This window comes from Zootoca vivipara, chromosome 5 (assembly GCF_965207765.1).
Source record: "Zootoca vivipara chromosome 5, rZooViv2.hap1.1, whole genome shotgun sequence".
NCBI classification, from domain to species: Eukaryota; Metazoa; Chordata; class Lepidosauria; order Squamata; family Lacertidae; genus Zootoca; species Zootoca vivipara.
This window is the reverse complement of record NC_142588.1, coordinates 32,650,698-32,722,786: the sequence shown is the minus strand read 5'-3', so window position 1 is coordinate 32,722,786 and position 72,089 is coordinate 32,650,698. Positions and strand designations below refer to the sequence as shown.

At 44.4% G+C, this 72,089-nt stretch overlaps 1 protein-coding gene and 1 non-coding gene across 7 annotated transcripts; both read right to left on the bottom strand.

Moving 5' to 3' along the window:
• Positions 1–42,695: 42,695 nt before the first annotated feature.
• TRNAT-UGU (transfer RNA threonine (anticodon UGU)) lies at positions 42,696–42,768 on the bottom strand. Its single transcript has one exon. It is a non-coding gene; the product is annotated as a tRNA-Thr (tRNA).
• A 4,675-nt stretch (positions 42,769–47,443) lies between these two features.
• Positions 47,444–70,350, bottom strand: FAS (Fas cell surface death receptor). Of its 6 annotated transcripts, none has more exons than XM_088670308.1 (10): positions 69,823–70,214; positions 69,367–69,565; positions 67,262–67,436; positions 66,742–66,882; positions 65,603–65,714; positions 60,877–60,941; positions 60,229–60,318; positions 58,833–58,909; positions 51,792–51,816; positions 47,444–49,016 (listed from the first exon to the last, which is right to left on the bottom strand). In XM_088670308.1, the coding sequence occupies exons 3-10, from the start codon at positions 67,389–67,391 to the stop codon at positions 48,733–48,735; spliced, it is 924 nt and encodes a 307-aa protein (XP_088526434.1). In that variant the 5' UTR covers positions 67,392–67,436; positions 69,367–69,565; positions 69,823–70,214; the 3' UTR covers positions 47,444–48,732. The 6 variants fall into 6 exon arrangements, with proteins under 6 accessions (XP_088526434.1, XP_034994349.2, XP_088526432.1 ...); XM_035138458.3 differs by having other exon boundaries at positions 58,833–58,888; positions 69,823–70,204; XM_088670306.1 differs by lacking the exon at positions 69,367–69,565 and having other exon boundaries at positions 69,823–70,350.
• Between the last annotated feature and the right edge of the window lie 1,739 nt (positions 70,351–72,089).

Below are 72,089 nucleotides of genomic sequence, written 5' to 3'. Positions count from 1 at the left end.
AATCTTTGCATAATATTTGTGTTACAAATCAGGATGAATGCTCAATAAACAGGATGTTGAGAGGAGTGTACCTTCTGAGATCAGAGTGTAAGATTTGGCTTGAAAATCTTATTTTTAGCCTTCTAGACTAGAGAAGGCAATATCCTAAAGTGGTATAACTGATTGCAAAGATATTAACTACCAAGTTGTCATATAGAAGTCTCCCAAAAACCTATTTTGAGCCAAAGCTCTTCGTCAGGGACAATGTAGTGATAAAAAGAACATTCTTCTTATTATTTTTATTGAAAAATATTTAAATTTGGAAGTAAGAAAAATTACCTGTTTGTTTATTTAGTTATTAAGAAGCAGTAAAATGCCGGCATCATTAGTATATCTCAGTGGGAATGATCCAGCCCAGTCTGAGCACTTTTGTTTTCATGGATCTGAATGTCAGTTACACGTGTGAGTTATGTAAGTGACCTCCTGAAATCACCTCTATGTGTGTAGCATGACTGCAGTGCTGAGAGAGAACATGGAGAGAACACTGACCATTTGTGCAAATAAGTTTCACTTGTATAACTATATCTCTGCAACCAAGAAATGGATGCATCTAACAGCTCTCTTCCTGATGGTGCAGGCAAAAACTGCATGCATAAACTAGTCCAAAGTTATGATTTAAAGGCGGCCCACGGTAGAGTAGAATGAACTAGATCAGGCACCCCCAAACTTCAGCCCTCCAGATGTTTTGGACTACAATTCCCATCATCCCTGACCACTAGTCCTGTTAGCTAGGGATCATGGGAGTTGTAGGCCAAAACATCTGGAGGGCCGCAGTTTGGGGATGCCTGAACTAGATGCAGAGCACCTCCTCCTCATTCATAAAAGGGGATCATTGGAACCTCTTCCCCACAAGCCCTTGGCCAGCAAATGTGCACTCTGTCAGCCAGCCAGGCATTAGTGGCTGTGAAGGAACCTTATGGGCTTTCCAACGGCCATCCAAACAGCATTAGGGCCACTTCTGCTGGTCACTTCTGCTTGGAATAGGACAACCACTTCTGCATTAGGTAGAAAGAGGAAATGTATCACACACCGGGGGGGGGGGGAGGCACTGGTTTGCATTACATTTCCACATACTAATTTATTTGTAAGGTTGCAAATTTAGAAATGATTACTATAATTTCACTGCTGAGACAGCCCTCTCTAAAGAAGGACACACGACCCAACTGCATGCACAGAAGGGGCGATCAGGTTCATATATTCAGTCCTCTTGGATGAACAGCTGCATCCCAGTGCCTTTCAGTTCATATAAACAGAATGTCCTGGATAAAAAAACAAACAGGAAATTACTTGTGCATGTTATAACACACATGACATTGGATTGTTCCTCTTCTCCAGCCCATCTGCCTCATGTTGTTAGAAGCAAATCATGTAGCCCACTTCCATTTCCTTTTAAAATAGGAAAGAACATCGAGGGTTTTTCATAAAGCCAAGGCTAAATGGTGCTATTTAGTCGATGCCTGTTTTTATTCAGGCAGCCCGTCTCTTTTATTCTGGATTCTCGTGGTTGCTGCTTTTGTTACTCTTGAATGGAGCTAGAGACAGCCACTGACGTACTGTAGCTCTAAATCGTCAGTCCAGTTCACTGGGCACAACAACCCAGGATTTCCACCCACTCACCACCTTCAAACCACAGTGTAATGTTCATGGATTGTTGTGGGTTCTTATTGCTTGAAGATGTCTTTGTTTACTACGCATTCACATCAGGAGAGAGATTCACTCAGTGAACTTTGAGAAAGGTAGAATTAGGCTGTGTCCATGCTAGGGCATTCATTCATATATGGGTCATTGTCAGGGCCACCAGAAGACATGTTGGCACCCATAAGTGAACCACAAAATGGCACCCTCCTCCCCACCAGGGAAGAAGGGGTGAGTGAAGAAGTACGTCAGGAACAAGGGTGGGATCTGCTTCCTTTGTGGATCCTGTTGCCTGAGGCAATCTCACTTTACCTCATGGGCAGACCAGCCCTGGTCACTGTTTCCATATGTGTCTTTGTGCTTCTTCAACCATAAGAACATAAAAAGAGCCTGTTATTCCTTGTAAGAGAACTACTTGAAGATGATTCACAGATGGCATTTAACTCCAAGTAGGCTTGCTAAGATGTATTAAACTGAATCAGATAAGTGCTGGAGATGCAAAGAGCTGAGGGAACATTTTTTCATATGTGGTGGACTTACCGGTATAAAAGGGTAAAAGAGTATTGGGAAATGATCCATAATGAATGGAAAAAATGCTTTAAAGTACTCCCCCCCCCCCAAAAAAAAACACCACCCAGAGTCCTTTCTGTTGGGGAGAATTAAGACTGAAATTTCCAGGTGTCAAAAAATTTCCAGGTGTTATTTATGTATGCTACTACTGTGGCCTGTGTTTTGTTAGCCCCAAGATGGAAAATGAGCGAGGTCCCAACCGAAGAAGAATGGCAACTGAAGTTGACAGAATATGTGCAGCTTGCAGATTAAACAGATAGAATAAGAGAAGAAGAAGAACATACGTTAAGAGAAGATTGGAAAACGTTTATTGAATGTATGGGAAACAACTGTGTACAGCTGAAAATGCTGGCAGCATTAAGGTAAATTCAACAGTGTAAATAAGTTTTGGTGGATGTAATAATGGAATACTGAATGGTATTGTTTTTATAAAATATGCAGGAATTTATGATATGTAAAATGAACCATGGAAAGAGAAGGGGGGAAGTCATTGATATTTCAAGGATGTAAAAATGAGTACTTTAAATTGTAAAACAGAAAACTTAATATGAGAGAGAGAGAGAGAGAGAGAGAGAGAGAGAGAGAGAGAGAGAGAGAGAGAGAAGAGCCTACTGGATCAGGCCAATGGCCCATCTAGTCCAGCATCCTGCTCTCATAGTAACCAATTAGATTCCTGTGAGAAACTTGCAAGAAGGACCTGGGCACAAGAAGACTGTCCTCTTCTGTGGCTTCCAGCAACTGGTATTCAGAAGCTTTGCTGCCTCCAGCTACTCATGCAATTTCAATTTTTTGTCTCTGAAATCTACAATCTACACGAGTGGGTGGTGCTTGATGGAATTTAATTGTGCTAGATGGTGTTGTCCTGTTCCTTTGAGTTAACAACTACCCACCCACTGTAAGTTCCAGGAACCTAAGTGCCATTGTGTACTTTCATATTTATTTGTGTGCAAGTATCTTTAAATTTGGGGCGCGGGTGGCTCATGGGATGCGGGTGGTGCTGTGGGTTAAACCACAGAGTCTAGGGCTTGCCGATCAGAAGGTCGGCGGTTTGAATCCCCGTGACAGGGTGAGCTCCCATTGCTCGGTCCCTGCTCCTGCCAACCTAGCAGTTCAAAAGCATGTCAAAGTGCAAGTAGATAAATAGGTACCACTGTGGTAGGAAGGTAAACGGCATTTCCGTGCACTGCTCTGGTTCACCAGAAGCGGCTTAGTCATGCTGGCCACATGACCCGGAAGCTGAACGCCGGCTCCCTCGGCCAGTAAAGCGAGATGAGTGCCACAACCCCAGAGTCGTCCACAACTGGACCTAATGGTCAGGGGTCCCTTTACCTATCTTTAAATTTGCTCATACCTCCCCCCCTTCAAATACATTACAGGTGGGTTTAGTTTATCAGACCCAAATTAGCCACATTCATTTTTATCCTGTAAGGTAAAAAAATGCATTTTGAAAGAAAACAGACATGTATTTAGCTGAGCTGAAATATCGCCCAGTTCCTTAGGGTACTGTCAGAGGGTCATCGTGGCTACTCTAGAATAACTCCGCCTGAGTCCAGTTTGTCTTCAAAGACATTTATTGTGTTATTTATTTACAGTGTAGAGACAGCTTAAAACATCACCTCTCATCCTGAATCAGAATCCGGCAATGGCGTACGTCTGTTCCTACGCCAGCAAAGTAGTCTGGGCACCCCAAAACGCCGCCCCCTTGAGCTACATTGCGGCGCTCTCCTTAATTCTGGCGCCAGAAGGAGTGATGCCCTTTCAGCTTCCTCCCTCAGCAGTCGGTGCCCTCGCTCTGCAGTATCCCCAAGTGTCTGCCTGCATCCCTCCGCCTCCGAGCTTTCCCATTGTTCCTCCCTCTGATTTCTCTCCTCCTCCGAGTCTCTCCCTCCTCCTCTGGCTGCTTCAGAACCACTGGTGCTCTCTGTACTTGACAAGGTGGACGTCAGGATGATGGGGGCTGGCTCCCTGTAGGGAGTCACCCTTACAGGTACAATAAACAATATCTGGTTATACTGTCAAATATGACTGCCTGTTCTTGAAAGACTATATACATTTAGTACTCCATCAGACAGCCAACTTAAAACAATGAGCTTCTTTTTAAAGCATTTTAGTTTCAGTGAATACATTAATATTTCCCAAAGAGCCCTGCAAGTCCTATTTTAAAAGCCAATTCATTTTTTATATGTGTCATGTGCACGTGTGAGGGAATTTAGAATACTATTATGTTTATAAATGCGGTGGAGTCAGACCCTGTACGAAACCTTTTGCCCCTTCAACCAAAACTAAATATGTACCGTGCCTATAGCAAGTTCCACTCCTTGTATAAAACCACAAACTTGCAGTACTGCTGCAGTGGCTGGGCTATTATAGTTGAAAATGAGGCGGTTTGCTCAGAAATAACTTTTTCGGCTGCTGAGGTTTTAATATCTCAAAATAGGCACTGCAACAACGACTTAAGATGTAATGGTTTAAACTACGTGCGAAGAAAAACCCAGGGTTTGTTGTGAGACTCACTCTTTCCTCTGGTTAAACGAAGCTGATTTAATCTGTGCCCCATTTTACAGTATTTGTTATGCAGACAGCCTCTCTGCTAAAAACCTGGACTCAGGAATCCTGTTTACAAAAATGTGATAACTAGAGGGACTAGCAGCTCTTCCGGAGAGAGGGGTGAATTTTGCTCTATTCCCTCCTGACAACTGCTTCTGTTCATGTATATTGTTATGAGTTTGGGGAGTGGGGTGGGCTATATGCTGTTGTTGTTGTTGTTGTTTAGTCGTGTCCGACTCTTCGTGACCCCATGGACCAGAGCACGCGAGGCACTCCTGTCTTCCACTGCCTCCCGCAGTTTGGTCAGACTCATGTTGGTGGCTTCGAGAACACTGTCCAACCATCTCGTCCTCTGTCGTCCCCTTCTCCTAGTGCCCTCAATCTTTCCCGACATCAGGGTCTTTTCCAGGGAGTCTTCTCTTCTCATGAGGTGGCCAAAGTATTGGGGCCTCAGCTTCACGATCTGTCCTTCCAGTGAGCACTCAGGGCTATATGCTGAGACCCTTCTAATTCCTGGATAGACCAAGTGTCAAAATCTAATTAAGGATTCAAATTGTTGAAATAGCCAGAGAAGTTTCTTGGTGATGCCCCTCAAAATATAGGCCATTAAGGAAGTGTCTTTGTGCCAGACTCCAAATGCGTGGGCCACCCTCCCTCAACTCGCTGGTAGTTAGAAAGATGAAGGCCAAAGCTGAGAGTGGAGTTACGTATGCGAGCCAGAAGCTGGAAGCAGCAGGCTGGGAAGTGAGAGTGATAACCCAAGGCTGTGGCTATGGGAGAAGCAAGACCCTCTTGTGGTGTTGATGAGGTCAACCCCTCCATTATAGACTCAAGTTGTATAGATGTGTAAATAAACCATATACCCTAAAGACACTGCAGTCTCCGCTATTCCTCATTCAGAAGGGAACCTGAATCCTGGGCAAGCGCCTTGCACCCCTGCAATCTTGCACCGCTTGGAGATTGGGGTGGCATGCAACAAAATTAGCATATGTTGGTTGCTTTTCTCTATTTACACACTCTGGACAACAACATGGTGCCCACTTGTCCACAAGGAGATCCTTTTCCATGGGTTATAGGCTGGAACTCCCCTACCCCCACAAGGACTTACTAATTTCCCAAACTTCCCCTTCTATAAAACCCTGTGCTAAGTGCACAATATAACAATTTCCTGGGAATGTTGCCTGCAGTTTTTGAATTTAGGGCTGCTCTTCTTCACATAGATTCTGGGAGTATAAAATCCCACTAGTGTGATTATCAAGTATATGGAAAGGTTAGAGAAACCATTTTATTTTTATGTTATTCTTATTACGTCTGTCTTGAATGCCTCTCCCTTCAGCTGCACAGAACATCCCAATAGATTTAATTTAATGCATGCAAATCAATGTGATTTATTTGGGCTAAATCTAGATTTTGGAATCCTTTCTGATGACTGTAAAACATTATTTGGGCTTTCGTCTTCTTAGCAAATTATTTTTCATGATTTACTGTATGATTCCATCTCCCATATATAGATGTTTTTCTAGATGTATTTTAATATATATCACACACACACACACACACACACACACACACACACACACACATTCATATGTGTGTGTGCATGTCTGAGTGCAATTTTTTTTTTGGTGAATTTGGATTTATGTTGTAACTGGTCAAGTAGCTGTGTAGAAAGACCCCCTTTCTCACTTAGCTTCTGACCTTGACTATAGGAATGAGCATTAAAGAGAAACGTAAACTCAAGCTGAAGACTCCGAGGGAACTGAAAAAATGGGGCTGTCTTGCCCCCAAAGACGCCTCTTCTAATCTAAGCTAGCTCCATTCTTCACACTGAACAGGAAAATATAGGGCTGGTTATAGCCTGTGCAAAAAGTAATACCTGCAAAAATTATCAAATAAAGGTCATTCTGTTTAGATACTTGAGGTTCAAATGGATATTAAGGACTTGCATGCAGTCCGTCAATATTGTCATGAATTCAAACTTCATCATTATTTATAACCCACCCTTTCTCTGGGGAGCTGAAGACAACGTATGTGATTATACCCTCACAATAGCCCTGAGAGGTAGATTAAGCTGAGATTGGTCCAAGGTCAGCCAGTGAGCTCTATAGCCAAGTGGTATTTGGTATTTGGATATCGCTAGTTCTAGCCCAGGGGTCGGCAATGTGCGGCCCATGGGCCGGATGCGGCCACGAATACCGTTTTACTGGCCCACAAGCTGCCCCCAAACCGAGCCACCAGCTCAGCAAGTCCCCCATGCGCTGCGCTAAACCAGCGCAACGCGGCACAGGGACTCGCCGAGTGGTGCCAGAAATGGCGTCTGTGCATGTCCAGACACTGTAAATCACTTCTGCACAGGCGCTATTTCTGGTGTCTGGGCAAGTGCAGAAGTGATTTCCGGTGCTGTGGACATGCACAGACGCGTTTTTGGCATTGCGCTGCACCAGTCCGGCCCACAGATGATCTCCATGGGAGTGATCCGGCCCATGGCCAGTAAACCTTGCCAACCCCTGTTCTAGCCCAATATTCAAACCACTTCACCAAACTCCATAAGTAGAACATGCAGCAGCAGGAGCAGGGGTGGAAACAACACTGAAAGTCAAGTGATGTGTTCCACTGAAGTGCCGTTGCATAGAAACATGGCTCTGCATTTTTTGCGCCTGTTTCATCATCCCAAATTGGCACCTTTTTATAGTGAGAAAGTGAATGGCTAGGCATTGGTTACAGTTCTATTGTATACACAGTCTTTCAGCTTTTTGTTGTTGTTGTTAAGGGAACTCAGTTACAAAGTCACTGCAATCTATTGGAACAGAAATAAAACAAATGTAAGGATGGGCAGTGAGGGCCAGGTTAGGGACAATAGCAGGCTGAAAGCAAAGAATAAGGTTACTGTAACTTCCGTCATAGAGCTTTCAGTATGCTGATGACAACGTATTGTGTGCACGCTCAGAGGATGACCTCCAAACCACCCTAAATATCTTTGCAGAAGCTTATGAAAAGCTTGGCCTATCACTCAACATCCAAAAAACCAAAATGCTGCACCAACAAGTACAAAATAACCCCTCTGCAGTGCCACAAATCCAACTCAACGGTGTAACATTGGAAAAAATTGATCAATTCTCCTACCTAGGCAGTTATCTTTCCCAAGGGCCAACATTGATGCTGAAATCCAGCATCGTGTGAGCTCTACGAGTGCGGCTTTCTCCCGATTGAAGTGCAGAGTGTTTGAGGACCGGGACATTCACAGGGAAACAAAAATGCTTGTTTACAAAGCTACTGTACTACCAACCTTACTATATGCTTGTGAAACATGGACTACTTATAAACTGTACTTAAAAATGGAAAGCATAATGCTGGTGGCCAACAAAAGAGGTTTAAAGACTGTCTCAAGGCAAATCTTAAAAAAAATAATGTAGTATAAACACTGACAACTGGGAAACACTGGCCTGCAAGCGCTCCAGTTGGAGAACAGCCTTTACCAAAGGTGTCATGGGCTTTGAAGACACTCGAACTCAGGACACAAGGGAGAAACATTCTAGGAGGAAGGCAAGCTTGGCAAATCCACACTGAACAACTCCCGCCTGGAAACCAATGTCCCCACTGTGGAAGGACATGTAGATCCAGAATTGGCCTCCACAGACTCATTTTTAAAACTGTGTTTATGGAAGACAATCTTACTCGGCTACGAGTAATCGCAAAAGAAGAAGAAGAAGAAGACTTGCTTGAATTAACAAATAAGAAAGTTTTGAGAATTAAATTCTAGATTAAAATTGGTTACTTAATTGAGAAGGGGATTGTAACAAAAACACTGGGGCCTAATTTGAATAGTAGAGTGCCTGGTATCTGGTGGGCAATCTCATCCTTTATTTCCACACTGCAGATGCAGACCAAAGCACTCGTCAGGAGAGCTATGAGCTTCAGGTGTGGGTCAGATGCATTGTCAATCCCAGCAGGTATATAACAGGAAGACCCGGCCTGCCCAGGCCTGCGGCTTGCCCAAAGGGTCTAATAAGATTCTGCAATCTGGTGTGTTCTACTCTGCAGTGACTTATAAATGCTAGAAATCTTTTGAAGATGCTATTAGTCATAGCCACCTCTGTAGCTATGAATCTCCATAACCATGAAGCAAAGGATCACATGACTCAATTCCCTGACATTTCATGCATTAGAAACAATGCTGCTTGATTGTGCACTTTTATTGCTTAATCATAAACTCTTCACAAGTCTGTGCTAAGTACACTTGATGCAATTTCTTGGAAATACCCTGAATGTTTCTGTGAAATCTAAAGTAGGTGTTTGTAAAAATGAATCTCAGACAATTAGACTAACGAAATCAATTCCCTAGAAAAGCAGTTTTTTAAATCATCCAAGGCAAACAAGGAAATAGTAAACCAGTAAATCATGAAATGGTTGGTGGAACTGGTGGTGACAAAGTACAATTTGTCAAGAAGCATATGAAACAGAGAGGACATTATGTGCTCCCCCTACCATCATCTTCTCTCCCAGAGTTTGTAGGATGAACTTTCAGCTGATAAATCAGCAGTCATTTAGCTCAGTGCTTTGTCAAGCCAGCCTTGGTGGATTACCAACATAAGTCTGAAAATCTGATTGACAATACTAGCCATTTCCCCCCCCCCCAACTTGCTGTTCCACAGAAGCTGTGACGGATGTAGCCCTAAGTGCAAGAGAGCTGTAGATAAATAGCCAGGCATTGGTCATAGCCAACACTACAGCTGTTGCAACCCTGCTAGGGAGCCGTGTGTGAAACAACACACAGAACTGCTTTGCCTGGGGGAGCTGTTCTTGGTGAGACTCCAAAGAAAGCCTCTTGTGATATGCTCCCCACTTCCCTAAGCAATGAGACGTCCCAAGGGCAGGGTTTTGAAGGATAGATTGCTGGAGAAACTACTGGTGTTTTTGAAAGATTTGCTTTAGTTACAATATGCAAGCAGAGCAAGAGGCAGGCAGGGAGCCTGTGCTTCAAGCTCTTTGTTGATATATATGTGCATGCCACTATTTATTCACACAAAGGACAGACAAATCTGTCGTTTTCACAGGTCCTGCAATTTCTCATTTTCTCAATCTTGAATTCAATTATCCACATCTCGTGGCAATTTGTGATTTATTTATTTATTTAGAAGAATCCTCATGAAAATTCACCATCATTTTAGTGCGAATCTCTCACAATATACATTTTTTTCTATGCAGTTTTGACAAATATGCATACTTTCCCCCAAGCTATTATCCCTTATAGAATGCTTTTAGTGTGTTATACTATGCATTCTTCATGGCAATATATGCATTGCTTGGCTGGAGAACTGCGCTGCAAAATTCAGTGAAATGTGAATTTCAAAGAACGGTTGTGTTTCAGTTTGTGGATTCAGCCACATTATTAAAAATGAGATGTTATAATTGCGTTGTAACACTGTGACATCAGATGGCACTATAGAGCTGAAATCGGAACTCTATGAAATTTTCCATTGTGAGCTTTAAAAAGTCCGCCCCTCCCCAAGTATTTCCAGAGCATTTTTAATAGCTCTGTAGATGCAGCCTGTCTATTGTTTTGGAGGGTGCAAATTAGGCAAGTTCTTTAAAAGTGAGCTGAATCAAATTTCTTCTCCATCCCTCCATGCCTTCATCAGTGGAAGGAAGGAGATCAAATTTTCAAAGTTCTGATGGCTGACACTCAGGAGATATTAGCTCCCATCCTCCAACCATTCTGAGCGAGTAACATGCAGTCTGCCTGACAAAAGGAACAGCTGGTCAGAGGCCATAACATTACAGTGGTACCTCGGTTTACAGACACAATTGGTTCTGGAAGTCTGTACTTAACCTGAAGCGAACTTTCCCATTGAAAGTAATGGAAAGTGGATGAATCCGTTCCAGACGGTCCGTGGAGTACTTAAACTGAAGTGTACTTAACCTGAAGCGAACTTTCCCATTGAAAGTAATGGAAAGTGGATTAATCTGTTCCAGACAGGTCTGCAGAGTACTTAAACTGAAAATACTCAAACGGAGGCATACTCAAACCGAGGTATGACTGTATTCCTAAAGGCCCTTTAGTATCTTTTCAGAAGGTGGGTGGGGGTTTCTCTCACTCTCCCACATTTCAGACCACACAGCTATATCTTCAAGCCAACTCTGTGGTTCTCATGCTGAGTAACTGAATAGTATAAGCTATTAAATAGGTTTATGTCCTTGGTGTGCATGCCAAGGACCACACATGGTGACTGTTTGACCTGTGTTACTGAGATCATTGATGCATTTAGTGGAAGTGCAACCATACATTTGAGTTTAATCTTGTATATATCCAATCTTGTAATCTTGTATATATAGCCCCTTCATGGATCAATGCCTTGTTGTGGCGAAGAGGCTTGAATAACTCAGAGAAGCTATGAGCTATGCCATGCAGGGCCACCTAAGATGGACACGTCATAGTGGAGAGTGAATTGTACCTTCAGACAGGAGGGAATGACTAAAGTGGAATCAACGGTCTTCAACTTTTTCAGGCCTGAGGGCCATGTATGTAGCTGAGTGGGAGACCAAGTGCCTTGCATGCAGAAGATCCCAGAATGAATCTCCAGCCTCCCCAGGTGGGCCAAGGAGAGACCTGCTGTCTGATACCCTGGAGAGCCACTGCTCATTGGTGTAGAACATGGACTCTGTATAAAGCAGATTCACATGTTCCTAAGTGGGAATAGTTGTGTGGACCACCTGGATCATCTCTGAATTTCATGGCACAAGTAAAACTTCAACATCAACCATACCAGCTGTAACATTTTCATAGCCCCCATGAAACCCTCAGAGATCCCATTAGTCCCCAAGAGTGGATCACTCTAATACAGCAGATGGTTAACCACTGATCCTGGACCTGATCTGGCATCTCAAGAAAATCTTCCAGACCCCTCCAAGACTCCACCAATTTTGGTGTCAGCAGCAATAATCAACGACAACAACAAAACCCCACAACACAAAAAGACACACAGCACTGTGGTGGGTGATCTCTACCTAATGAAGCCAAATATAATGAAACCCCCCCCCACTTCAGATCACAATCCTCTTGCCTGGTTTAGGAAACAAAGTCCAGAAAGTCTTTTGTCACATGTTTTGGGATGGTTACAAGCCCCAAGGGTTATGATGGTGATCATGAAGCCCTGAGCAGCAGCTCTAGCAAGAATGTCAATGCCTTATGGTTGGGGATTCGCAGATTTGTCCATTTTGGTTTCCCAACCTTTAGTTCAGTTCTCCACATCAGTTTCATGTTTGTGTATATATATTTAAAAACTAATGAAGATTCATCAGTATTTTAGCACACATTTCTTCCAATATATACTTTTCTGTGTGCAGTTTTGCATCAGTTGGTTTTTGACACTAGAAATAAACTCAAAAGCATTTCCTCACTGACCTTAGAGAAATAGAAACCACAAATAACCAACTTCTTCATTTGGTTCTTGTATAGACATGCTGAAGACATACACTTTAGTTCCCAAGTTTTGAGAATCTGTCTCTAACCCAATTTCACATCCAGTATTAGTCATACTCTTTTGATCTGCCTTGCTGGAAATTTCATTTTGCTTTCATGGGACAGAGCACAGTGCACCTAAGAGGATTATGTCGTATTGCAGCTAGAGAGCATATGAAGGTATTAGGTGAAATCCCTGATCTTCAATATGAGCTGGGTAGGGATGCCTGAGTCACTTGTTCCTGGAAAATTCTGAAGTGAACTCACATAATGCACATGTCTCACACTCTTCTGAAGATGGGGAAGTCATTGTATGTCCTGCACAAGGTGACTAACTCCCAGGAGCAGAACTAAGGTAGAATGAGAACCAAAGATGCATTAAAATAGGCCACAGTGTTAGTGATTAGGTTACCTAGGCATAAGACATTTGACTGTGTTGACCACAGCAAACTATGGCAAGCTCTTAAAGAAATGGGAGTGCCTGATCACCTCATCTGTCTCCTGAGAAATCGTGGGACAAGAAGCTACAGTTAGAACTAGATACGGAATAACTGATTGGTTCAAAATTGGTAAAGGAGTACGACAAGGCTGTATATTGTCTCCCTGCTTATTTAACTTATATGCAGAATTCATCATGCGAAAGGCTGGACTAGATGACGCAATGACAAACCTTGACAGCATCTTAAAAAGCAGAGACATCACCTTGCCGACAAAGGTCCGTATAGTTAAAGCTATAGTTTTCCTAGTAGTGATGTATGGAAGTGAGAGCTGGACCATAAAGAAGGCTGATCGCCGAAGAATTGATGCTTTTGAATTATGGTGCTGGAGGAGACTCTTGAGAGTCCCATGGACTGCAAGAAGATCAAACCTATCCATTCTTAAAGAAATCAGCCCTGAGTGCTCACTGGAAGGACAGATTGTGAAGCTGAGGCTCCAATACTATGGCCACCTCTTGAGAAGAGAAGACTCCCTGGAAAAGACCCTGATGTTGGGAAAGATGGAGGGCACAAGGAGAAGGGGATGAGAGAGGACAAGATGGTTGGACAGTGTTCTTGAAGCTACTAACATGCGTCTGACCAAACTGCAGGAGGCAGTGCAAGACAGGAGTGCCTGGCGTGCTCTGGTCCAGGGGATTACGAAGAGTCGGAAACGACTAGACAACAACAACAGGCATAAGACATAGACTACATGGGCTGTTTGCATGTACGGAAAGGGCACTTTCATTAATTATTGTCCCCAGGTTGCTGGTGGTGGTCCAGGAGGGAGAGCAGCTGCTTCCTGGCTGCATCCCATCCTCGAGGTGGCAGGTAGGGAGAGAAGGATGAATGGAGGAGCAGCAAGAGAGTGACCAGGAACTCCTCTAAACACACAGAGAGGGCAGCAAAGAAGCAGGAGAAGGTAGTGTTGCTATAGTGGAGAGCTCAGAATGAGCAGTTGCTACAGCCAGGTCTAGCCTTTCTTGTATCTTGCATGTACAGGCCAGTTAGGAGCATCTTACATGTGTTGAAAAACAAACTAAACCAAATTATATTGGCAATGCAAGTGAGGCAAAGAAGTCATGTTCTTTACTCCATGACGAGGGAGGAGTCTGGAAGAGAAGGCTAGGAAGCCTAAAAATGGGTACTTGATTTAATTAATGGTACAGGTTTTGGCTGCTTCTTTTGTGCTTTCTCTCCAGGCAGGGCTTAGAGAGCCACCACAAAGCCTGGTCCCTCCAAAGGATCATCCCCAAGCTTCTGAGTACCATGCCAATCCCATCTAATATTGCATTGCACTGAGATTAGAATGGAATTTGTGTTTCTCTCTGTGTGCACATTGTATGAGGCAGAGAGAGAGAGAGTTGAAGAAACTGCTTAGTCCTCACATTGCCACACACAACCAAAGTGATGGACTAGCCTAGAAAATGGACAGCAGCCCAAGTTCAGGGCAGAGATACTGGCAGACCATACCCTTAGTTAGCCCACAACAACAAAAACCATTGAGAGAGAGAACATTTGTGGTGGAATGTATCTCATCCATAATGCCATCCTCAAAAAAATGTTATGTTTGCAAAATGCAGGAGATCACATCTGCAAGGCTTGGAGCAGCATGACTTCAGAGTCACGAAGTCCAATACTGTCACATCCTTCAAGGAAATGTCGAAACAAAATGAAATCCAGCTTCTTAGATGGCAGGGCATTGGACATGGGAATGGAATTAAAAAGGTGCCCTGCACTTCTCGGAAACTAAAGGGCACACACATACAACTAAGAATGGATGCCTGCTGCAGCATCAGCAAAGAATAACTTTCAAAACAAAAAAATGGCACACTGGTGTGGCCACAGAGGTAGATAATAGTGAATAAGCATTCATGACCAAAGCCACAATGAGATCAGGGGTAGGAAACCTTTTCACCCTGAGGGTCATATTTCATCACGGGGAGCATCTGGGGAGATACATGATACCTTATTTTCCAAATATATATATGTCAGTTTTCAGAGCAAAACTCTCCCAAGGCAGCTTTTCACTTTTCAAATGTAGATTCACAGGACTAAGGTTTTTCCTGAAATTAGTCCACACACTTTGGGAGCTCGAAAAACAAGATTTAACCCCACTGGCAGCAAGTCGACAGCTTATTCCACAATCTGCATTTTGAGTAAACATGGATTTAACTACAAAAAAAAAAACTCCATGCAAACACTCAGGTTGCTTCCAGACTGTTAGCATTTTGCAGGAAGCATTCAAGAGCATGCCAGAAATTTAGGTTCGCGTAATCATAGTGGAGTACAGCAAGCTTTTGCTCTGGCACAAGAAATTTGCAAGCACTTCTCTCCTCCCTCCCAACACACAAAAGAGAAAAGAAAAGCAAGGAGGGGGGAAAAGAGAGAATTTACAAGATTTGGGAGTAGGTTCTCCTTAGCTTTGGCCAAATGCAGCAGATTCTTCATTCTGGGAGAGGCAGGGAGAGAGTTATGCTGAAGCTGGCATGAACTGTTTTATCTTTTTTTAAAGAAAAAAAATGTGGATGTGGATGAAGCATGTGATGCTTTGTTTTTAAAGAAAAGGCTTGTGGCTATGATCCAATGAGCTTCAGAGCAGTTTCCAGAACTCTGGGCCTAAGGGGCTGTACTTCAATTATAAACTCTGTTTCTTTTGGAAAGGGCAGAGCACAGTAGGGTTATGTTACTTTTGTCTAAATCCCTTCATTAACAATGTATCTGCGTTTCAGGTTTTATAAGGGTGCTGTAGCAAGCACAAATTCAGTGCCATTTCTGAAACAGCTGTGTTTGGGGCAGTTGTGTCATCTGGGTAGGAAGCTGGGAGAGAAGTCAGGGCGCCCCTCAGCAGAAAGAAAAGGAGGACTCTCCTTGTCTCTCTTTGGTCCACCCCCTTCATTTCTCTGTTCTGGGAAACATGGGAGCTGGTTGCAGCAGGAGAGGGAGACTCTCTGGATTCTTCAGCAGCTGCCCTCCGCTCTGCCTCTTGACCCCACTCTGCTTCTGCCTCTGATTCTGAACTGCTCTCTGCCACAGCCTCTTCCTGCTCACTAAACCTTGTTGCCTCCTCTGTTTCCAGGAAACCCCACCCCCCCCGGTATTTCCCCTCTGACCACTCATGCCAGAGTGGTGCATGCTCTAGTTATCTCTCGCTTGGACTACTGCAATGCGCTCTATGTGGGGCTACCTTTGAAGGTGACCCAAAAACTACAACTAATCCAGAATGTGGCAGCTAGACTGGTGACTGGGAGCGGCCGCTGATACCACATAACACCAGTCTTGAAAGATCTCCATTGGCTCCCAGTTCGTTTCAGAGCACAATTCAAAGTGTTGGTGCGGACCTTTAAAGCCCTAAAGGTCCAGTATACCTGAAGGAGCATCTCCACTCCCATCATTCTGCCCGGACACTGAGGTCCAGTGCCGAGGGCCTTCTGGAGGTTCCCTCGTTGCAAGAAACCAAGTTGCAGGGAACCAAGTTGCAGGGAACCTGCCCCGTGGAACGCCCTCCCATCTGATGTCAAAGAGAACAACAACTACCAGACTTTTAGAAGACATCTGAAGGCAGCCCTGTTTAGGGAGGCTTTTAATGTTTAATAGATTACTGTATTTTATTTTTCTGTTGGAAGCCACCCAGAGTGGCTGGGGAAACCCAGCCAGATGGGCGGGGTATAAATAAGTTGTTGTTGTTGTTGTCATCCCACCACCAGTCTCCGGACTATGAGCCGAAGGGAATGAGCCGAAGATTCCCCAGATAGTGTCTCCCACCACTCATCTGTACCCAGCCAATCCATGACAATTTTCAGGTACCAAGAGGGAGAAGGGCAAGGCAGCGGGGAGCTCTATGCAGTGCGGGTGCAGCAGTAGTGTTCCTCCTGCTGCCGCACCTACACTGTGCCAAAATCGCTTGTAGCTTTGCCCCTCTCCTTAGTTAATGGCAGTGATGCTCAACATTGGGAAGCTACATGAGCACACCAGCCGCACTGCTGTGTCGACTGCTACTGCTTTGATAGTTCTGATGATCTGCCGCACTCTGCTGTTCCCAAGAGCAATTTTCCACATCTTGTACAAAAAGGAAATCATGCCATGTCTATTGGAATATTGTACAGTCTTGCTTGAAATGTCCTATTCAAGGGATAGCCAAGGTAGAGCCCTCCAGATATTGTTGACTACAACTCCCATCATTGCCAGGCACCCAAACACCTGGAGGGTCTCGTAGCCCAACCATGTTGTCTACCCCTACTTTATTTGGATAGAGCTATAAATGATAGGCTAGTTTGATTCATGAAAGCCCATCACGACCACAGCATGCAGAAGTAAGCAAGGAAATGACTTGGTGTCTGTTTCAGTTCCTTTCCCTCATCAGATATACCCAGGCATTCTTTAGAAAGGTGATCAGATGACTAAAAACAATAAAAAGCAGAAACTAAATGAAGGTTCTGCTTCAGTCAGTAATTTTGGCTGCCGTTGAAGAAGTTGGCAATTTTCAATGGCATTACTGTCATTGCAAAGGGAACAGAAATGTGCTGCCCTTGTATTTTAATTTTTTAATTTTCTCATTTTAAAATAGCTTTTTGCTCAGGATTCTGGGCAGGATTCATTTTTACTGAGGAAAAAGATCCATTTAATGGCCACCTGGTGTGAACATCTGATGCAAGATTGTGTCAAGGTCACTCTGTGCAGAAATATGTTTGTGTGTTTTGTTTATTGTTATGTACTTGATATGTCTTTGTTTTTGATGTCTTTTGTTTTATTATAAAATGAATTAAAAAATTGGAAGAAGAAAAAAGAAATTTGCTGAGTAGCGGCAAGGTTTTCCAACATGTACACCCTCTAGTGCTAGGGAAACATGCATCTAGGCCCTCTCTGAAGGAAAATCTACCCTTTTTTTAATCCAGGCCCTTTTGTATCAAAACTGGTCTCTGATCTGGGTATAATGGAAGCCAGTGTGGCACAATGGTTAGAGAGCAGAGTCTGAATCCCCACTCAGCCATTAAGCTCACTGAGTGACCTTGGACCAGTCACCATCTCTTAGCCCAACCTAGCTCATGTTGTGAGGTTGAAATGGGGAGGAGGAGAACCATATACACCATTTTGAGAGCCTTGGCAGATACAGATGGTATTATTATTATTATTATTATTATTATTATTATTATTATTATTAAGAATTGCAACCTGGTGGGGGGCCTGTGACTCTAATGGGTTAATATTGGGGTGAGGCAAATTAGCTTTGTTTTGTTCTATACTGAAATGCTTGAAGGTGTCTTTACACTGATAGCCTTTCTTAACTGTCTTTTCCTGGGTTTCTGTGCTTGCAATAGAACCTCCTTAATAAAGTGCTCAATTGTTTTCACCCAAGCTCTGGTGAGTAGGTAAGTGCCCCTTCTTTCTGCTGTTTTAACCTTTATTAGTTGTTGAAGTTGTTTGTGATATTGCATTGATTTTTCAAACTGTGTCATAATGTCACTTCTGAGCACCTTGAAGTATGATTCAGATATTGCATATAAATAGACACATCAATCTGGTAGGGTTTGTACAGGTGGATTGCAAAACAAAATAACACGAATGACCAAGCAGAACATAGCCAGCACTCAGGATGGGGAAATCCCCAGCTGAATTCACAGGGACAGAAAGCACTCTGTGTCTCTGTGGTGCCATGGGAAATTCCAGCAGTGTGAAAATTCCCTTCCTCTGATTGTTATGCAGAGTCAAAAGCCATGTCTAAAAAGGTGGATTATGAAATGAAACTGTACAAACAGCTTTGAGTGGCAGGTTTTGGGGTTTGTTTTTAGCCCATTGGAAATCAAGAGTGCTTAATAATAACACTGAGAGAAGCCAGATGCAAAAAAGTACCCTGCACCTTTGCCAAGCTATACTGAAATCCTTTCTTTTACACAACTATTAAAGATGCAGAAGCCCCACCCTTTTTTTCACCTGACCGCTCCATATGTATTGCAACATTAATATGCCCATCAACTGTCCCAGAAAAAAAAGAACATACCATTTTTTTCTTGTGGCAGGAGGCAGCCAAAATGGCCACTGCAATCTTGCACAATTTTGGGCTACACTCCTGCCCTGAAAAAAGCCCTATCTTGCACAGCACCCCTAATCATACATTTTTTGGGGGCACCATGCTGGAAAAAGTGGTGGGTTTTTTTGGGGGGCATGCTCTTGTGTGGGTTATGTGACTCACACTGGAGTGCAGCCCTGGAAATTGGTGTCCCAGTTTGGGGTCACTTTGTATTGGAGGATATGCATTAAGGTTATAATCACAAGACTGCAAAATTATTGTAAAGGTGAAAAGAGAGAGAGAGAGAGAGAGAGTACAGAAATGAGAAAAGAAAAGCTAGTGCTGTGTCAAAATCTATCCTCCATTTTCTAGAATCCACATCTCCACCTTTCTCTACCAAAAAAAAATAAATCCATTTTTTTCTGCCTCATTCTTAGGCGCTTTAGAAATTGGTGCAGCCAAGACATTTTGGTCTATAATTTTCCTGCTGGATAGGGCTGATATAAGTTATAGTCCAAAACATCTGGTGGGCCTTATGTAGGTGAGGGCTGAGTTAGAGCAAGGAGGGGAAATGTTATTTTGGTTTGCAGAACAACTTGTCCCAGCATGAGTGTAAGAAAGCCTTAAAAACATACAACCAAGCAGCTAAACTTGAGTCAAAAGTTGAAAAGCATCAATCCCCATAGATTTCCCTGGGCAGGTCTGTGATGCTTTTAAGAGCTGTGCGTGAAACATCAAAACAGCATATGAAACGCCTGCTCCCACCACTGCATCTCCATGCTGGAAAGACTCTTGCCTTGCATGCCAGCACAGCAGTTAAAAGTCTGCAAAGAAAGTCTATTCAAAAGACTTGGCAAATTAACCTTCATGGTATACTCTCCCTGGTTAGCCCAAATCCAGGAATGATGTAAAAATCATATCCTGTTTCTGCAAGATACTTTAGAATTCTCCCTCCACCCAGCAGTACACACACAGGTTCACTGAATGTGTGAAAAGGGAAGGGGGAATGTAGTCACTGGAGTCTGTGCAATTCACAAAGGAGCCTCTGCATCCTTACAGCAGAACACATTTAGGCTTCCCACCAGCTCAAGAACACTGACATGAGTCTTTTGGAAAGCCACTGATGGATCGCTGGCTATTTTCCACCCAGGGCAAAAAAGCAATGAGGGGATCCAGGGGGGGGGGAGTCAAGGCACTCTGCCCCATCTCAATAAGACAATGTGGTTGTTGGCCTACAGTTTCCATTCTTCCCAGACTGCTAGGCACACTTGCAGGAGCTTGTGGAAGCTGGAGTCCAATAACAGGAATGACTTATCAGAGGACAGAGCACATGATCTGCATGTAGAAATCCCCACTTCAGTCCCTGGCATCAGCCAGATCCCTGCTTCATGTCTGTGGGGAAAAACCCTGGAGAGCTGCCACTAGCCACAGTAGAACAGGCTGTCTTGGATAAGGCGACCTCATACTTAGAAGTCCCACTTCTACTGAAAGCGTTGAAAGAAAGCACATAATGATAGATGCACCCTCCACTTCCCATTTTGTACTTTTCAGTGCAACATTTTTACAAATGAGCAGAATAGTTAGTTCACCCTCAGATTGCCCTCAGTTTGTTCTGCCATTTATGTTCTGAAAAGCTTGCTTCAGTCACTTAACAACTCTAGTGTTTGTGGTTCTTTCCCCCCTTCCTTGCAATAATGGGTTACTAATCTTTGTTATCGGGCTAAAATTGGTCTGTATGGTAGGGGTGGGGACCTGTGGCTTGCAGATGGTGGACTCCCACAAGCCCCTGTTAGCATGGCCAGAAGTGAGGGAGGATGGGAACTGCAGTCCAACAGCATCTGGAAGACTGCAGTTTTCCCATCCATGCTTTAGATCAGGCATCCCCAATCTGCGGCCCTCCAGATGTGTTGGCCTACAACTCCCATGATCCCTAGCTAACAGGACCAGTGTTTGTGGAAGATGGGAATTGTAGTCCAAAACATCTAGAGGGCCGAAGTTTGGGGATGCCTGCTCTAGATGATATGGCATATGATTAAGCATTAAGTCATAATACTTATGTGATAAGCAGGGCTGGCCCTATATTTAAAACAATATAACCACACAATATACAATAGCAATATACATATCACACAGTAGTGTGATAATAAGTGAGGTGATGATCAAGGGCCTGCAAGAATGATTTTAATCGTTGGCGGAGATACATCACTATTGAATGTTCTACAGCAGGGGTGGCCAACTTCCAAGAGACTGTGATCTACTCACACAATTAAAAACTGGCAGTGAGCTTTTTTAGGGAGGGAAATCCTGTTGGGGGGATCAGGGTGAAGGAATAAATAAAAAAAGTTGCTCACCAAGAGATCGCTAATGAAGCAGTCAGCCTTGCAGCGAGAGCTCCGTCTTCCGATAAAGCGATCTAGAGGCTGGGGTGAGGGGCCGGGGCCAGAGGGAGGAGCCAGCAATCAACCTCAATCTACCAAAACCTCTCAGGGATCGACCAGTAGATCACTATCAACCTGTTGGACATCCCTGTTCTACAGTGACTAATAGGATCAGCTGGAAAGTCTCTTCCAAGCAACGGGCTCACTTAAGGCTTAAGGCATGAAGTTACTAGATAGTCTTAGGCAAGACACTGCCCTCAGGTGTTACTTTTCTTCTACCACCATGTGCAAGTTCTCCTCACTCACTCAGCTGACGTAGGTAATAGCTCAGTAGTGGGGAAAGAGGGGTGTGTGGTTCAGTCCTGCTACAGCAGCAGTGGCCCATGGAAATAGCCAAGGACTGACTACATCCATGGAAAGCTCTTTGCATTTCCATTATGTGTGCTGACAAAGAGAGTACCATTCTGACAGCACAGTATGTAAATCAAGCCATTTGCTAATCCGCTGCTATATCATTCCTGATAGGCAGCCACTCAGTCTTGGTCCTGAAACCTCTACAAAAAAGAGTCTGTCTTCTACTGTTCAGTTTAGCAAGTGTTGCTTTATGGTCATATAACCATGTAAGGCATGAGCATCCTGTCCTCTATGTAATGAGAAGAACACTAGGACACATCTGGCACCCAATAAGAAATTCAAGCAAGACTAAGATTGGTAGAATTGGTAGAATACTCCCCATCAGTTTGTCTAACCCTCTTTTAAAGCCATCCAAGTTGGTGGCTGTCACTACATCAAGTGGGAGTGAATTCTATGGCTTAACTGTGTGCTGTGTAAATAAGTACTTTTTTTTCTTGGTCTGTCCTGAATCTTCTAACGTGTGTGAGTGATCGTCTATATTATATTTATTTGCCAGACCTGAACATCCTCCAGACAGCTTACTGTTATAATGAAATAATGCAATGATTAATCAGTAGATTGAAAGCATTTTTTTAAAAAATAGATATATGAGATCTTTGGAAGTCTTAAAAGGCCTGGGAAAATAAGACAGGTCTGTTCCTGGCATTGATATTACCCCAGAGAAAGAGCCAGGATATAACTCGATCCATGTGCTGCTGAAGGAATGCATTTCTTGGTCATTCTTACTCTACAAATCAACATTGATTTAACAATCCATCTCCTGCCACCCAGCCTCCTCAATGACCCTGGGAACTATAGTTCCAAATTATGGTTCCTAGGATTATTGGTGGGGCCAGAGAGTCATGATGGTGAAAAACAACATATGTTCGTGGTGTAGATAAACACTGTGGGTTGCATTCCACGGTTAATTCTGCTCAGATTAGAAAATAATGGTTGTGGATAATTTACCTCCCCTCTTAATTTAGTTGGATGCAAACCCATCAAGTCAGGATGCTGAGTATCTTTAAAGCTGTGTTTATGGAAGACAATCTTACTCAGCTACGAGTGATTACCAGGGAGAAGAGAGAGACCCTGAACATACACGGGTGCATTGGAAAGCACTTCACATGGCACATAAACGATGGAATTTGCTACCACAAAAGGTAATGTTGTCCACCAGCTTGGAAAGGATTAAAAGAGGATTTGACAAATTCATGGGGAATAAGGCTATCAGTGGCTACCGTCCAGAAGGGCTATTTTCCACCTCCGAGATCAGAGACAGGGTTCTTCTCGGACTGTCGCTGTTCTGTGGGAGGCCAATTAAGCTCTGTGTGATTGAAGTGGATTAAAGTGCTCTGCTGGCCAAGGAGCAACTAATTCACTTCAAAAGAAGAGATGGACTTTTTGCTGTTAGGGAAGTGCCAGGAAAATGCATCAAAGAGTGTGGGATGAACAAACTACTAATGGGAAGACGTATGAGCACAAATAAACAGAGGAGGATGAATGTGGGATGAAAACCTGCAAACAACTTAAGAAAATTGCCAAAAGAAATGCAAAATATAACATCTGTGTAGGCTTTGAACAAGCAACTCAGGATGACTGCTCAACAAGTAGGCCATCTCAAGGAGCTCCCAGTAGCCCATGGAATACCAGTTGTTGGGGAACATGAACAGGAGATAATGCTGTTGAACTCACGTCCTGCATGGGGGCTTCTTGTAAGCATCTGGTAGGGCTCTCTTATGTTCTTATGGAAAAGAAACACAGAGAGACACAGAGTCCAAAGCAGAAGGAAGATGGGGTTCCTGTACCTTTAATGGTTGTAGCAGAAAAAAGAATTTCATTGATGGTGGATTTTCTCAGCCATGCATAGCTAGCTACATCTACTAAAAGTGTATGTGTTTTTAAGGTATTTTGTAGGTATGCAGCAACTCTCTCTTCCCTTCATAGCTGCCAAGTTTTCCCTTTTCTCGTGAGGAAGCCTATTCAGCATAAGGGGAAATCCCTTTAAAAAAGGGATAACTTGGCTATGCTTCCCTTCTATCTGGGTAGGGCACTCTAGAGAAAAACGGAGATAGATGTACATGTCTTCAAAAAAAAATAAGTGAAGTTGTAGTTAATCTTGGATCCTCAGTAGGAAAAGGTTAACATCTACTGCATTAGAACTTGGCATTTAACAACAGTCTCCTCCTCTCTTTCTCCTGCCGGGAAAGCAGAATTCCCTGCTTCCTATTTCCTGATTTGAATTCCAGCAGACAGGACTCTTTTGAGTGGGTGGTTTAAACATGATTGCTCACGTGCCAATTCCTGTTCTTGTGCCGCAATCCGAGGGGAAGTTGTCCACTGACATTGTGTCTTGGTGGTGAATGGAAGCTAGAACAGGGTGCGGTATGGAAGCCCAAAGTGGGTGGGAACAGAACAAAGTAGAAAAGCATTAATCTGACCTGAAACTTGTGGCATGCTTGATCATGAAATAGAAAGCAAACTGTTTAACAGGAAAGTGTGTGCATAAGTGCGTGTGATGCGCCCCTTCTCTCTAATACCCGAGGACAAAAGAAAATCACTAGGCCTTTCACAGGTAGTGAAGAAAGAAGGCATGTGAGAATTTTTGCACCCGTACAAGAATCATACCAGTCTGCCCTTTGCAAGTTCTTGTGCACAAATATGCTGGAATCTAAGAGTGGAACAAACACGGACACCCTCTCTGTAATTCCTACTGTGGCCAGCATATTTTATGGGACAATGTGTTGGATGGTTATCAATCAATCAATCAATCAATCAATCAATCAATCAATCAATCAATCAATAACAGCCCTTGTACTGTGTACAGTTTGTAGCTCTTTTACTCTGTACCAGGGTTTCCCAAACTTGGGTCTCCAGCTGCTGTTGGACCACAGCTTCCATCATCCCTAGCTAGCAGGACCAGTGGTGAGGGATGATGGGAATTGTAGTCCCATCATTTGTAGGGATTTGTAGGAAACTACAACTAATCTGGAATGCAGCAGCTAGACTGGTGACTGGGAGCAGCCGCCGAGACCACATAACACCGGTCTTGAAAGATCTACATTGGCTCCCAGTTCGTTTCAGAGCACAATTCAAAGTGTTGGTGCTGACCTTTAAAGCCCTAAACGGCCTCGTTCCAGTATACCTGAAGGAGCGTCTTCACCCCCATCGTCCAGCCCCGACACTGAGGTCCAGCGCCGAGGGCCTTCTGGCAGTTCCCTCATTGCGAGAAGCAAAGCTACAGGGAACCAGGCAGAGGGCCTTCTTGGTAGTGGCGCCCGCCCTGTGGAACCCCCTCTCACCAGATGTCAAAGAGAAAAACAACTACCAGACTTTTAGAAGACATCTGAAGGCAGCCCTGTCTAGGGAAGCTTTTAATGTTTAATTATTGTATTTTAATATTCTGTTGGAAGCTGCACAGAGTGGCTGGGGAAACCAGCCAGATGGGCGGGGTATAAATAATAAATTATTATTATTATTATTATTATTATTATTATTATTATTATTATTATTATTTTCCAAAAACAACTGGTGGCCCAAGTTTGGGAAATGCTGCTCTATATTGTTTCTTGTTTTAGAATTGGTACCCCAACCAAGTGCCATTTACCATACGGCCCTTTCCTCTGTAGGAGTAGCATGGATAGGAGCAGAATTTGACCCTTTCCTTACTCTTCTTTCTCCTTTTGTCTAAGACAGGGGTTGCTAACATTGTGCTTTCGGGCAAAATGGTGCCCATGAGGTCTTCCCCTGGCACAAATAGAGCTTCTGAGCCCCTCATTTAGTTATGAAGTAGTGAGGGTGGTTATCGATTTTCTTCCTTGAAGAATACAAGAGAGTTGAAGGAGGAAGTTGGAAGAGTGATACTCTTTTCCACTTGCTCTTTCTTCTTTGATGTGTTTTTCAAGACTCGGATCAATTCTATTGGATCCAATTTTTACCCAGATCTCTTGGAAAAGTGAGTTGACTGTACTTTGGCTAGCATAGATCAGAAACTCTGTTCCAATGAAAGAATTAAGCTTTGCTCTTCACTGCCATTTAACCATCAAGTACTAAGGGCAAAATCTGCACAAAGCAGTTCTTGCTTTTTCGAAAGCATGGTTAAACAGGGCACTTTGAAGACCAAGAAGCCATGGGGCAATGATTTGGAATGTTCAACCTATTGATATGGATCAGGGCCACATATGAGCTTTCTGCTAGCGCTCTCTCTCTCTCTCTCTCTCTCTCTCTCTCTCTCTCTCTCTCGTGTTGCTCTTTGGACAACAAGGTGCTGTTTGTGCTAATCAGCAGCTTTGGGGATAAATAAGAGTGGGGGGTGTTAGCTGGAAGCTGGTGGGGTGCCTTCAGCCATATCAATAACACATTCTGTATTGGTAGCTGCTTTCAAAATAAAGGTGGCCCATTTAAGAATTTTTTTTAAATGTGCAACTTGTATAGTGTGCATTTGATAGTAAATGGAAGAAAAGAGCAGAGCTTAATCTTTACATAAAAGGAACAGGGTCTAATCTTTGGGAAGTGAGCTGAAAATACATGCTCAGTCATTTTGGAAAATGATTTCCAGGGCATTCTGTCAGGCTACACAGATGTTTATTTTTTTTAAAAAAACAAATTTTATTAAAGACATGAACCCACAAAAGAACATGCAATCTCTTTCGCTCTCTATTTTTGTTCAGATTATAAAGTCTTTTGTTTGTGTTTATGAGTAAAAAAAATCACTCTAAACTATTATTTAGAGAGGATCTGCAGGATCACATTGTCAGTTCTACCATAGCTGTCAAATTTTCCCTTTTCTCATGAGGAAGCCTATTCAACATAAGGGAATTTCCCTTTAAAAAGGGAGAACTTGACAGCTATGGTATCTACTGGCAAATGCATTTAGGTTGCAACCTCACACACGCTTAGCTGGTAGAAAGTCTCACTAAACTCAGTAAGATTAATCATGAGAAGACATGTGTCAAATGCTGTTGCTTCAGATACTATTGGGGGTGTTCTTTTTAAACTAACAACTTGCACATGTCATTCTTTCACCTTCTGTCCTTTTTTAAGCCTAAATATGTGGTTGGGCAAGATGAGAACAGTGTCAAAGGGGTTAGTTGGCTCCTTCATCCTTCCAGTAACTATTTTAAATACATGGGCATGCTCCAGATTTTCTGTTAAAATAAAAGGGACTCAAATCAAGCAGGCAACTGGGTGCTTAAATCCTATCTATTACAATGTGATTTAAACATGCCTCCTTGAGAAGACAGAGTGTTCAGCAAAATGCTAAAATCTACCACAGGGACTTATAAGCAAAGAACTTTATTTTTTATGGAGTGGCATGCGTAGTAGGTCTTATGAGCATTTAAAAAAAAAAGTCCATCTCATGTTACTTTTGCTTTGTGGTTGGTTTCCATTTTCCGTTTGCCTCTCCTTGTTGTTGCTCTGTTCAGATGTTTTTTATTATTTCACTCTCTACTCAGCCTAATCTCTAGATTGTATGGGGGTGGGGAAGGAAACATTTTAAAAGCACAAGAGAATACATGCAGAATGGAACACAACGTGATTAAACATGGCAAACATACAAACAGCATTACAGTTACTTCACACCATCCCAGTTAACAGCCATCGCCAAACGGCAGCCCAAATAATGCTGTTTTGCTGAGCTTTCTGGAAGTTCTGCATCTCAGGTTTGGAATCTGGAAAATCTCAAGTGGACGAGTGTTTCAAAGCTGGGAGGATAACACTCCAATTGTTTGAAACGATGGGCATTGCAGCCAAGATGATTAACTTGGTTCAGCTTAAATGTAATGATGGAATATAGGGGAGAAGGTGGTCTCCAAGCCAGGTGGGGAACATGTGGCCCTCCAGATGTTGTTGAACTGCAACTCCCATCAGCCTTAGCCAGTCTGGCCAGTGGTCAAGGATAGTTACAGCTGTAGTACAACAACATCTGGATGGCCATGTGTCAGTATTGGATATAGGAGCCAGCTGTATGTCATCTAGCCTGGATGCCAGCGGTCTGTCATCTATCCCTCCCTTCTGAACTGTATTTAAGCCAGGCTCCATGGAGTGCAGCCAGAGCAGCATCAGAAACCTTATTAGCAGTTAACTCTTATTTTGCTATGGAGTTAAAGACTAGCTTGCTTTGTAATATTGAATTTATTCGATGTTTGCCAAATTATTTTTGTCACGTAACATGTCCTCTGCTTTGGTATATTTTAGATTTCTGGTGCTCTAGCATTTTGATGTTTTGAATGATTGCTATAGGATGCTTTGGGCAGAGCTCACGGTGGGGAAAGTGGCTTGTAAGTGAAGCAATGCATCAATTTCCCAACTTTGTGAGTTACATAGGCTCCAAGCCATTCAAGGAAGTTTTTTTAAAAAAAAATATACTATATCCCATGCCAATTACAGATTCAATACAACCCAAAGAGTCTTTAAGGGGGTGTATTATTGTAGTTCAGCCTCAAAATTGCAAAAGCATTTATGAATGCCCCCCAGGACTTGACAACACACCGTATTTTTTGCTCCATAGGACGCACCTGAAAATAGAACACACCTAGTTTTTAGAGGAGGAAAACAAGAAAAAATATTTTGCTTTCTTGAATTGTCCAAGGCACAGCTGCCAACTCCTAGAAGCCTAGGTGCCTTTGCCCCCCCCATTAAATATTTGAGGAAGCTTATTTTGCAAAGGGGGAAAGCGCCATTTTTTAAGGATCAGCTCAAAGTTGTGCAGCTTTTTTTGAAAATGGGAAAAGCCCTGTTTTGGTGGTGGTGGTGGGGTCCAGCTCAGAGTTGTGCATCTTTTTTGCAAAGGGGGAAAGCTCCATTTTTTAGGATCAACTCAAAGTTGCTGAGTTTCCTTGCAAAGGGGGAAAAATCTGTTTTTATGGGGTTCAGCTCACAGTTCTGCAGCAGGGAAAGGGAAAGGGAAAGGGAAAGGGAAAGGGAAAGGGAAAGGGAAAGGGAAAAGGAACCCATTTCTACAGTTTCCAGACAGATAATCTAATCAGCCAGTCACATGTCTCCCTTTTCAGACAATAATTGAGGCCTAGGCAAGGGGCCGGGAGGGGCCGGGAAGAGAGCTAGCTCTCTTATCTCCCTCGCCGATCTCTTGCAATCAGCTGCTGAGCCAGTGCCTTTCTCTTTCCCTCTTGTTAGCCTTTAGCTCTTTTGAGAAAAAAAGCATGATCTGCCTTTAGCCCCTGGGCAATTCAGCTCCTAGCCCCTGGGCAATTTGGCTCCAGGGACCACGCATTCGCTCCAAAAGACGCACAGACATCTCCTCTGACTTTCTAGGAGGAAAAAAGTGCATCTTATGGAACGAAAAATACGGTAGAGGGCATCCTCACCTGGGAATGCGAGCACCACTCTAGCTTATATTTCTTCTTTTTAAAATTTTCACTTATTGATTGTGATGACTGAATTCAAGACTTGTACATCTTTCAGATAAAGCATTCCTGGATGGAGGATAGGTGTGTGTAGAAACTGGCCCACTTTATAAAGGCAAAGTGCATATTAGTTCCTTCACTCACTTTTGCCTCTGTTCCCATCTACCATGCACATGTGGGCTGCAGCCCTTGCGCTCTCTGCCCTTGGAGCTACGAAGGGCAGCCCTTGGCCACTGCTGCAACTTGGGCTTTAAGAAACGATAGGTCCAGGTATAGACCAAAGCTGTCATCTAAAGAAACTAGGAGATCAACTGCTATTCTATCCAGAGCAGATGGAAGCAAAGGCAGTTTGCAGGTTCTTTTTACTTATGGGAAGTTGGAGTAAAAACAGTCTGTTCTGGTGCTCTTTTCACTCCAACTTAAGTATAAAGAGCTTGCAAACTGCCTTTCCCTCCATCTGCTCTGGATAGAATAGCAATTGATTCACCCATAACCTGTGAGTGTCCTGCTGTAGCCAAACATGCCTTTCTCCTAATGCAAGTGACAGTCTCTGTGTTTTTTTAAAAAAAATATAATTGATTCAAGATTTTCAGCCTGAAACCATTCCTTCCAATGACCTTATTGTTTTCCTCTAACCACCACCTACTCTAGTGACTGGTCTTTATAGGTTCGTTACTTAATATGCACCCACTGCTTCCTAGCAATCAGAGGTTCATTGTGTACATATCCCCTGCTTCCCAGATTTCTCCTCCTGACTGCAAGTACATGACTTTATTGCTAGATCTTTCCCCTCCATCTGCTAACAATTTGAGAGAATGCAGCAAGAGACAATCATGTAATTTCTTTGTCCAAGAAAGACGATATCGTGCAAGTACAGCTTGTTTGTTGGTCTCAACCAAGTCTCTGTTTGTAAACAGTTCCTAAATGAAGCATTGTTCGTTAGCTGGAGAGAGAAAAAAAGTCATGATTGTTTAAAGAGATTTGATGGTTGCATAATGGAGAGTACCAATAATGTCCACTTACGGTACCTTTCATTTGCATCGCTGTAATTTTTGCTCACATGCTTTTCTAGGGCAGGGGAAGGAATTTGAGTCGCTCTGAAGAATTGCACTATGTGTTTGATTGCAGCTGATAGATGTAGAACAGGAATTAGTGTGCCCATATGTTGCACAAGCAACAATGACTGTCTTGACTATGTTTCTCCCAGCAGGAACACGAATGCTTAGTAAAAAAAAAGTGTGAAATCTGACAAAAACAGTAACAGGAGCAGAAAGTGCCCATCTTCACTTATTTGTCCCATTCCAGAAGAGATTGGTATTTGCTGCTGCTGTTGCTCTCAATCTGTAAAGGATATGTAATTGGTTACTCCCCCTCCCCCACAGTTGCATTGTGTTTCCTTTGCAATTAAATGAATGGGGTGGAGTAATAATGCAAATTACATAAATGCAGGGCCTTTTTCAGCCACAACTCAGTTCTGGCACCTCTCAGATGGGCGCCATTGCCATTATAAGATAACAAGGGTGATGTTTATGGTGAGTTCTGGCACCTCTTTTTCTAGAAAAATAGCACTGCACGAATGTCACAATTTCACCATAGCAGGCAGCAAGATGATTAATATGTATTTTTGGCTGAAGATGAACTGCAGCAGAATGGAAACAGTGCTGCATGAGACAAATACAAGGATGATCAGAAAAGAATGCCTTTTTATACCCCTAGTTATATCCACATTCTCACATGCTGGGTATGATTGCTAGATTGACAGCTGGCACTGGGTGGATTGAGAATTTTATGTTTGTGCTTTGTTCTGGTTATCTCCTCCCATTTGTACCTATTTGGACCCTGAGGTGAAGTTCAGTGGGTGGGGACTAGGGAAGGGACCTTTTTAGTGGTGGCACCCTGGTTGTGGAATCTTTCCTAAAGAAGCTTATTTTGCACCTACTCTGGAGTCGTTTTGATGTGAGGCAAAGAGCCTTTGCTTTTTCCAGGCCTTTTGAAGGTCTTGGAACTGCTAATATTTAAAATTCTGTTTAAATCTGCTTGTTTTGCTTTGTTTTAACATTATTTATATTTTAATGATGCTGTAAGCTGCCCAAAGAACAGTGTTATAAGGTGCCAGTCATCAAATGCAAAGAAGCCAAGTAATGCATGTGCAAAATAGGCTCAAGAGTTGTCTAAATAAATACTGGCCCATTCCAGTGTCTTGGAATCATAGAGATGGGGTCTTGTAGGCTCTGTAGTACAACTTCCTTCTCAATGCAGGAAAACCAGAACTAGAGCATCTTCAACAGATAACCTAACAGTCTCTCCTTAAAGAACTCCAGTGAGGAGTCCACCCCACTAAGCACCGCATATTCCGGCGTATAAGACAACTGGGTGTATAAGACGATCCCCAATTTTTCCAGTTAAAATATAGAGTTTGGGATATACTCGCCGTATAAGAAATACGACCCGGCGTATAAGATGACCCCCGACTTTTGAGAAGATTTTCCTGGGTTAAAAAGTAGTCTTATACACAGGAATATACAGTAATTGGTTCCATGGTCAAACCATGAAACAATGTCTTCTAATCTTCAACCACATTTTACCATCCTTTAACCTCTGATCCTGCTCTCTGGGACATAGTCTTCCTGTGACTTGTTCTCTTTTAAGTGACAGTTCCTCAGGTATCTGCACAGTGCTATCTTGCCCCCATCAATGGCTTTTTCTCCAGGCTAAGGATACTCAGTTCTTTCTGCCTTTCATTTTTCATCTTCTTTAAAGCCAGGAACATGGAATGAACACACAACTCCAGGTGAGATCAAACTATGTCAGAATGAAGTACTGTAGAGCTATTATTTCTAGGAAATGATGCTACTGTTGATACAATCATACCAGCCTTTGAGTTTAGGCTTGGCTTTTGTTTTCTTCCGCACTCTTTTGTGTAAACACAACCTTCCTTCTCCGGCTTCATGTTATGTCTGTAGCTTAAGTCGTCATTTGTACAAACACATGCCTCTCTTCTTCTTGCTTGTTTGTTTGTTCTTTTCTCAGTAAGTAGTCAAGAACGTGTTGTAGCAAGGAATCAATGTCATCCAGGTCCTCGTTATTCCTTGCACTTCTCTATCATCCTGAAGTTGTGCTCCTTGCAAAGAAGTAACTCAAGCTGTGCCAGGCAGAAAAAACCCCAAAACATTATCTTCCTAGCTGATCTCTAGGTAGGCCACACAATGGGTGTCAGACTTCCCCTCCACTGTAAAAAGGATGTGTTGATGTCTGAAAATGTTTAGAAAACTGTGTTTAGCTTACCAGGAAGCTATTGGCTGACATTCAGTGTCATTTTGGAAGCTGAAAGAACAAAAAGGCACCAAGTGTTTCTGACATCCCCAGGAGATCAGTAAGTCATTTCCGTCAGCTACTCCACTGAGTCCAGGCTTCCCTTAAAATCAACCATCGACTGACTTATAAAGAGCAGTGGATCTCCCCCTTTCCATTCCTAATTGAGTACATCCATGTGGAGACATGTGGAGCAACCAAAGAATCCATCCACCTAGAGCAGAGCACAGACAATTAAAGCATCAACATGGAAATAATTAGCGAACATAACATCCAGAATAAGTGGCTATTCTGATGCCCAAAAAACTGGCTGTCCTTTTACCCTCCAGGGGTACACAGGGACAGAAACCTTTTTCAGCTCAGGGGCGTGTGGACCTTCTGAGGGCATATCTGTCATTGACCTGGCCAGAGGCAAAAGTGAACTTTTGTGGATGTGATTTTGCACATAAGGCTACATTCTAGCCAGCCGTACACACTATACATCTCTCCATCTCAGGCAGCAAAAGGCACGATCACAAAAGGCATTGCCACCAGAATACATTCCAGCCAGACAAAAGCACTTAGAGTACAGAGCTGGGCCAGCAACATTTGTCTCCTGGCAGAGTCCTGAGGGCCCAACAGAGAGACATGGGGAGGGGCATATTTGGCCCCTAGGCTTGAGATTTCCTACTCTTGCTGTGTCCAAAAGACCAATTACACTAGGCCTGATATTCTGACACAATGACTTGGTTCCAAAAAGGTTTCCTAACAGGCAGGTCTTAAGAGCTCTGTCTTCCCACACTTCTGAAAGCAACTTCCCATGCCACTCCACACACAAATCATTTCCAAATCTTGAGGTAACATCAGGAGGACCATCTGATGAGTGGTGGTGAAATAAGCCAGCGTGCATGTGGAAGTTCTTGACATATGTGGAAAGGGCCCTTTGGGTTCCAGCTAAAGTTTGGCACTCGGGGCTTTCATAAAATACATTAATAATTTGAAGCTGGAAGCAAGAGTTTTCTATTTTAAACAACAGCAGCAACAACAACATCTTACAAAAGAGTTATTGGGGAGAGGGGAAGAATTCTTAGTGATGTGCACTATTTATTTTATATGTTGTAAATGTAATAAGATCCTGTATCAGTTTTGATCTGTCCATCTGCCTGTCTGCCTGTCTGTTACAAATTTAAAAATGTATGCTCAAAATGATTCCAAAGTAGGTGCAAAATGAGCTTCTTTGAGAAAGATTCCACAACCAGGGTGCCACCACTAAAGAGGTCCCTTCCCTAGCTGCCACCCACTGAATCCCTGGCAGATGGTCATCCAACCTCTGCTTAAAATCCTCCAAGGAAGGAGAGTCCACTACCGGTACCTTCCAAGGTAGTCCATTCCACTGTTGAACAGCTCTTACCATCAGAAAGTTATTTCTAACGTTTAGTCATAATCTCCTTTCTTACTATTTGAATCCATTGGTTTGTAAGTACTTTGGTTTATTGATTTCTTTCTTTCTTTGTGAGGCAGCCACACCTTCTGCCATAAAACAGGGCCAACCCTACCATGGCAGAGGGAGGTAGATATGGGGGGGGGAGTCAATATCCCTCCCATTCCTCTAGAGTAGGCATGCTGGGGATGCCTGGTGTAGAGAGAAATAAACATGCGCAAAGCCAAGGAAATACCCCCACTCCAATTTCATTAAATGCTTCATCAAATGCAGATGTGTGCCCTCTTTTGCCACGATGTCATAAAATGACTTCCAGAGTGAATGTGAACTGGTGAAGCTTTCCCAGAGTCTAGACAATTTCTCTAGACAATTTTAGACTAGCCTGCCTTATGCTCCCAAAGCTGGGCTGCTGCTCCCAGATGCAGGGGAAGGTGCTGCTTGACAGCACTAGTGCTGAAGAAGAAGAATTCTACTGTGAGACAAACTGGATTCTATACTCAAAATGGGTGGGGGCTCCAGGTAGCCACATGTCTTGGCATGGCCCTGGACTAACTTGATAGAAAATGTTCCCTCACATATGGATGAAAACCATAATTGTGTGGAAAGGGCTGAGTTTTCCCTGCCTCTGTGTTCCACCGTTCAACAACTTTGTAAATCTGGTTGCCATATGGTGATGTCTAGTCTACTTGCCTTGGAATGGTTGAATGTCTGATGTTGTAGTGCAGAGCTGCACATCTGATAGACTAAAGCAGGCACCCCCCAAACTTCGGCCCTCCAGATGTTTTGGACTATAATTCCCATCATCCCTGACCACTGGTCCTGTTAGCTAGGGATCATGGGAGTTGTAGGCCAAAACATCTGGAGGGCCACAGTTTGGGGATGCCTGGACTAAAGCCAGAGTTTTTAGGGTGGTATGCTGTGATTTTGGACCCAAATCAAAGCTATCCAATAGGCTTGCCCTTCAGAGCAGCTGTTGAAATGTAAAGGCAAAATATTGTTTTGGGCAAAATCTGGTGCCTTCCTGATGTTGTTGTGGGCTTCAGTTCCCACCCCCCACCCCTGCTCATGGGCTGTACTAGCTTAAGGGAGTCGAACAATATCTCTGCAGAGCATCGAGCAGGCTAGTTTTGTGCACATTTACCAAATGTGGCCCTGTTTCCTGTACATCACTGCCTTTGGAGAAGCCAGCTGGTGAAGACACAGCCTAACTGGAAAAGTTTCCTGTTTCTCTGTTTCAGAGACACGCTGACTATTTAAGAAGGCAAAGTGCATCCCTCGTGTGTGCCAGGAATCTCATCAACTGTTTACTCTTTGAATAAAAAGAGAGACTACTTCATGAGTTATTTTTTATTAGAGAAGACCAGTAAAGTATACAATAGTTGTTGAATCCCTCTTCCTGGCTTCCTGTCATTTCCCCAAAATGACATTAAAGCGGGAAACTATTATTCATTCTCTTCTTTAATAAGTGCTCAAGGTTTGTCATATAGTTTTCCCACTGTACACATGAGTTCATGCCAAGCTGCAACACCTTTAACATCCCATAAAACAGGGTAGGCTATCATAATTATCATAACCATCACATATTTACAATAGCATCATTAAGTCCACTCCACCTTCACTGCAGTCCCTCCCATTTGCAATAGTATTTGCGTGGGAGAGGCGGAGTGCCCCCGCAACCCCAAGCGACCCCCGAGCAGAATAATGACTCAAGACAAAGTGCTATGGGATTACAATTGGCCACAACTTTATTAAGTTTCAGATGTAGGGAAACCTTGGCTCAGGCATTGGGCGTTTATCCTTCCCAGTCCCCAGCCGGGGATCTGGGAGACATCAGGGTTATCCAGAATGATGTGTGGGGATTGGGCTGGCTCTGGAGAACATATGTTCAAGCAGAGAGCCTGCCCCCCCAATTCTCCGCTGTTGGAGAGGAGAGCAATGACAACCTCTCAGCGTATGGCCAATGCCTCCCCCAAGACCCCTTTAACGGGGAACCCGGGTATCACCGCCACAAAGGGGGTGTGGGTCACCACTTCACACACACACCCCATTTAGGAAGATTGACTAAAGGATTCCGCCCCAGGCCTGTAACCGCCAAAGTTGTGACGTATTGCTACTGGAAAGGCAAAACCTGCCAATGCAGGGAAATTCCTTTCCAGCCCTTCAACAGCGACCTTGATGTAGCAGTGCCTGCGTACCTGTGGGAAAGAGGTTAACCTGCAAAAGAGGACTTAACTGAGGGAGGGGAGGGTGGGAGAAGCTCTGGAGCTGACTGCCACTTCACAGGTAAGCTTCACCTTCAGTTGTGTGGGCTGGGCGGTCCCTCCCCTTACCTGGCCAATCCCATGGCAACGCCTCCCCCAGGCGGGACTGGGCGATTGGCTGAGGTAGGCGGAGACCCCAGGTATCCAGCCTGGGGAGCATGAAGCCAGCCCGAACTACTGGGAGCCGCACTGCGGTCCAGGGGGCTGCAGGCAACCATGCAAAAGTCGCCCCCCCCATTTGATGTGGAGAGTGGTCATTTCAAGACCAGGAAGCGTTGCCCCCCATACTTCTTGGTGCACCATTTGTGTGTGTGTGTGGTTTTTTAAAAAAATTATCAATAATCCCGTGATGCTTTATAGAATGATCATACATATCCCAAATGATATAGAATATTTTTAACCTTGAGGATGTGTCTTCCTAGAGTGTCACTTTTTCCTGTGCAAAGGCTTATACAGTCGTGCCATTTCCTTTTGTGAACTTACAATAGGTCCATGGCATTCCAAAGCTGTGTCAACTACCAGGCTGTTTCTTGACCTCTGACCAAATGTTCCACCTCTGTTTCAATTAAAATAATACATGCAGTGCAAAACAGTTATTATCCCCCCCCCACAGTTCCGTCTTGAGATTGATGTAGAAAAAGGCAGCAAATTTACCAGCAAACGACAATGGGTGCTGGGTTCAGTAAAACATTAGTATGAAGGAGCATCCCTTTTTAATAGAAGTTTGCATCAGAAAATTGATTGGAATAACATATTGCATAAGCACTGTAAACATATTCAAGACAGAGATGAAATGTATTATCGTCATCATTATTATTACTATATTCTTATAATTTTATTTAGCAACCTACCCTTTGGCTAGCAGTTTCACAATAAAAGCAATAATCAGCAAAAAAATAAAATGAATATCAGGTGGCAGTTCAATAAAGCAGGGCACGCACAGAATATAAAAAGCTTGGACAAATTCATTTTTATTGGTGTTTTTCCCACAGAGGAAGGTCTTGGTTCCAAGACTGGTTCTACCGTGTAATAAATCATGGGACCATTTCAGGCAAGCTGTTCTCTCTCACTTAAGCATCTACAGTATGGAGATAGTATTTACCTACTGCATTTACTAAATCGTTGCTCATTTATTTATGTATTTTATAACCCACACTTTGGCACACACAAATGTCAAGGTGGTGTATAACATGTAAAAATAAAATTGGCACAAAACACCTTTAAAGGAAATCAATAAATTTTGAGAACATTCATATTGCAAAGGCCTGTCCAAAAATATATAATTTCCAAATATGTCTGAAAGAAGGGAGGGAATCTTTCTACTGAACCTCTACTGGTATCCAGCAGGCCTTCCACACTAAAAGCTCAGTCCTGGCACTTCAGGGCTGTGGGTAACAACCGTAAGGGTCCAAAGTTATTTAAGGCTTTGTAAATCAACACAAGTACAGTACTCCAAACCTGGCCTGGCAGCAAATTGGCAACCAGTGCAGGTCTCTCAGCAGCAAAGTTAGCATGTTGCCGCTAAGTTGCAACATTAGTAATACCTTTCCAATCACTTCCACAACTCCCTGCAATTGTTTGCATTTCTACAGCAACCATAATGCTACAAAGTTCTATAGTGGCATGCTGCGTGTCAGTGATTCGTTGAGGTAAATTCTCAGAGAGAAAATCATTGTGCAGTTTTTAGTAGCCTTATGGCAGGTGTAAATTCAGCGGGTTAAGTATTACATGCCACTTTTGTAAGCACTGGATTTCTGTGTATTGATTCCCGGTAGGTCTGCGAGGACGGGCTCCTTGACTTAACTGTTGCAAAGAGACTGAAAGGTGCATATTATACAGGCAATCATCCAACAGTTAAGTGTTCTGCCGCATGACTACAGTATAGTTCTCCTTGAACAGTTACTTTGCAAAAGAAAAATGGCTTTGTAAAGCACCTACCATGAATTAATCGTAGCAGAGGGACTCTACAATTTATCATCAGTTTGCTGGACAGCAAGTTTTGGGAAATATTCAGCCCTAAGGAGTTCAGTGGGGCTTACTCCTGGGTAACCATTTATAAGACTGCAGTTTTGGTTGAACTTCATTCACACTGAAATCCATGGGGGCAAGTTAGCCATGGGAACTGAGTGCAGCTGAGTTGATCCTCGATTTGTATGTGTTTATTTGATCAGCAACCAGGAATCTGAGATTTCATTGAGGAGAAATGACAAAGAGAACTTTGCCATTTCACATTACTGGATTTGCAAAGCAGGGGGAAAGCATGTTTTAAGGAACTCAGCGTGATTTGCTAAACTGTGAAATTGAAATGCCTTGGCGAAGTATGGTGGTATTTGTTCTGCGGAGGCTATCTGTTGGATCTCTGCCAATTGAAGTGTGGAAAACGGTGTTGTGTTTACAATGTAAAACTAGAACACCATCCAGGATACTCATTAAGAAATGAAGAAGAAAAAAGAAGCCTTGTTCATCCTTAAAGTGGCCGGGCACCAGCTCAAGGCCCACTCAGGCAAAGTACTGCCACCACCGCTGCAACTGATGTGTCTCAGCAGAGTGGTGTCACAGACTGAGGGGATGGATGAGCTGCAGTTCCAGGTCTACATGGCATGCCACCATTTTAATTCTGTTGGCCACACACCACTCAGTGGCGCTGGGCCCAAGGGAGGCACTGGACAACAGGCCTGATAGTGGCACAGAAGAGAGTTCTTGCCCCTATGCTCTGTCCTCCCTAGTGCTTGGAATCAAGCTGGCCCACCCTGACAAATGGGCACCAGTGAGTGTTGCTGTAATAGTGCCACTAGTGAAGACAGATGTTGAGTTTTGCTCAGCAGCTCCGCTCCGCTACAGACTGGCAGGCATGGTGTTTCCATGCACACTGGTTTCTGTCACGGCGTCCGGTTGTGCCAGAAGCAGTTTAGTAGTCATGCTGGCCACATGACCCGGAAAGCTGTCTGTGGACAAGCACCGGCTCTCTCAGCCTGAAAGCGAGATGAGCACTGCAACCCCATAGTCTCCTTTGACTGGACTTAACCTTCCAGGGGTCCTTTTACTTTGACATGGCTTGTGAACCTGTAAGTGATGGGGAGTGGACAAAAAGCACCAAAATTTAGAGCTGGGCCTACCTTTAAGTTTCCTTAAGGGACCACCACCTATTCTGGCTGCTTACCTGGGAATAAGCCCCATTGAACTCAGTGAGACTTACTTCTGAGGAGACATGCAGAGGAATGTACACATTTGGATGCTCTATAGAAATGTGAAGGATTAATCAAAGGGTTTTTTCTCTGAGCACCACATACAAACATGTACAGTCATACCTCGGTTTAAGTACGCCTTGGTTTGAGTATTTTCAGTTTAAGTACTCCACGTACCTGTCTGGAACGGATTAATCCACTTTCCATTACTTTCAATGGGAAAGTTCGCTTCAGGTTAAGTACGCTTCAGGTTAAGTACGAACTTTCGGAACCAATTACACCCATACCTCGGGTTAAGTCCACTTCAGGTTGAGTACTCCATGGACCCGTCTGGAACAGATTAAGCCTCTTTCCAGTACTTTCAATGGGAAAGTTCTCTTCAGGTTATGTACGCTTCAGGTTAAGTACTCCATGGACCGTCTGGAACAGATTAATCCACTTTCCATTACTTTCAATGGGAAAGTTCGCTTCAGGTTAAGTTCGCTTCAGGTTAAGTATGAACTTTCAGAACCAATTACACTCATACCTCGGGTTAAGTCCACTTCAGGTTGAGTACTCCATGGACCCGTCTGGAACAGATTAATCCACTTTCCATTACTTTCAATGGGAAAGTTCGCTTCAGGTTAAGTACAGACTTCCGGAACCAATTGTGTTTGTAAACCGAGGTACCACTGTATCAGCCAACTGCTGGGACACCAGCTCCACTTGCACCATCCTCTCTCCCTGAATTGTTTCCATTGCAACTGCAGCTTTAAGTTAAGAACTGGCGCCAGAGTTTGCTTGGTTTGTTTCCACACACACCCAAGCCCATGTTGCAATTAGGACAGTAAATCGGCTGGAGGGACTTTTATTTGTCATTCATCTTGTGTAAGCTGCTCTGCATGTGTTGCCAGCTGAAGAGAAAGCTAATGCTTAAAAATAAATAAATATGTAAGAGAGAGTCTAGAACAGCAGTTTTTAAAGTGTGTTCCAAGTAACACTCTGCTTCTTGGAATTGTATGAAGAGAAGGGATGGAGGAGTCTGGTTTTGGTTTGTGTCACTTAAGCAAGCTTTTAGTCATAAGTCCAGTCTGTCCCATTTCTGCACTAATACGCAGGGTTTATTTTGGGTGGGGAGGGGGTCCTTCTCAAACTACATATACATATTTGAATACCATATGTATTTACATGTGTTTTCTTTCAAAATATGTATCTCCATCCACATTTTACATGTTTGAACTGCTGAGAACTACACTGCGACATTAAAAAAAGTGCAAGATCTGTTGGATAGCTAAGTTCTTATCAGGACATTAGTCTGAGAGGTGGAAATTCACATATGAAGTCACAAAAAATGAATGCCTCAGCGATTGCTAATCGGGAGTTCCACTCTGAAGAGCCAGATTGTTTATGTCACCTCATACTGGGATCTGGGGTGGGGCAACCCAAGTTGCTGAGTTGTTGTTATTATTATTATTATTATTATTATTATTATTATTATTATTATTAATTCAGTGGCCTGGAGGTAGACTGCATAATCATAGTAAGCTAATTCACATACTGCATTTTCCACAACTATGTTGTGCTCAAAGCAGTCCAGAGAGTAGACAATTTAAGCGCAATGGCCATTAACAAATAAAAATGTGCTATAGCATACCATTGATATTTCAACAAATACCTCAGGTGTGACAACTAGATGTGATCCAGGTGGTGTGGATCCCTGCACAGTTACAAACTGTTTACCTGTTCAGTATCATACTTAAACCAGGCTGGTGGATATAGCCAGTACCCTTCACAATACACATGCAAAGACATTCCCTAGCACAGGGGTCAGCAAACGTTTTTGTCAGGGGGCCGGTCCACTGTTCCTCAGACCTTGTGGGGGGAGCGGACTATATTGGGGGGGGGGTGAACAAATTCCTATGCCCCACAAATAACCCAGAGATGCGTTTTAAATAAAAGGACACATTCTACTCATGTAAAAACACGCTGATTCCCAGACCATCCGCGGGCCGCATTTAGAAGGCGATTGGGCTCGATCCAGCCCCTGGGCCTTAGTTTGCCTACCCATGCCCTACATGGGCCCCACCCATGCCCTAGCAGTAGAAAGCATTTCCTAAGGCCGCAATCCTAAAACTTATCAAACAGCTGGCATGGGGGGGGGGACATACTTGTGAGTCCCTTGCTTTGGCAACATCAGTCTTAGGCTGGCCTGGTGCGATTTAGAAATAGCAAACTAGGGAGGTTCACCCTGGGATGTGAAATGAATCTATTTCCTCCTCATTCCTAGGGGGAATCCAATATTCCCAAATTAATGGCACTCTGCTGGCTTCAGAGATTCATTCATCTGTTCTTCAGGATTTCTTCATGTAGGAAAGGTTTTGAGGAGGGCGGTGATGGAATAGCTGCCAAGTACCCCGTTTTCCCTGGGAAACCCCCTGTTTTTACTTACCTTTTCCCAGTGGTCCCCCGTATCACTTCGTCTCCCACTTTTCTCCGTTATTTTCTCCTGCTGGCAGCCTTTTTTTTCTGATTTGCCCTTCTATGGGCACCAAAAATGGCCGCCGCCGGCTTCAAAAGTCGCATCTATGCATGTCCGGAAGTGCATAGACGCGACTTCCGGTGTCGGCGGCGGCCATTTTTGGTGCTCATAGATGGGCGGAGCGACACCGGAAGTTGCGTCAACGCACTTCCTGACATGCGTACAAGCGACTTTTGAAGCCGGCAGCGGCCATTTTGGGTGCCCATAGAAGGGCAAAGCGACACCGGAAGTTATGTCGACGCAACTTCCGGTGTCACACGGCTGCCAGTCCCGGATTCTGCAGTTCGGGACTTGGAAGGTAAGGGTGATGGAGCAACTTCAGGTGTTCCTGGATTACACTAATTATCTAGGAAGAAGGCGACTGTAAGTAGGTGGATCCTGTGTCCAGAATATAGGCTGGTAGCCTTTTACTCAAGGGGTTTCACTCCCTCTAAAAGAACAGTTATATAGCTTGGGGGAACTGTGGGATAGCTTTTGTTATTAGAGGTCCACATGACCTCGGTGGTTCGAGATGCCTATCACCAGCTTTGTCTTTTATGCCAACTATGGTCCTATCGGGTTTGGTATCACTTGACCACTGTACTCCGTGCACTGGTAACATTGAGAATGGATTACTGTAACATTCTCTATGTGGGACTACATTTGGGCCTGGGCCAGAAGCTCCAGCTGGTGGGGAGAGATCTCTGCTAAAATATCTACATTGGCTGCCCATATGCCACCACGCCAGGATGAAGATTCTCAGGCTGATATAGAAAGCCCTGAATAACTTGGTTTCCATGATACCTTAAGAACTGCCTGAGCCCTTATATATTAGTTGTTAGTTGTCCCGCATGGCCTCCACTAGAAGTTGGGCATTTTATGCCAAAGGTTCCATGCTGTGGGATATTGTTCCAGCAGAGATTCAGCAGGTATGCTCACATTTGACTTTCAGTCAGGCCAGTCCACCCCACCCATGAGGCAAGGTTGAGGCAAATGCTTCAGGCAGCAAGACCTTCACTCATCGCTTTTTCCCTGAAGGGAAAATGCATTATGTTGTTTGTCTCATGTCTTAGAATCATAGAATTGTAGAGTTGGAAGGGACTGCCAGGGTCATCTAGTCCAGCTCTATGCAAGGCAGCAGGAATGTTCTGCCCAACATGGGGCTCAAACCCACAACCCTGAGATGACAAGTCTCATGCTCTACCAACTGAGCTACTTGGGCTGGCCTTGACTTTCAAGCATCTGTTTCATGTGGACTGATGTCTGCAGCTGTTTAAATTGCAGGCACTTTAATGATTACTGTATAGTTTGTGTTTTATGCTTTACTGTTGTGCACTGTCCCAATACTTTTATACAAAATAACTAACTAAATTCGTGTAGTTCCTCTTTCTTCAAGAGGAGGAGGAGGAGGAGGAGGAGGAGGAGGAGGAGGAGGAGAAGAAGAAGAAGAAGAAGAAGAAGAAGAAGAAGAAGAAGAAGAAGAAGAAGAAGAAGAAGAAGAAGAGAAGAGCAGCCCTGTGCTTCTACATGCAGGCGAGATTTGAAACGTCTCAAGGTAAACAGATTCGAGTGGAGTGGAGTAGAGGGCTGACTATACAGTCCAAACAAGTACAGTGGTACCTTGGTTCTCAAACGCCTTGGTACTCAAACAACTTGGAACCCAAACATTGCAAACCCAGAAGTAAGTGTCCCGGTTTGCAAACTTTTTTCGGAAGCCAAACGTGCTCCGTTTTGAGTGCTACACTTTCGATTTGAGTGTTACGCTGAAGTCTGTCTGTTTTTGCTATTTTTTATTTTTGTTTTTGCAGCTTTTTGTTTTGCTTTTGTGACTGTGCGGAACCCAGTTCAGCTACTGATTGATTGATTGATTGATTGTGTGTGTGACTGCAGTGCATTGTTTATTGCTTTCATTTTATGGATCAATGGTATCGTTAGATAGTAAAATTCATGTTAAATTGCTGCTTTAGGGGTTGTTTTTAAAATTCTGGAACGGATGAATCCATTTTGCATTACTTTCTATGGGAAAGTGTGCTTGGTTTTGGAACAGACTTGCAGAATGGATTAAGTTTGAGAACCAAGGTACCACTGTACAATGAAGAGGCCATTTCTGTCCCGTGTTTTGAGTCACGTAGCCCATAGGAGTAGCTTGCAATTGTGGAAGAAAGCCAGACCTTTGCCTGAAACATAAATACATCGGTGGCAATTAAAGTATTATTTATGAACCCCAAAGCCACTTCCCCAAGTGCATCTGAGATGTTGTGCTTGCTCACTGCTCTCCTACCAGCAATTAAAATTGAGGCTAGCAAACCATGCTTATCCGCTTCATGTAATCTGTGGTTGGTGAGGAACAGTTTATTTCAGTTTATGGAGAACCTCTGGCACCAAATGATTTCCGTTTGTGGCTACTTGCAACCACCCCTCAGTCTCACCCTCCTGTGAATTTTTTGGAAAACAGATTCCTTGGGACAATGCAATGACAAAGAAACTTCTAAATAGCATGGGTGAATTGGTGTGTGTTATCCTGATGGATAGCCATAATGATTTTTTTAATGACTTCCAATAATAACAAAAAAAGAGAAAAGTGTGCATTGCTGCTTCCAATTTCAATTTTGGAACAACCTGTCATATTTTAAAATATATGCTCCCTCCATTCTTGATAATATGATCTTTTACTATAATCTACAGGTGTGCAGCACTAGAGTTTAAGTAGAGCTGTTTTTGCATTTAAAAATCTGCCGGCTGCAATGCTATGGCCACTTACTTGGAAGTAAGCTCATTTTAATTCTGAGTAGACATGGTTGAGATTGGAAAAGTCAAATAATCACATGTGCATAGGTTGCAGTCAAACACGCATTAACCTAAAAGCAAGTGCCATTGAACTCAAAGACTTATTTCTGAGTAGACATGTATGGGATTGCATTGTTAGTAGGTTAAGCAATTACTCTTGCATACAAATAAAAAGAATATTCCCATAGCAAAAAAACCCCTCTGTTTTTTTATTCATATACAAGTAACGATCTTAAAAGAGGCATTCTCACCTGTGTATTAAAAGCATTAATAAATAAAGAGACCAACTAACTTAGAGACCAACTAAATTTGTTCTGGGTATAAACTTTTGTGTGCATGCACATAAAAGCTTATACCCAGAACAAACTTTGTTGGTTGCTAAGGTGCTACTAGACAATTTTTAATTTTTTTTATTTATTTTCGACTGCGTCAGACCAACACGGCTACCTACCTGTATTAAAGGCAGTTCTTTTAAAACTGCTTGACAATTAATTGGGGAAATTTTATGTAATCTAATAAGAAATAAATCCAGGAAGTTGATGTCTTTTTTCCAGTACAGAAAACCAACTTCCAATTTTTTAAAATGTTTTTTTTCTACTTCTACTTTTTTTTATAAAAAAATAATGAGATCGAGCCCCGGAATGTCCCCGGATTCCATCACGCTGCTGGGAAACACAGCAGCGGCAGTCTCAGCAGCCCAGAGCAGTTGGCTCTGGTTGGCTTCAGGAGCTGCTTGGAAGTCCCCATATGATGGTGGTGCAGGGGCTCTAAGCATAGCTGTCAAGTTGTCCCTTTTCTCGCGAGGAAGCCTATTCAGCATAAGGGAATTTGCCTTTAAAAAACTTGACAGCTATGGCTCTAAGATGCAGCTTCCGGGTTGCCTCCACCTTCCCTGACCCCAGCAACTAAGCTGTGAAGGGAGGCTTCATGCTGCCTATCGGAGCAGCCTCCCGACTCCTGCTTGCATGCAAGCAGGAGCAGGGCGGGGATCTCTCAGCTGTGAAGGGAGGCTAGATAGATAGATAGATAGACAGACAGACAGATAGATACTTTATTGTCATTGTACATAGTACAACAAAATTGAATGCCATTCCATAAAAACAAAAACAAAAACACAATTACAGCCACACATACACACACATCGCAACTCCCCAAGATCATATTATTTAGTTGCAGCATTTAAGATGGTTATAGCTCTTGGATAAAAACTGTTTTGTAATCTATTTGTTCTTGATTTAATTGTTCTGTAATTGCTCATGCTGCCTATCAGAGTTTGTGTGCAAGCAGGAGGGGGGAGGGATTTCTCAGTTAGGCAAGGGGAAGCCTCCCTTCCCAGCTGAGGGATCCCTGCCCCCTGCTGCTTACATGCATGGGATTGGGGCTGCTCCGATGGGAAGGGAGGCATCGCACTGCCCGAACCTTGCTGCCGCCGCTGCTCTCAGCCCTCCTTCTCCGCCTTCCATGCCTAACCCACCACACATTGCTTCCCCACCACCACCTCCACCACCAAAGAACCAACAACTCAGGGGCTGCCTAGGCTCATGGAGAAAGGAGATAGAAGCCTCGGAGGAAGGGGAAACATGGCAGTTGAGGTCAAGGCGGTGGTCACCCCTCTGCCATCACCATCGCTGCAGCATCAATGTCCCGAATGTGTAGTAATTAATCAATCAATCAATCAATCAATCAAAGTGTCTCCAGATTCATTGAAAAAAATCTGGTAACCTTACTCTCAGACCACAGATTAGCAGTCAGTGAAGCCAATATGGAAAAAGAGTTCAGATTTAATGCATCTGAAATAAAAGACAGCCCTGCTTCAACTTTCACCATGGCTATCGCAGACTCCCCAAGTTGATGGGGTCTGCTTAGATGTAAGCCCTGCTGGTTTCACTGAGAATAGTCTCAAAAGCCATGGAAGGACCTGTCAATGTTTGTTCTGTTTCTCATCTTGCCAATGTCAAATTTGGCTCTCCACATTTTTATAGCAATTTGTGATCAATTTCTTTTTTAAAATCCTCATCATCAGTGTTTGGGTGTGACTTTCTCCTAATAAGCACATGCTTTGCTATTATTTGTGCAAATGTTTTAATTTCTCTTCCTTCCCCCTTTGGGTGTTTTTTTGGGGTGGGGTGGGGAATTGGAATGACTTTTGCCTCTTGGATTATGGAGGAAAGGTTGAAACCACTGTTACAGCCCTCTTTTAATATATAGGCCAGGCCCACACATTTCTCTTGGGAGGGAATGACTCATTCCTGAGGTGCTTTTCTTAAAATAAAAATAAAGAAGAAGAAGAGAAGAAGAAAGGTTTGAATAGCCACAGCTGCTGGGGAAATTCCATTTTCATCTAAAGTTTGCCAAAAAACGGAAATGCAAGCTCTGTGCACTTTGTGAGCAGGAGAGCTTGGCCTGGCTCCTGAAATGTTTGAGTCATTTTCTCCTTCTCCCCCATTTCCTTCCTTCTGCTTGACCCAAAACATCCAGTCTTAGACCCTGTAGGTTGGGAGTTAGAGACCCCCATCCACAGGGCCATTTCTAGAAAGTAGTGGCAGGGAACTTTTGTTTGGCCCCATAGTAGGGATGGGGGAGAAATTAGATTCAGTTAGCATTTGCACTTTCCAAAACAATCAGCGAACCAAAACATGCAGACCTCATTCAAAATGCATGCTTCTCCAAATTTTGCATTGCAGTTCTCCAGCCATATAATGGGTACAAAAATGCATACACTAGGGTAAAACATACTATTTCCCCTGTTAGGAAAAAAAATTGTATATCCTGTATGTATATCTCTCGCTCTCTCACTTGCTCTCCTCTTAATGGGGAAAAATATACTTGGGGGGTTGCAATTTGCATTTTGGAAAATAGCACAGCAGCAAAGCATCGGTCTTCTTGCATCATGTCCTAATACGGACCACACACACCCAGCTGTTACTTGCAAACATGTAAAAAAGGGTGAGTTGCATTCAAATATCTCTGTTGCCAAGCCTAATTGGCCTTTGAAGCATGTTCAGAATGTAGGTGGGTTTCAGATGAAGGTGGTGGAACAAATCATAGTATTCTTTGAATGGTGTACTGGGTCTGGAAGCCTTCACAAGAAATACCTCGGCTCACTCCAATTTATATTTGCAGTCTTTATTCATGTACTGTACATATTTACAAAGTACAGGGCATAATCCCATGCGTCTGAATCCTCGGTAGCTGATTTCGGGAGTGGAGATTTATGACTCCTCCTCTAGCATGAAAGCTTGGGAAGACCCAAGCGCCTCCTCTGCTCTCTGCATTTTAACCCTCTCCGTTCCTGCGCTGAGCGAACAGGCATTCCTTCTACCTCGGTGCCGGAACTGGAGTGGTGTTGATGCTCCTGGCAAGCATCAAGGAGCATCCTCTCCGCCTGAGTTCCTTCCGCTTGCCCCCCCCTCTTCTGTCTCTTCCTGCAGTTCCTGTTCACTATGCTCTCCCCCCTGCCTTGGCTCAGGTGCATTCTCTGACACCCCCATGACAAATGGTAAGAAATTTCACAGGCAATTTATATAGGATCCATCTTTTCATGAGGAGAGAATACCGGAGAATTGTGATAGCTTTTGTAATAAATTGTTCATTTACATATTTACAGTCTGAACAGATTTTATAGGCCGCAACAGCATTCTCAAGTGACTTGCAAGGAGAAATAAAACCATGTGAAATTCGATAACAATAAAAATAAAGAAGTATTAGTGCAGTCACATAAAGCAAAAGTAGCTTAAAGCTAAAACAGATTAAAAGGGCCTAGAAAATAATAATAATAAGGTTTTTGACTAGCACTAAATTCACCCCAAGGCAGGCACCAACCAGCCAAGCCTGTCTGGGCAGGGCATTACACAGCCAAGGTGCCACCACTGAAAAGACCCACTCCTGCAGTGATCAACCAACACATAAACAGTGCTGGTCTGCAAGCTGTATCATTTCAGCACTTTAGAAAGAGAGCTGTGCTGAATATTCCCGAATTTTGAATTTTGGGTTGACAAATCAATTTTCTTTTTCCCCCAGCAAAAGAAAGATTTCATGAATATTTGTTTTATTTTCCTGAATTAGTGTGATCGCATTCGATGAAGAATTAACTCAATGTTTCTCAGTCTTTTTTTAATCCATGCCTCCTTTTCTCTGCTATACAATCTCATGCTCCTCTTCAAACGAGGCTCCTTTATTTCATTTGAACTTCTAAAGAATTTAAAAATCATGGAAGCACTCATACCATCCTTCCCTTTAGATCCTCATACACCCCTCACTGAGAAACCTCATTGGATTAAGAGAACAGAATGAACTACTTTGTAGCCAATCTGCTATTTGATGACACCAATGAAAGCATGAGGTGAGCAGAAGATCAGCAGAAGGTATATAAACCAGTGATCAGGAAGGAGCCTGATTGCTATTTTCTTGCACCATCTATTTTTTCTTGAATCTTATCAGCAGTGGCACATAAGCGAAGGTCTTTCAGTGTGGTGATCAATGTCTTGTAAGCATCTTTTGTCCCATGTTCTTGGTACCAACATTCTAACAGCTTTATTTTCTGCTCAGCAGCATTATTTGGATTATCATTCATGATCACGTCTATGCGATTTGGCGTCATATTCAGTCTCCGAACAAAAGACATGACCTGTGACAGCAACATCTCCTCTGCAATAACAGGAATGTGAGGCAACAGATCGAGATCTAGAAAGGAAAAATGGGGGGAAATGTTACATGCCATCTCTAAGCAGTGAGAGAATCTAGGGGTTCCAAGTGCTTCCCAGGGTTGGCTTCCTTGGAATGAAGGTCAAGTGTCTTTAGAATATATGGTTTTATTTATGTATATATACAACCTCAGCATAATATGGAGGGGCTCACAGCATGATTACTTCTTCATTCATCACAGATTTGGATCCAGCACAGAGCAAGCATGTTTCTGTGTCTAGCTCCTAACCTGCTTCTCACACCCAACTGTCCCCCTATCTCTCTCCTACATAGCAGCTAGGTGAGGGGGGTGGGGTGGAAGAAAGGCCTGTGCATTAGTCAGGAGGGCACCACAGCATTTTTTTTGTTCTTGCAACCTAGCTCATTCTTTTGGGTTGCTGTTGAAGACATTCAATTGGCCAGAGAAGCTCATTGTCTTGCAAAAAAAACCTTGTAGAATGAGTTCAGCGACAGATTTTCATCTTCACTGGGTGTGGGACCCAAAGAATTGGAAGGGTCTCAGACATCATCCAGACTTAAACCCACAACAAAATATTATCTGCATAAACAGATAACTCGCAACTTATGCACATAGTTTACCAAAAAAAGTTTTGTTTTGTTTTTTAAAAAAGGAGGGAGAAAGGGGGCAGGGAAAAAAAAAGACTTTGTCAATTCCACCTGCCATTGAACCCAATGTGTTTTGACTGTACATGATTTTGGCTTTACATGCTATCCCCTGAATGTAGCCCCTACATAAGTTGAGAGTTGCCTGCATAACACTTTTCTCAATTTTACAATCATTTATATGAGGCCTATGCAAAACCATAAATATGTCATTCCAAGGAGGGTTCACACATGGAGAAGGCTCCAGGGATTTTATGGTAGACAAAATTTTGCGAGTTCTATTCCCCCACCCCCCATTATCACATTGTTGTGAGAAAAGACTTAAAGGCATGGAAAAGCTCTCTCAAGGTCTGGCAACACTTTAAAATGGGTTCATAGGTATAGTCTTCTCATGCGACTGCTCCACCTCCATTTTTACACAGCTGGTAGTAAGTTACACTTGTTTAAAAGTATCCCTATAACAATATTGCTTTCTCTGAGGTGATACATTTTAACAGAGGGTGCTCCCCCCCCCTTGCGGGAGTGTGTGCTTTCAAAACAAACAACTACCTTTCTAAAACCTGGGTTGATTCAGCAATGCTTTTCATTTCAAAATGACCGCTCCCCACATAAAATGGAGGGCACATTTTGCATGGTCACGCACCTCTTGACCCCCAAAAGGCAACTCCCTGGATGTTCGGATCTGGCACCACCTCGGCAGGCAGGATGCAGGGGGTCTCCGCCTACCCCAGACAACTGCCCAATCCTGCCTGGGGGAGGTGTTTGCCAGGGGTCTTACAGCTCACACAATAGAAGCTGAATCCTACCTACAGGCACCAGTCGGCTCCAGAGCTTCTCCCACCCTCCATGCCCTCATTGACCATTTCGTTGCAGTTCACTGATTTTCTGTTGCAGATTAACCCCCTTTTCCCACAGGTACGCAGGTGCTGCTATGTCAAGGTCGCTGTTGAAGGGCCAGAAAGGAATTTCCCTGCATTGGCAGGTTTCGCCTTTCCCGTAGCAATACGTCACAACTTGGGCGGTGTCAGGCCTTGGATGGAATTCTTTTGTCCCTCTTCTGTCTCTGAGCTGTGACCTTCTGCAAATCACTGTTGTAAATCTATACTGTCTTCCTCTTCTCTGGAAGGTTCAGAAGGAGGGGGAGGCGGTCTCCAGCATTCCTCCTCAGTCCAGTCCCTGACAACCACTGAACCATTCAAAAAAGAATGGTCTTCTCCATATAGTGGAAGACCATTAGAGAGACCTCTGCTCTCCTCTTCTCTCTGGAGTTCCATAAATTATGACTACCAATAAGGTCCTCTACCTATTCCTGACAATGTAGATGGAACACATAGGAGGCCTTGTTGCAGGTTTGCCTGTAAGTGGTCCTTCAGATAAACTTGTAACAAATGATAAAGAGCTTTAAAAAGATTGCCACAGCACTTTGAATTAGGTCCAGAAACAATTGGAAACCTGTGCAGCTCCTAACATGCTCCTAAGAAGGCAGCTCCAGTTTATAATTTAGCTGCCACATTCGGGACCAGCTGAAGTTTCCAGGCTCTGCCAAAAGTAGAGCATACTGCAAAAGTCTGTGCTGTAAATAAGATGATACTACGGCCAAATCTGTGCTATACAGGCAGCGGTGGAGCAAGCCGATCGGACGCCTGGGGCTGTGCGCCGCCCACAAGGCGGGGCGAGCCGTGGCAGGATGCTCTGTGGGGCCTCCGGAATCTGCCTGCCTCCTCCCACTCAGTCTGTCACCCTACAGCTGGGGGGAGGCAGCGGGCGGACCGTTTGGGGCAGCGTGGAGCCTGCGGATGCCCAAGCTGCCGTGTCACTCCCAGGAGAGACGCATGGCTCGGGCATGCTGCAGGCCCCACGGTGAGTGCTGCCTGGCATTTTGTCACCCCCCTCAGTGGTGACACCCAGGTTGAACTGACCCCACCTCCGCCCCTGTATACAGGCCGACATGCCTATGCCCTTTTAAAATGTGGTGGGTTTTTTTTGGGGGGGGGGGTATTGGGTTGTTTTTATTTTGATTATGTATTCTGTGCTTTTATATTTTGATTTTATTCTGTGAACCACTCAGACCTCCGGGTATAGGGCAGTATAATAATAATAATAATAATAATAATAATAATAATAATAATAATATCCTTATATTTTTCATACCTGGATAATGGAGAGGCTCCATTTCCTGTAAGGGCAGATTACAACATATATATATTAAAACAAAACATCAAACATTAAAAACAAAATATCCTATACAAGCAACAAACCAATAAATCAATAGAAACCACTAACAACAACAACAACAACAACAACAACAGTTTACAGATATACCCAAATTAATGTAACCACCAACCCCAACTAAACATTTAACCAACACCAACCTGACAAAAATGAAACAGAGGAACCAAAATTAGAACTGTTTAAAACAGTTAAAAACATTTTAGCCAGTTGTCCCAACCCAGGAGTTGTTCCAGCAATGTCCCAGGAGCCTCTTTGAGCTGTTCAAGGTGAGCCTGGGCCTCACCCCCTAGGGAGGTGCAAGGCCCCTTGCAGCAGGGACACAAGACCAGGCACCTTGTGTCTTAATATGGATACATCAACTAACACAGAAATAGCCAATGTAGTGCCCTCCTTTCAGCCTCAGCAAACAAGAAAATGGTCAGGGAATTGTAGTTCAGGAACACCTGGGGAACACCACATTGGCAAACCCTCATCTAACTAACACAAGGTTACTTGTGGCATTTAAATACCATTGACTTCAATGTGATCTAAAGAAGCATTTAAATACATCTACGATGTGTTACAGATGGCCAAATGATGCACAGGGGTCCATCTGATTGTTCCATCTTCTGACTAGATTAATAGTCAGTTTGTGATAAGGTTTGCAAAAAGGCATGCATGCTTATCTAGCCCAAGAACAAGGATTATTACAGGACAAACTGTACCTGCCGCGTTATGGAATACAGTGGTACCTCATGTTGCGAATGGGATCCGTTCCGGCGGCCCATTCACAACATGAAAAGGCCGCAACATGAAGCACCACATCTGTGCACGTGCGTGACGCAATGCGGTGCTTCTGCGCATGTGCAAAGTGCGACTTAGCACTTCTGTGCATGTGAGCAGGTTACAGACACATCAAACCCGGAAGTAACCTGTTCTGGGACTTCCATGTTCGGCGCCTCCATAACCTGAAAAGACGCAACATGAAGCAAACGTATCATGAAGTATGACTGTATATGGTTATATTAATATCTTCTTTTATATTGACGTCAGCAGCTTTCAGACTCTCTCCATTTCAGTGCTTGTATGAACTTTACTATAACTATTTAGATCTGAACTACAGTGGTACCTCGGTTTATGAACACAATTGGTTCCGGAAGTCTGTTCATAAACTGAAGCGTTCATAAACTGAAGCGAACTTTCCCATTGAAAGTAATGGAAAGTGGATTAATCCGTTCCAGACGGTCCGCAGAGTAACCGTTCATAAACTGAAGCGAACTTTCCCATTGAAAGTAATGGAAAGTGGATTAATCCGTTCCAGACGGGTCTGCGGAGTACTTAAACTGAAGCGTTCATAAACTGAAACATGGGTGTAATTGGTTCCGGAAGTCTGTTCATAAACTGAAGCGTTCATAAACTGAAGCGAACTTTCCCATTAAAAGTAATGGAAAGTGAATTAATCCGTTCCAGATGGGTCTGCGGCGTTCATAAACCGAAAATTCATAAACCGAGGTGTTCATAAACCGAGGTTCCACTGTATCATTATTTATGCCTTCAGGTTGGATAAAAGTGGGGGGAGGGATAATAATAATAATAATAATAATAATAATAATAATAATAATAATAATAATTGTTATGTACTGAGCTGAATCCTAGAACAATAGGATTCAGAATCAGCGGGAGCTACCCAATCCAACTCCAGGTGGAAGTGAATCCGCAACCTGATTGGCCTGCTGGAGCAGCCAATCAGGCGGCTGGCAGAAGTGAATCTGCTACCTGATTGGCCTGTAGGAGCAGCCAATCAGGCTGCAGGCAAAAGTCAATCCACAATATAATTGGCCCACAGGTGTAGCCCTGAAGTAGCCAATCACGCAAGGCCCATTGTGTAAATAATGTATATAAGCAGATGGTTTGGGGAAAAGAGCCATTCGTCTTCTCTTCTCCTCCTTGATGACTATGAGCTGAATAAAGAGCATGAAATTCACTCTTGACTCCGAGTATATTTCACTGGCGACGAAGGTGGGATCCTGCTGAGCTGACCGCCACCACGCACTGCACCGCAGCACCGCCACCTGCTGCACCGCTGCATCGCACCGTGCATCCAGGCTTCAGCTCCAGGACCCAAGGAACCCAGAATGGCAACCGACAGCAGCTTCTCGCCATTCAAACCAGCATCAGGAGACTGGGAAGGGTACGCCACCCGTTTCAACTTCCTCCTGCAAGCGAAAGAAGTCACCAACGATGCCATGAAGAGGGCGACATTCTTCAGCGTCTGTGGAGAGGAGACGTTTGAAATCGCCCGGGCTCTCCTTGCACCTAGAGATGTCGCTACCGTCTCTTACAAAACAATAATGGAACGGCTGAAGGAGCACTTCTCACCACAGCCCTCGGTGGTAGCTTGCCGAAATGCCTTCTACGCAAAACGGCAAGCCCCGGGGGAAACCATAACTGGGTTTGTGACCTCCCTCCGCCAAGCCGCCCGGTTATGCAACTTCTCAGAATTGGAGAACATGCTTCGTGACCGCCTCGTCGGTGGCCTGAGGGACGAGATGTTGCAACGACGCCTCTACGCCAAAAAAGACCTCACGTTCCAGATTGCTCTGGAGGAAGCCCTGGCAACCGAAGCCGCCGAGAGGTCAACGCAAGAGGCACGACCGGCCCCGCCATCCCAACCGAGGGTCTACCACGAAGACCTCACCGACGAATCCGAATCTGACAGGGAGGAAGTACACCGAGTACAGCGGCGCACTCAAGCAGCACACACACCACAGCAGCCTCGACGAGAAGGAGGGAACTGTGCAAGCTGCGGGGAGAACCACGAGAGGAGGACCTGTCGTTTCCGCAATGCAGAGTGCAGGCAGTGCAGAAAATTGGGACACATCGCCCGGGTGTGTCGGGCTCGACTCACCCGTCGACAAGCATCAGATGACCGACCCAGGAGCCCCAGGTCACACGGCACCATGCACCAAGGCAACTCGACGGAGATCACGGACTACCAGGTATTCCAGTTGCCCCATCCCAGCACAGAGAAAATTTATATAGAGGTACAGATAGAGGGAGCCCCATGCCGCATGGAGCTGGACACGGGTTCAACTCTATCCATAATCTCGGCCCGAACATTAAGGGAACTGTGCCCTAATGGGGGTCCCAAACTAAGGCCGGCCCCATTCACCCTCCGGGACTTCCAGAAACGTAAGGTCCCTACTATGGGGGTGGGGACCTTCAGGGTGCAATATCGAGGGCGAAAGCAACAATTGGACTTGCTGGTAGTTAAGGGCCCCTACGTTAGCTTACTGGGACTGGCATGGTTTGGACCTCTGGGGCTAGCCGTTACCGGGGTGAACCGCACTAGCTTACAAGTGGACGTGGACGCCATATGCAAAGAGTTTCCAGGGGTTTTCGATGGGGCATTGGGACGATATACAGGACCCCCCATTGCCCTACAGCTAGACCCCGCTGTACGACCCATCAGGCACAAGGCCCGCCGGGTCCCGTTTGCCCTGAAACCCCGCATAGACGAGGAATTGGACCGGCTCGTGGAGCAAGGAGTGCTGGAGCCGGTGCCCAACGCCCCCTGGGAAACTCCAATTGTCACACCCGTCAAGCCTAACGGTTCGGTCCGCATCTGTGCAGACTACAAATGCACCATAAACAAGGCTCTCACGGCCCATGCATACCCAGTGCCAGTGGTCAGCCATGTCCTCGCCACCCTGGCTGGGTCAAAAATCTTTGGCAAACTGGACTTGGCCCAAGCGTATCAACAGTTGCCTGTGGACGAAGCCACAGCAGAGGCTCAGACGATTGTGACGCACAGAGGGGCATTCAGAGTAAAGTGGCTGCAATTTGGCGTTAGCGTGGCACCAGGCATATTCCAGAATCTAATGGACTCTCTCCTTAAAGGGATTCCTGGTGTCACCCCCTTCTTCGATGATGTACTGATCGCCGGGCCCACACCAGAGGAATTTGAGGACCGCCTCCGCTCCGTCCTGCACCGTTTCCAGACGGCGGGCCTCAAGGTGAAGCGGGAAAAGTGTTTACTGGGAGTGCCGCAGGTGGACTTTCTGGGATTTAAGGTGGACGCAGAAGGGGTCCATCCAACCGGTGACAAGGTACGGGCCATTTGTGAGGCCCCAGCGCCCAAGAGCAAGCCCGAACTTCAGTCATTCTTGGGACTATTGAACTTTTACCATGCCTTCCTTCCCCATAAGGCAGCGGTAGCGGAGCCCCTACACAGACTCCTAGATAAAAGGGCCCCTTGGGTGTGGGGCCAGCGACAAAGGGCCGCATTCCAGGCAGTCAAGGACTTGCTCGTCTCGAACTCGGTCTTAGCACACTTCGACGAGAGGCTGCCAGTGGTGCTGGCATGCGACGCCTCTCCCTATGGCATCGGCGCTGTCCTGGGACACCAACTCCCGGATGGAAGAGAGGTGCCGGTGGCATACTTCTCCCAGACGCTTGCTGCAGCCGAACGAAACTACTCACAGATTGACAAGGCGGGTCTGGCAATCGTGAAGGGCGTAAAAAAATTCCATGATTTCTTGTACGGGCGGCCCTTTACCATAGTGACTGACCACAAGCCGTTGCTTGGCCTGTTTGCCCCTGAGAAGCAGACCCCCAAGTGTTGTCTCCACGTGTCCTCAGGTGGTCAATTTTCCTTGCCGGCTACCAGTATGCACTAATCCACCGCCCTGGGAAGGCGATGGGCCACGCAGACGCCCTCAGCAGGCTACCACTACCAGAAACAGGCCCCGACCCAGCGCCTGCGCAAGAGGTTATGACCCTGGAGCTGCTTCCCGACCGACCCATTCAGGCACAAGAAGTTGCGCACCATTCCACAAAAGATAGGGTCATCTCCCGGGTCCTGGACTGGGTGTGGCGAGGATGGCCCAGCAGCAGCCCCGGGCCAGAATTCGCTGGCTACACAAACCGCAAACATGAACTGTCGGCCCACAAGGGGTGCCTGTTATGGGGAAGCAGGGTTGTTGTTCCCCAGCCCCTCCGCAAAAGGGTCCTCACAGCCCTACACGAGACACACCCAGGGGTAGTGAGGATGAAGGCCCTTGCCAGGAGTTATGTGTGGTGGCCGGGGATTGGCAGAGAGATAGAGGCCTGGGTCCAACACTGCCAGACCTGCCAAGAATCCCGCCCGGATCCCCCAAGGGCCCCAGTCCAGCCCTGGGAGTCCGCCCGACATCCATGGTCACGCTTGCACGTGGACTTCGCTGGCCCCTTCCAGGGAAAAACATTCTTCATAGTGGTGGATTCCTACACCAAATGGCTGGAGGTCGCACTGGTACCATCCACTTCCACGGCGGCAGCCATCCGGGTACTACGTAAGCTGTTTGCGACCCACGGGCTCCCTGACACCCTCGTCTCGGACAATGGAACCGCATTCACGTCAGAGGAGTTCCAGACCTTCACAGCGCAGAACGCCATCCGCCACATCCGCTCAGCACCATTCCACCCTGCCACCAATGGCCAAGCGGAGCGCATGGTGCGGACCACCAAGGACAGCCTCCGCCGCATGACACAAGGGGACTGGGAATACCGCCTTGCCGCATTTCTTCTAGCACAGCACAGCACCCCAAGCACAACGACGGGCCGGAGCCCAGCTGAATTACTAATGGGCCGGCGCCTTGCAACTAGACTGGACCGACTTCACCCCGACAGAGCTCAGGATGAGGTAGTGGTGGGGAAAGGCAGGAACCCCCGGACATTTGTGGCCCAGGACCCAGTGTATGCAAAGAATTTTGGGGCAGGCCCAGCATGGGTACCCGCCACAGTCACCAAGGTGACCGGTCCCGTGTCGTACGAGGTACTAACGGAAGGGGGGCAATGTTGGCGCCGCCACTGCGACCAGATACGGCGACGATTCCCAGGAGGAACCCGGGAGGAGAGCGGGACAGAGGGGTCCCAAGGGGACAGCAGGGCAGTGAGGCCTGTAGAGCGAGAGGGGTGGGCAGAGGAAGCAGAAGCAGTAGGCACAGAGGGGCGCCCCGAGGCTGGAAGGACACCGGAACCAGAGCTACAACCTAGTGGTTCAGTGGCGCCAGACCAGACAGCCCCGGCACAGCCAGCAGCCTCGGAACACGAGCCAGAACCAGAACCCCTGACCAAGGAACACCCCAGGCCACAACGCACACGGAGGCGGCCAGCAGACCTTGGGGACTACGAATGCAACTTCCCGGGCAGGACTGGAACTTAGAGGGGAGGGGTGTTATGTACTGAGCTGAATCCTAGAACAATAGGATTCAGAATCAGCGGGAGCTACCCAATCCAACTCCAGGTGGAAGTGAATCCGCAACCTGATTGGCCTGCTGGAGCAGCCAATCAGGCGGCTGGCAGAAGTGAATCTGCTACCTGATTGGCCTGTAGGAGCAGCCAATCAGGCTGCAGGCAAAAGTCAATCCACAATATAATTGGCCCACAGGTGTAGCCCTGAAGTAGCCAATCACGCAAGGCCCATTGTGTAAATAATGTATATAAGCAGATGGTTTTGGGAAAAGAGCCATTCGTCTTCTCTTCTCCTCCTTGATGACTATGAGCTGAATAAAGAGCATGAAATTCACTCTTGACTCCGAGTATATTTCAATAATGATAATAATAATAATAATAATTTTATTTAAATGCCACCCATCTGGCTGGGTTACCTCAGCCACTCTGTGTGGCTTCCAATAAATTAAAACACAGGAAGACACTGTCTAGATCTACGGACTTTGTTATGTGGCCAGCTGTAATGTGCTTTGAATTTACTATATAACCAGGGATCTGATTTTGGTCTAGGCCAGTTCATTGCCAGCACATAATAGGTGTCCCAAAGATAAGGAAAACTACTTTTTGTCTAAGAAAAAAACGTTATTTCCCCATTTTCTTTCTTACAATATTCCTCAGGTTATGTTTATATATTTATTTCATAAAATTTATATACCATTTTTATTGTAAATGCCATGCACTGTATTCAAAGTAAGAAAGGATACTCACCATTCCGTTTGGCGGCTCTTTGACGTTGTACTTTGCGGTTTTCTTCTTTTTGCGCACTGCAGCCACGCAAAAAAGAACTATGGTTTGTTTGTTTGTTTTGCTACATTCATAAAACAACAGGAGTAGCAATAGGAAGGGACCTAGAATTCTACAACCCTGGCCCATTAGGGCTGTGAACCAGATTGGGCCAAAGTCCATATCCAAAATTGTATCGGTCTTATTTGGGTGGATCAAGGTTTTGGCTGGATTGCAATGAGACAGTGTCCGATTGTCTCGAGTTGGGTTGGCCCACCTGCAGTGATCCGAGATGGTCAAAAGGTGAGGTGAGGGGGCGGGATACAGGGGGAAAGCAGGAGAGATAGGCAACCCCTGAAAACATCAGCATGAGGCTGTCTGCAAAAGGGCTTTCAAACAGCCCTGCCCTGCGCTGTTCCCAGTAGCCTGCTTCCATCGGGTGAACGGGTCCGTGCAGCCAAATTGAGCAGTACTGAACCTTCTGCTCACCAGATGAGTCGGTGGTTGGATCCTGATTGCTGCAGAGGTCTGTAGTCATGTGGGGACAGGGTGAGAGGTGAGGTGACACAGCACCCCCTTCTCGCACCCCCTTCTGACTGTATGCTTCATCAGGGTTTTAAAACCACGATTAAACAAGTTGTTGGGTGGAGTTTAGAAGCCCATTTCATGAAGTACAAAGACTACACTTTCTGCTACCCCATCCAATTTTGGATTAAAGCTGAAGACAAAAAAACAGATTGATGGAATACCAGCTCAGAACTAAACCATATAGAATTTTAAAGTGCTTACTCCCAGGTAAGGGACGCGGGTGGCGCTATGGGTTAAACCACAGAGCCTAGGGCTTGCCGATCAGAAGGTTGGTAGTTCAAATCCCCGCAATAGGGTGAGCTCCTGTTGTTCGGTCCCAGCTCCTGCCAACCTAGCAGTTCGAAAGCATGTCAAAGTGCAAGTAGATAAATAGGTACCGCTCCAAGTGGGAAGGTAAACGGCGTTTCCATGCGCTGCTCTGGTTCGCCAGAAGCGGCTTTGTCATGCTGGCCACATGACCTGGAAGCTGTATGCCGGCTCCCTTGGCCAATAAAGCAAAATGAGTGCCACAACCCCAGAGTCGGTCACGACTGGACCTAATGGTCAGGGGTCCCTTTACCTTTACCTTTACTCCTAGGTAAGAGGGGTTAGACTTGCTACCTTAGTTCTCTAGAAGTACTTTCACATGAACCTTGAGACCATCTTTTAAACTTTTCTTAAATGTATCTGGGCATGAAAAGACCCATGTCTATGTTACATACTGTAAGCCATAAGCACAACCCTCAAGCATGCATTGCAGGTTGCTGCATATTTTAGAACATAAATAATGAAGTTTAAAGGTGCATCAACTTACCATAACACATTATCCCAATACCTGTAATGGAAATCCCCAGAACGACTACAACGGGTGCAATGATTTCAGCTTTTTTATCTTGCACAATCTCTGTTAAGAAGAACATTGCAAAGTTTCATACAGAATATGCAGATACTTTTCACCAATAAGCATTTTAGACTTTAATGGCTCACATGGCAGGTCTCTGCTTCATGAGGTTCAACTTGGACACAAAACCATTTTATGGGTAGAATGAACAAATGAAACCCAGCCCCACCACGCTCAGTACAAAAATACATAACATTCCCTTAAATATAGTCAGATTGAAAACAACTGACAGCCCATTCACACAGCTGTTTGTTTCACTCTGTGGCTGCTAAGTTTTTGAGTCAATCCATGCCGACTTTCACTTCCCACCCACCCCAAGGCTGAGTGGTGAGTGCTGTATGTAGGAGAGGTCTCAACCCCACCCCGACATTTTGATTTACGAGCCCCATCATATACAAATGCACCACATGTGACCAGTGATAGGATGGCCAAAAGTTTGGCTGACTGAAAACTGAAGTTGTCATGCATCTGAAAGAGCGAACTGAACGCCAACTCTTCTCTTGGAATCATTCCCTTGTTTAAGGTATATTTTAGAGCTAAGTCAAAGATCCCCACAATTACCTGTTCTGTCACATCTGGTGTTATTGGTTTGGGTGCAACTTTCTAGAATTTTACCACCTTTACACCTGTGAATAAATTATTTGAAAATAATGGAAAGATTAGGTCATCTGTCAAGGGAACAGAGCAAAATAGTCAATTTCCTCAAGTTTTTGAGTTTCTGATTATGATATAGGAATTTTGAAGTTCCTTTTGGAGGAATGTATTCTCCAATGACATTGACAAGCTGGACCTCCCAGAAGCTGCAATCTAGATCTTTTGACTCTCCAGCTCAGAGTCTCTGAAGTCAATGGCCAGAGCTGGAAGCTAGAACCTCATGTGAAACAAATAGAAGGCACTGTTACACTGGCTAGGCCAAAGATATGGAATCAGTAGCTCTCCAACTGTTGTCGGGACTCCAACTCCCATCAGCCCCTGTCAGCATAGACAATAGCCAGGAATGATGAGAGTTGAAGTCCAACATCTGGAGAGCCACTGATTTCCCATCCTTGGACTATGCAGAAGCAAAAGAGCGGGCTCCTGGTATTTATATACCATGCCTGGAGTATCCAATACTTATTGCTGATGATGCACACCCTTATTCCATTCTGCTCCAGAAAACGACTTTGAAGCGTAAGCACATGCACTCCTCAGTAGCTCTCTAGGCTAGGTTCAGATCCCTGTTTAGGTGAAACTTAGAGTCCATTACGGAGAAGCTGGAAAGTGTGGTCATGGTTGTACATCATCCCTCACCATTGGCCAAGCTAGTGGGGAATGGTGAGAGATGTACTTCAGATTCAGATTATGCTCCACTCCAAAACACGCCCAGAGAATGGTTGGAAATACATGGAAGAAGAGCGAAGATGCCACCTAGTGTTTGGAAACTATTGTGCAGTCTCTTCCTTCTGGATTTACTTATTTTATGGTAGTCCCATAAGGAGTAGCCTGCGATTTGGACAAAGTTTCAAATCAGACCATCAAGGGTTGCATTCATATGAATACAGAGCAAGGGTGCAAAATTGTGGCTCCCTAGAGGCTGATGATTGTGCATTCTTCAAATTCGGGGATCAGTATCTTTTATGGGGAAGTACATACCAAAAAATGCAAATTTTATGGGGGAAATGCATAAAAACAACTATTTTGCAGGGGAAAATACAGGTATGTGCAAAAGGTGTGTTTTAAGAGCAGTGCCTAGAAAATCATACAAAAATGCATATTTAAGGGGCAGTGTGTTGTAAACTGTAAAAAATGTGCACTGCAGGGAAGATCACATACAAAACTGTGTTCAATTTAAAGGATTCGTGCATCCCTAGTCAACCCTATCTCATCAAAGTAATAGGTGTTTGGAACTATGGGGTGGATATATTCCCGAGACCACATATACTGGGAGCAGGTTCAGAGGATCAAATACAAGATCTACAATTCAAAAATGCTTTAGATCCTGTCTCCAGTCCCCGTTTTTCACTCAAATCGCCCTTTAGTCAGTAACTGTGCAGGAGACCCCCCCTTCATGGATCAATGCCTTGTCGTGGCGAAGGGGCTTGAATAACTCAGAGAAGCTATGAGCTATGCCATGCAGGGGCACCCAAGATGGACAGGTCATAGTGGAGAGTTTTGACTAAACGTGATCCACCTGGAGAAGGAACTGGCAAGCCACTCCAGTATCCCTGCCAAGAAAACTCCATGGACAAAGACAACAGGCATATAAAAGTTATGACGCTGGAAGATGAGCCCCTCAGGTCGGAAGGCGTCCAACATGCTACTGAGGAAGAGCGGAGGACAAGTACAAGTAGATTCAGAGCTGATGAAGCGGCTGGGCCAAAGCCGAAAGGACGCTCAGTTGCGGATATGCCTGGAAGCAAAAGGAAAGTCCGATGCTGTAAAGAAAAATATTGCATAGGAACCTGGAATGTAAGAACCATGAGTGGAGGTAAGCTGGATGTGGTCAAAAATGAGATGACAAGAATAAATATAGACATCCTGGGCATCAGTGAACTAAAATGGAAGGGAATGGGCGAATTCAGTTCGGGTGACTATCGTATCTACTACTGTGGGCAAGAATCCTGTAGTAGAAATGGAGTGGCCCTCATAGTCAACAAAAGAGTGGCAAAAGCTGTAATGGGATGCAATCTCAAAAATGACAGAATGATCTCGATACGAATCCAAGGCAGACCTTTTAACATCACAGTAATCCAAGTTTATGCACCAACTACCGGAGCTGAAGAAAGTGAAATTGACCAATTCTATGAAGACCTACAACACCTTCTAGAAATGACACCAAAGAAGGATGTTCTTCTCATTACAGGGGACTGGAATGCTAAAGTAGGGAATCAAGAGATAAAAGGAACAACTGGCAAGTTTGGCCTTGGAGTTCAAAATGAAGCAGGGCAAAGGCTAATAGAGTTCTGTCAAGAGAACAAGCTGGTCATCACAAACACTCTCTTCCAACAACACAAGAGACGACTCTACACATGGATATCACCAAATGGGCAGCATCGAAATCAGATTGATTATATTCTCTGCAGCCAAAGATGGAGAAGCTCTATACAATCAGCAAAAACAAGACCTGGAGCTGACTGTAACTCAGATCATCAGCTTCTTATAGCAAAATTCCAGCTTAAACTGAAGAAAGTAGGAAAAACCACTGGGCCAGTAAGATACAATCTGAATCAAATCCCTTATGAATACACAGTGGAAGTGAGGAACAGGTTTAAGGATTTAGATTTGGTGGACAGAGTGCCTGAAGAACTATGGATGGAGGCTCGTAACATTATACAGGAGGCAGCAACGAAAACCATCCCAAGGAAAAGGAAATGCAAGAAAGCAAAATGGCTGTCCAACGAGGCCTTACAAATAGCGGAGGAGAGGAGGCAAGCAAAATGCAAGGGAGATAGGGAAAGATACAGGAAACTGAATGCAGATTTCCAAAAAACAGCAAGGAGAGACAAGAGGGTCTTCTTAAATGAGCAATGCAAAGAAATAGAGGAAAACAATAGAATGGGGAAAACCAGAGATCTGTTCAAGAAAATTGGAGATATGAAAGGAACATTTCGTACAAAGATTACCATAATCAAGGACAAAAGTGGTAAGGACCTAACAGAAGCAGAAGACATCAAGAAGAGGTGGCAAGAATACACAGAGGAATTATACCAGAAAGACATGGAGGTTTCGTACACCCCAGGTAGTGTGGTTGCTGACCTTGAGCCAGACATCTTGGAGAGTGAAGTCAAATGGGCCTTAGAAAGCACTGCTAATAACAAGGCCAGTGGAAGTGATGATATTCCAGCTGAACTATTTAAAATTTTAAAAGATGATGCTGTTAAGGTGCTACACCCAATATGCCAGCAAGTTTGGAAAACTCAGCAATGGCCAGAGGATTGGAGAAGATCAGTCTACATCCCAATTCCAAAGAAGGGCAGTGCCAAAGAATGCTCCAACTACCGCACAATTGCGCTCATTTCACACGCTAGCAAGGTTATGCTTAAAATTCTACAAGGCAGGCTTAGGCAGTATGTGGACCGAGAACTCCCAGAAGTGCAAGCTGGATTTCGAAAGGGCAGAGGAACCAGAGACCAAATAGCAAACATGCGCTGGATTATGGAGAAAGCTAGAGAGTTCCAGAAAAACGTCTACTTCTGCTTCATTGACTATGCAAAAGCCTTTGACTGTGTCGACCACAGCAAACTATGGCAAGTTCTTAAAGAAATGGGAGTGCCTGATCACCTCATCTGTCTCCTGAGAAATCTCTATGTGGGACAAGAAGCTACAGTTAGAACTGGATATGGAACAACTGAGTGGTTCAAAATTGGGAAAGGAGTACGACAAGGTTGTATATTGTCTCCCTGCTTATTTAACTTATATGCAGAATTCATCATGCGAAAGGCTGGACTAGATGAATCCCAAGCCGGAATTAAGATTGCCGGAAGAAATATCAACAACCTCAGATATGCAGATGACACAACCTTGATGGCAGAAAGCGAGGAGGAATTAAAGAACCTTTTAATGAGGGTGAAAGAGGAGAGCGCAAATTATGGTCTGAAGCTCAACATCAAAAAAACCAAGATCATGGCCACTGGTCCCATCACCTCCTGGCAAATAGAAGGGGAAGAAATGGAGGCAGTGAGAGATTTTACCTTCTTGGGCTCCTTGATCACTGCAGATGGTGACAGCAGTCACGAAATTAAAAGACGCCTGCTTCTTGGGAGAAAAGCAATGACAAACCTAGACAGCATCTTAAAAAGCAGAGACATCACCTTGCCGACAAAGGTCCGTACTGTATAGTTAAAGCTATGGTTTTCCCAGTAGTGATGTATGGAAGTGAGAGCTGGACCATAAAGAAGGCTGATCGCCGAAGAATTGATGCTTTTGAATTATGGTGCTGGAGGAGACTCTTGAGAGTCCCATGGACTGCAAGAAGATCAAACCTATCCATTCTTAAGGAAATCAGCCCTGAGTGCTCACTGGAAGGACAGATCGTGAAGCTGAGGCTCCAATACTTTGGCCACCTCATGAGAAGAGAAGAATCCTTGGAAAAGACCCTGATGTTGGGAAAGATTGAGGGCACTAGGAGAAGGGGACGTCAGAGGACAAGATGGTTGGACAGTGTTCTCGAAGCTACCAACATGAGTTTGACCAAACTGCGGGAGGCAGTGCAAGACAGGAGTGCCTGGCGTGCTCTGGTCCATGGGGTCACGAAGAGTCGGACACGACTAAACGACTAAACAACAACAACAACGTGCAGGAGACTTACTCATCACATGGAGCACAGTGGCGGCATGGTTCAGAAGAATTGCAGAAGTAGCCAGACTTACATCTACATTTTACGTTCTGGTGGATGGTACAATTCTTTTCAACTTCAAAACCTAAAATAAATAGAAACATTTTGTTAAATTATTATATAAACCAGTATATTAAGGAACTGGTTCTTTTTATAGTGGACAGGTCTTGAAGATTCTGATGAATTCCACTGGAATCTGAAGAGAAACCAGGCTGATTCCCGAAGGACTGTCACAAAAAAAGAGGTCCATTGGGATTGTTGTGTTAGGTTTCCTGGTTATAATGCTAGTACTTCTTCCCCAGTTTCTAATGTTCTGTTTACACTGCATTACCTATTGTGTGGTGCCACAAAGGTGTGCTAAATTTCATTCACACCAGTGGACTTTATCAGACTTGCTGCTACCCTCCCACCTTTCATGTGCATGTGTGCTTCTGTTCCCCAGGGAATAACTGCATGCTGGCTTACCACCCGATGATTTTCTGGAGAACATTAGGAGACACTTCTTAATGGTAAGGGCAAGTCAACAATGCAACCAAGTAACTAGAGTGGTGGTGGGCTTTGCCTCACTGGTGGTCTTCAAGAAGAGGCTGGGCAGCCATCTGTTAGGGGCTGCTGTAGCCCTGTATTCCCTGCAAGGAAACAGATGATCTGCAAGGCCCCTTCAGCTCTGTGAGTCTAAGTGTTCCTGAGGTTCAATGAAAACCCAAAGACTTGATCATATATTTAAGAGTCTTCAGTTGATGAAAATCAGGATATAAGCATGTTTTAACTTCTATATTGCACCCATTTTGTTCTGTTTTGTTCCATGTGTCTACATGTCTTCACATCACAGCAGCACATAATATTTAGCTGTTTTAATAAATAAGAGTCCTGTTCTGTTATTTGGTTCCCATCCCCTAGAGGCCAGTGTGTGCAATGGCTGCCGCCACCACCCTACCCAGCATGCAGTCTGATGCATATACGTAGAAACACATGCAGGGAGACAAGAAGCCTTTTCTCTGTGTTGCAGGTGGATCATGCACATGCTCGGCTTTCTGCAAAGACATGCACTTAAAACATTTCTCTCTAAAGCAATATACATCACAATCAATAGTTCTAGATTGCAAACATACCATGTTCAGTGTCACAGTGACTACATCGCAGGCATTTAGGGTGATAATTGTAGTTATCCATATACTCTTCCCCATCTATGCATTTTTCACAAGAAGTTGTACGGTTGTCCTTTGTGCACCCTTTCCGTTTAGCAAAGGAACCTATTTTTAAAAAAACCAAAAAAACACCAGTTTAAACATTAAGATGGTGTGATCCACTTGAATGTCTAAGATTTCCTGAATCACTTTGTCTTGTTCAGCACCACCTAAGTGCCAAATAATTGCAGGAACAATGCTAACCAGACAGTGGCGAGGTTAAACAGGTATCCATTTCCAAACTATTTAATAATGTGACTTAAGTGGAGCTTGACAGAGCAATATTCAAATGCTTTCCTTTTAGGTAGCCTGATGAGAATGACATATGAAATGTGATGGCGATGGTGACAGAGGCCAGAGCTAGCACACTTATCTCTGCTGTAATAAATAATAATAATAATAATAATAATAATAATAATAATAATAATAATACAATTATACCTACCGGGCTTACAACTATCACAGCAACGACCTTGAAATGGATATTGTGTGTCATTCTGACACCCGATAACATTCCTCTTAAAAATACTTTTCACTGGCCCAGGTTTCTTATGTGCTCTGGGCATCATAGGCATAGAAACATCCTCATGCAATGGTCCAGGAGTAATAAAATCAAATGCCTATATGAGAGAGAGAGAATATATAAATATTGCATTTCAATGCATTATGGCGTTTTCCCAAAAGATAATAGTTCTCTTTGGATTCTGATAGGCAATAAAGACAGCCAAATTACTCCTTACCAAGTTTTATTCATATGAAAATAAAAAAAACAAAGCAAGCAAAAGCAGATATACTCTGATGACAGAAGACTGCACAGAAGAGATTGCAAGTTCTGAGTTTGTGGGGGAAGGCTTCCTTGTGGATAATTCAGAGAATCACTCTTGGCTACTGGTGTGACCCCAAGGAAGATATAAGCACCCCAAGATTATAGCTTAAGTTTTCCTTCCTGTGAGGAAAAGTAGAAGAAGAAGTTGGTTGGATGTTGCAAGCCAGGCGTCGGCAACGTTTTCCGGCTGTGGGTCAGAGGATTCAAACGGACTATTGCCCGTGGGCCAGACATGGGCAGGACATGCACAGAAGCCATAACCGGTGTACCGGACATGGGCAGCGCGGCACTGGAAATGGCTTCTGCGTGTGTCCGTGGCTGCGCAGAAGCGATTTCCGGCATGGCGCTGCCCATGTCCGGGACGCCGGAAATGGCTTCTGCGCATGTTCGCGGGTGCACAGGCGCAGACGTCATTTTAGGCGGCGCTCAGCGAGTCCCCGAGCCACGCTGTGCCGGTTTAGCACAGCGCACGGGGGACTCGCCAAGCGGGCGGCTTGGTTCATGGGCGGTCCATGGGCCGGATAAACGGCCTCTGTGGGCTGCATCTGGCCCATGGGCCGGACGTTGCTGACCTATGTTGCAAGCCCTTCCCCATCTGGAAACCAGAGTACACTCAGCTGTGGCTCCTTTGGTGTTTTTAAGGGCATGCTGTGTCTTAAATGTAACCTGTCTGGTATCATACTGAGTGTAGTTGCTTTGCAAGTTAATGTTGCCATTTCATTAAAAATCTATCTCCCATCAGCCCCAGGCAACATGACCAATGACCAAGGATTATGGGAGTTCTCCCCTCCTGAGCAGAGTAGTGAAGGAATCCTGCACCTTTTACAATCATCCCCGGTTACGCAGTTAAGAAGGCAGGAATTTCTGTTCCAGCCTGTCCTTGTCACAATCAGTGCAGCTTCTGCGCCACTGCAGTTCGAATTCTGCCAGATACAATATTAGAAATCTAGTGCACCTGCCATGCTTCCATGCCTCCCCCTAAAACAAGATTTCCTGTTTCTGTTATCTTTTTAGCTTATCTGCAGTAAAACTACTACACAATGCTTACTACAATAATAAGAAACTGATAATATGCTGCACTGCTGCAGTGTACTAAGGTGAGTGAAACCACATAATTTCTCATCTTCATCTTGTTCAGGGCAAATTCACACGATAGAGTCCAGCTGAGACCATCTTCCTACAAATTGCTGAAGATGAGAAATTTGCATCTTTAAATGGTTCCTCAAGTGAAATGTGTTCACATGTCTAGAAAGTTAGCATGACAGGAAGATCTAGAATCTTGTCCCTATTGCACTACTTTTTTTTTTTAAGGGCAGGGACTTTTTCTACAGAACAGAGCACACAAAAATCCCATATCTAGCAAGAGGTGGTGGTCCACGGGATGGAAAATTCTGTTGACTCATAGGTACTTTCTTACTGACTTGAGCTCAACGGTACATGCCCAGACTTGACAGTTACCACGTACCATCTCCCTCTTTCCTTCAAGTTTTTCTTGGGACTTCCCTTTGAGTAATTTCTAAAGTAAAATAACTCAGTCAACCATAGATATTAAAGTGCATCGCGCTAAGAGCGAGAGATTTGTTGCTTCTCTGAAATATATTTGTGAATAATACATTCAGGAAGAAAGCTGAAATCCCGCCCGGTTGACAGCAATGACCAACTTCCTGTTGACACAACTCAGCCTTGCGTTATAATAAACTAAGTATGCAAAGATTTTAACTTACCTAACGTAGTCGTTTGAGGGAAGGAAAGAACCACCATGTTGTTCCGGTGATAGTTGCATAGCCAAATAAGAAAAGGAATTTACTGTGCAGGCTGCATCCAATAGTTTATGAATTAATGTTTTTAATTTGTGGGGGTTTTTTTTTTAAGGCTTTAATAATCTTTATTGAGGTGCAAGCTTCTCAAAGTACCTTCTTTTCCCTACACAAGAAAAAACCAAACAGTTTCTGGGTCAGCTAACCTCGCTGTTCAAAACAAAAAACCCCAACCATTTGGGATTCACTTTCAAACCCTGCCACTATCTGACTACCGTTTCTCACTCAGCCTTCCTTCAGAACTGTTGGCAAAAACTCTCAAAACAACAGACTGACAAAATGCCTCTGAATAAGAAGGTTGTGGTCTAATAACAGGTATTTCTATGCTTACAGGGAGGCGAAATGTGGGGAAAAAATACTTACCAGACACAGGGTTACGAGGCAGAGAACAAGTTTCTTGACCATGTTGTTTTGCCGGTGCATGTAAAAAGAAAATGAAAGGAGAGCACTTCTGAGAAACTCCCTCCCCCTTATAGTCAGCAATGTAAACACGGCTTGACACTCTCTACTTTGGACAGCTTGTGCTATTTTAAGATAAGGAAACACCCTTCCGTGGACAGCTCTGCAGCCGAATCAATTCAATCGACTCAAGTCAAACTGACTTTGTCTGGTCATTCTTGCAGTGAGCCAAGGTAAAGGTAAAGGGACCCCTGACCATTAGGTCCAGTCGTGACCGACTCTGGGGTTGCGGCACTCACCTCGCGTTCTTGGCCGAGGGAGCCGGCGTACAGCTTCCAGGTCATGTGGCCAGCATGACTAAGCCGCTTCGAACCGCCGACCTTCTGATCAGCAAGCCCTAGGCTCTGTGGTTTAACCCACAGCGCCACCTGCGTCCCTTTTGCGGTGAGCCAAAGGAATCCTTAAATCATTTGCTGCTACTTGTGTCCTTGCCACTAGGTGTCCTTACACCTCAGCTCTCGAACAAGTGAGCATTATGGTAGAAAGAACGAGGCTTTTTGAAAGCCTTTGCTCTGGGTATGCGGTTGCACTGTGCGCAAGGTGCACAAAATAGTGTCTCCAGATTGCAAATGGGTACAAAGGCCTTCAAAGGTTTCCTGTTTAGGAGTAAGAATTTGTACAGCTCCAGATGCAGCGCACGCTGAGCATCTTTCCCCCACAAAGATCCTCTCTGGTTCAGAATGCAAAATACTGTTATGAGTTTGGGGGAGGGGTCATCCTGGATGATTCCTTATACCCTTCCAAAACTGTGATCCCATGCGTGTTTGGGGTGGCTTCGAATTAATGGAATAGCCAGGCCAGCCTTCTGATGAGGTGAGAACCAGGGTGATGAGCCATTAAGGGGGGGGGCGGTTTAAGAGGCTTGGTGAAAGACATCAAATTGGGGGGGGGGGCTCCCTCAACAGATAAATCCAGAAAGTTGAGTTTGTAGTGATGTGACTTAGAAGTAAAGCAGCAAGCTGGAAAGCAACATTGGAGAGGATGTTTAGTGACTGTTTGAATCAAAGGTTGTGGCTATGGGAGAAACAAGAACTGAGAATTTTGGGGGGTGTTAATGCTGTGCACCCCTCCATCACAGGCTCAGGTTGTATACAAGTGTAAATAAACCATATTATATAAAGAAGTTGCAGTATTCACTGTATGCCATTTCCAAAAGGAAACACGAACCCTGAGAAAGAGCACGGAAACCATGGAATCTCTCAGAGACTGGAGTGGCATGCAACAATATATTATCAAGCTGCACAGATTTTGCTATCATTTACTATTGCCTTGGATTCTTTTCAATAAAACCATATATCCTAAGGACACCACAGTCTCCGTTGACTTTCATTACAAGGGAATTGAACCCTGGCTAATTGACTGAAACCCTTGGAATCTCTCACCACTTGGAGATAAGGATGGCAGGTGACAGTATGATTCTGCCCATCAGTCAGAGTGAGGGCCGACTGAGTTGGTTTGGGAGACTAGACCTGCACAAAAGTGCTTCAATGTTAACCCCTTAGCCTTAATAAAACTCTTGTTGATTTTTGTGATCTACCATATAAGACTAGATCATCTGACCAAGCAGCCTTTTTGTTTGGTAAGTGTTACATCTCTCTTTGGATTCATTGTTTCTTGCTAACAATATTTGCATGTGCTATGAAAAAAACAATTGTGAAGTCGGTCATCGCTTCTCTCGTGATTTCTGCCACCCCAGTTGCTCTGTGCTAGAAAATAACAGTTGTAACAATATGTTAAAGGTAAGTAAAAATGTATCGGTTTTAGCCCCCTAAGTAGTAGCAGTTGCCAGAACATCACCCAGTTCACCTCTCCATAGTTCCATCCTTATTTCAGATATTGTGATAGATCAGTATATTGCAATGTTTAGCTGGTGATACATCACAACATTGAAAACCAGACATTGCTCAGTCCTAGCATAGCTGCCAAGTTTTCCCTTTTCTCGTGAGGAAGCCTATTCAGCATAAGGGAAAATCCCTTAAAAAAAGGGATAACTTGGCAGCTATGAGTCCTAGACACCATCCAAAGTCTCTAAGGTAAGTTGGGCTTCAGCTACACAGCTTCAGTCTCTTCCTGTAATCTGAAGCCACTCAGTTTGAGTACCCAAGCAGCCAGCACAGCTGAGAAACCGTGAAAAAAAAACATTTTGCCCTTAAATGGTTCCTTTGGGGGGC

Coding starts and splice junctions, on each gene's coding strand:
- FAS (XM_088670306.1), bottom strand. CDS start 69,882: ATGCACCGGCAAAACAACATGGTCAAGAAACTTGTTCTCTGCCTCGTA. Junction 67,437..69,822: donor GCCTCGTAACCCTGTGTCTG/GTAAGTATTTTT, acceptor TCTCTCATATAG/GCATTTGATTTTATTACTCC. Junction 60,319..60,876: donor CACCAGATGTGACAGAACAG/GTAATTGTGGGG, acceptor TCTTCTTAACAG/AGATTGTGCAAGATAAAAAA.